Below are 55978 nucleotides of genomic sequence, written 5' to 3'. Positions count from 1 at the left end.
ATTGAAGAAAATCAAATCATTTAATTGAAATTGAAAGTGGATGAAGATATCTAAAATAACATCGTCGCAAAATTAGATTCTCAAGCAACCAAAAGTTCGAATATCACTTAAGGAACGAACTAATAAGTTCATATATAGCAGTACAAAAGTTCTGTGGAACTTTTTTGCTGTTCAAAATGCTTTTTCGAGTTCCATGGAACTTCATTCTTTATCAAGTTCAGCCAATACTCAAATAAAGCTTTAAAGTACTGTTTTGGTTTCTGTTTCTACTTTTTGGGAACTTTAAAGTTTGTATGAAGAAAAACAATCTACTTATTACGTACTTCTCAATTTTTTTTCAAAATCAAGTAGCTATCAAAGGGTTGCAAGTCTTTTTGTACAGCTCAATAGTTCGTAAAAAGTCTCTGTTGTACTATTTTGTAAACTTGAAAGTTTTTAATTAGTCCCAACGGGCGTTTAAAAGCAACTTCGTATTATAGAAACTTTGAAGTAGATTTAAAGGCTAAAATCTACTTTTTTCGAACTTCAACACTGTTTGCATAAATAAACACATCGTTACTTGGGAAACAACTATATGAAGTACACATTAAGTTTCGGAAGAACTTTTTAACAGCTTGAAAGTGGGAATTAAGTAGAAATAATGAACCTGGAAGTCGTTTTAAAGAAAATCATCACATAGAGTAAAATCGTTGCCTACTCATGATGTTCATATAGGGCAACAAGTATGGATCTCAACTTTCAAGCGGTGAGCTCGGGTTCGAGGCTTGGTAAGAACATGTTTTTTAAATATAATGTGAGTTAGTAACAAATATAGTTGAATAATATGAATCAAAATAGCAGACTTGAGAAGGCAATTGAAGGAGCGGAAGAGTAATTTTTTCGATTTTTTTTGGCTGTTTATAAAGTGGATCTTGAAGCTGGTTAGAAGTTGTTTGACGATTTATGCGAACTTTTTGTCAACTTTAAAGTTCGTTTAACTACTTAAAAATTGAGCTGAAAAGAAGTTATATTAGCATACTCGATTAAGCTGATCTAACCTGATAGAGGAATGTTATCCGAACTTTTGGTTGCTTGGGTTATTTAGTTCAATTTATAAAATAATAATCTTAAATTATTGGTCGGATCGAAGTCTTTGAGTTAGAATATTTTTACCAAGGATGAGAAAATGTTCTTTAAAATTTTAAAGGGAAAATCAAGCCAGAAATGATTTTAAGCAGGATTTTTAAGTAAAATAAATGTATTTAAAAAATGTTTTCCGATTGATTTAGATTTCACATTTTAATTTCAGACTTTGATTTCATATTCAGTTCCTAAATTCAGTTTATCTATCAGTTTAAGATTCAGATTTGAAGTTCCGATTAAAAATAAAAATGTCAGTTTAAGAATTTAGATTTGTGATTTCAAATTTTTGATTTATATTTCAGATTCAGATACGGATTCAATTTCTAGATTTCGATTTTTAAGATTGCATGGTCAGATTATAAATTTAGATTTTAGACTTGAGTTACGAATTTATATTTCCAGCTGTAATTTCGTAATAAGCTTCCGATTTAGAATAATGAAACTTGATTTACCAAACGAGGATTTTGGAAAGTAAACGTGCTTACATACAAACATTATTTTTGCTATTTGATTAAGTTATTAAACCTGTGAGACGCCTCAAAACTCCGGTCAAATTTCAAAGGAACTATTTAAAAAAAACGATACTCTTTTATTCAAAGAGTTGGCATTTCGAGCAAATAAAAAATGGAAATTTCGTACAATCTTTTTTTTCAATGTTTTTTTCGCCAACACGAGGGTTGACAGTAATTTAAAATTTAATCATTCGAAATTGATATTGAATAATTATGATTACTCGTAACGCGAGCTGTTATGTTTACTAAAAAAAAGGGTTCCGATTTAATAGATCCCGATTAGGGGAATAAGTACATGCTAATAATGTTAAAAACGGAAACATTTTGAGGAAGAACATTTTCTGATTGACGACAACCAATTCAAGTTGAGCGATCGATTGCCTGCCACTCCTTGCCAAATAAATTGGAAAATGGAAACACCAACTTTGGGCTCGACGGAGTGAAGTTTGCCATCAAGAAGGAAGGCCATTATAAATAAGCATAGGTAAAGACAATTGGTGTTCGTGTAACGTGCCTCGGAACATAAAAGTTCGAATAAAGAAACAACCCCTCGTCCACCTCAGATTATCCACCCACTTTTCCATGAAAATTGGCACCCAACGTGGGTGAAAAACCAGAGAGGAAAACCATACATTTCATTGCACATTCGTATAAATAAGAACGCATACATATACAGGCAGATAAACATGAAGCCCACCGAAAAAAAAGAAACGGTATGCGACCCAAGCATAAGACAAACCGCGCAGGAAGAAGGTTGTTTGGTGGGGGAAAAGGGAGCGGAAAACGACCCCTCTTACAAGGTAAACCCCTTCGGGCCACCATGAGAATGCACGAGAAAAGTTTCGAATGAGACATTACCGGGCAAAAAATCAATGATCTCTCAGAGGTCTTGCAAATTTCATACATATCTCAAAAAAGTCGGTAATGTGGAACACTTGGCTAAACGCGACACACAGAAGCAATAATAGCAACAAGCAATGGAAAAGGCAACCCATTTAGGGAGAGGAAATCTCTTGCAACAATCTCAGCAGTAGATACCTGGTCGAATCTGCGATGCCGTTTGGATGCTGTCGGAGGGCTGCCTGGTGGCACTTTTTTTTTATTCATGTAGTATTAGCATCAAACCGAAGACAAAAAAAAAGCCCACCCCCACCCACCGATTCTCGAGTATATTCAAACACCTTTATGCTCTCGAACTCCGGCCGGGTGCATGGGTATGCTCTCCTCACTCAGCATTACGGCAAAGCGGGCCAACTTTTCTCTGGCATGGAGTCATAATTTTCTTTTTAACGCTCCGCGCGCGACGACCGTTTTTCGATTGGGGTTGGAAGTTGGGGGCTCTTTTGTGGACATCATCGAGAAACCAAACCAAACCAACTCCACCGCGCAAAAACCGAATGTAGGTATGTTTTCATTTCGGGTCGGGTCGTTTCGCGACTGCAATGGTAGGTATGGTAATATTGTACCTATTTCTCGATTTTTCAAGAGGCTGGCTTCGGTGGGGCTACAGCTAGGATAAATTTTGAATAATTCAAGGTTAGGAAAAAACTTAATTTTATGTGACATTTCGACGTTTTTGACTTTTTGATGCCAATCGTGATAATTTGATACGTATTATTGAAGTTCTTTATCGAAACATAAAGTTTATTCTAGAAATTTCGAGAAAAATTCGAAGTCAATTTGTCACACTGGGTCAAATGGACGCATAACTGTCACACTGAGACGATTGGACGCATAATTGTCACACTCAATAAATGAATGTATTATAACTTTGGAACGTCTAAATAGATTTTCACCAAACTTGGCATACGTGTCCTTGATAGTCGCGAGGGGATCATGTAAATATAAAGAGGGGGAAGGGTCACTGTTTTCGCGACATCCCAGTATGTGCAAGAAAAACTCTGCAAACTGCGTCGGGTTCGTTGCTGGCGCTTGGAAGAGTGCATGCAAACGAAACCCATTTCACAACATTAGTCAAATATTACTCTTCCGGTGCCGTGGGACTGTAATCCAAAATTGTCCAGGATGGCCATAAGTGATTGTCGGTGGTTTTAGCAGACCATTTCTTCATTGGTTTTGCTTTGAGATTTTATTTTGACGCACCTCGAAAAATACCGGAGATGTATGTTTTTTAATGTTAACGAAGTATGCCGCCAGAGTTACTTCATCCGGAACTTGTTCCAGGACCGTATTCACTTCAAACGGATTGATTGTCCTCTTCTGGTATCGCTACTCTCTCGGTTGCGACATTTTCAGCACGGCAGCTGACAGTTTGTTGAAGAAATGTTGCTTCCTGTACAGTAAGTGAGCTGCCGCAAATGGCTCCCCGTGCCGTTTTATTGATCGAACCCGTTAAACACTTTATGTTTGTCACCAAATAATGTACGCTTTCGAATAATCCGATTCAGATCTGATTTTTTCAATTTAAGCTTTCATTTACGAATGAAAAACAAGAGCCATGCACGAAATTCCAAACCAAACAACTACTGAGAAAATGTTCGTGGTGTGACAAATATGCGTCCATTTTTCGACTATTCATAGAAATTCGCGGCATAAATGTCACACAAGGGTTTTCATTGAAAAAACTGTCCATTTTCGAAAAATTTGATCGAGGCTCATATGATAGGAGTATACTTTAGAGATCTACGGCATTGAAGTCAACAAAAGTTGCGAAACTGTGCGATAACAGCAAAATGTTTTAGTGAAACTTAAATTGCGTTTTTCTCGCTTTGCCTTTTTGTAACATGTGACAATTATAAAGTCGACTTACAAGCGATTTTGAGATCCAAGAAATTCATACCATTGAAATAATCAAGTAGATATGTGTTAGAATAAGTTGAAGTATCGTTTTAAGTTGAAATCGTTGTTATCACTATTTAAACAACAAAAACTATAGAAAAACAATTTCGTTTTTTGGCATAGATTGCTTCGTTAGAGATCAATACCTGAAAAATCAACATCATTTTTGTTTCTTCTGTGGAACCGAGCCTGCATATGGTTTTTGTGCCAATATACAAGGCCGGACAAATGTCAATTTCTTCTTTTGTGAACGCCCCCTTCGAAATTTCCAAAAATCCCGAAGAGGGGGAATAAATAAAGTTTGAAGTCTGTTATGGAAATTTCGATAAATTTATCAAATATCCGAAAGATTACAAGAGCAAAAAACAAATAGTGGAAGACAAAAGTTTTATCACCTTTCATTTTATTAGTTTCCCTGCATTTTTCGTTAAAAAATTACTTGATTTATAGGTTTTGTGCAATGATATAGTATGCATTTTTTTGCATACAAGCTTTCGTGCAATTTATCTCGAATTATTGGTTTTTTGCATTATTTTTTAATATCCCTTCCCTCGCGATGTTCCAACTCCGAGTGACAAAAGAAGACAAATTACCTGAAGAAAATATTCCGCTAAAGAACTTTGTCGAAAGACCGTAACTTCGTATCTCATTAGGTAAGAATGTTTATAGCTTTTTAACAAGGGTATGTCTTTTGGCATTGATAAACAAAAGAATCAATTGACATCATTGCTGGGTGCCTAGCGAAGTTTTGCATGAGTATAACTTTTCATGCAATACTCACGAGACCCAAGCAGTGATGTCAATCAAATGTATTGTTTTCCAATGCCAAAAGACGTATCGCTATACCACACCTAATAATAACTTTTTTATCTTATAAGAAACGAAGCGGAAAATTTCCATTAGATAATTTATACAGTGAGCGAAATAAGAATAGCACCACGATGTGTTTTGCTTGTAAAAATATAAATGATTGAAAATTACGAAAATTTTCTTCCACAGTTTGTTCTGAATTGCTTAACGGATAAATCAAGCATAAGTTTACTTTTTTTGGACGTAGCAATTGGCGTTGAGGACCAAAAATGTGAAAAAGGGTGCGAAATAAGAATAGCACCACTTGAGTTTTTCAACCAAAACAAGATTATTTTTAAAAATTTACTGTGTAAAGTGAATAATAATGCTTCTACGAATTATTTGAAGATAACTGCAATTTAAGGAGTTTTCCAGAATTCCAAAGGTTTTCAAAGGTATTAAAAGGGGGTTTTAAGAGATGCTCCTTTAGCGTTAAGAAATTTGATATTTTAGCTATAAAACTTTATCAAACTGCTTTATTTCTTCATTAACATTCATGAGTATGATGCAAAATGATGAAACATAAATTTGATGCTAAGTTTAAATCCAAAAAGCAGGTTGGAATTCAAAAATACTAATGTTTTTTAATAGTCAAACACTATTTCTCTAGTTTTAAGTCATAGATGGCAGCACTATCTTGCGATTTAACCAAATTCATGCCCATTGTCGAATATCCGGGATTAATTAAGGAGTGCTGGATGATTTTGGTCAAGAAATAAATACATGTACAATGTGAGCGCTTTGGAAATTTTAAGATCACTAAATCCAAAAAAAAAACAAGAATTGCATAAAGGTCACTAAAAGTGAATTTTTTGGACCGATCAGAATAAAGTTATACTTTGCGATGAAACTTGATGGATCAGACGGCTAGCAGTATTCTTGGTATTATTTGCAATTGAATCGGAAGTTGAGATGAGCAGGAATATTGGCGGTTGTACATTTTTGTGCTGGTGATTCTTTTGCAAATCCGAAAAAGCTTTCTGCAGCGTGAACTTCCACAAAACTGTGATGCGAAAATGCCTCAAAATGATGAATATGGGCCTAAATAAACCTGGAAAATCAATATTGAGACTAAATTTGGTTTTAACTGCAAGATAGTGCTGCCATCTACGACTTGAAACTAGAAAAAAGTGTGGTTTACTTAACAAAATCAAAGTTTTTTATTTCCAACCTATTTTTTCTGATTCAAAGTTAATCCCGAATGTTTGTTTCATCATTTCACGTCATTTTAATGAAGAAAGTAAGTAGTTTGGAAAAGAATTGCAACTCAAATATCAAATTCCTTAACGCTAAAGGAGCATCTCTTAAAACCCCCTTTTAATACCTTTGAAAACCTTTGGAATTCTGGAAAACTTCTTAAAATGCAGTTATCTATTCAAATAATTCGTAGAAGCATTTTATTCACTTTTACACAGTAAATTTTAAAAAATAATTTTGTTTTTGTTGAAAAACTCAAGTGGTGCTATTCTTATTTCGCACCCTTTTTTCACATTTTTGGTCTTCAACGCCAACTGCTACGTCCAAAAAAAGTAAACTTATGCTTGATTTATCCGTTAAGCAATTCAGAACGAACTGTGGAAGAAAATTTTCGTAATTTCCAATCATTTATATTTTCACAAGCAAAACACATAGTGGTGCTATTCTTATTTCGCTCACTGTAAATTGGCTCAAAAACCATCAGCAGGTTCGGTTCTACAGAAGAAACCAACATTTTCAGCACAAAATATTCAATTTTCCCATGCAAACCTAAAAGTTCAAATTTACTCATGGCAACGTTACTTAAAAATTCTGTAAAAAATCATGGATGAATTTTAAATCAAAACAAAGCAGACCCCAGGGTTTGAAAAATTCGAAAATGTCGATTTAGTCTAGTGTTTAAACCATTTTTTATACTTATTCTTATCTTATATTTGACACATGTTTTGTACTTCACAATGACATATGCAATAAATATTTATCGTTTGTTTGCAGAGCAGAGGTATTGAGAGTCAGTGGTTTCCAGTGGACTCTCCACTAATCTGGGCGCCTAGTTTTAATGTTGAGCTAGTTTTAATGTTGAGGGTTGTGGAATGCCTCAGAGAGATAGTAAGATAAATTGTTCACCAATAACCAATTCTACTATAAAAAAATAGCTTTAGGTAGAGAGAAGTTCAATCTCAAACAGGCAAAATTCTACAAATATCACGGATTCATTTTCCGTTTTTAACATTTGTTTCCATGTTACAGAAATTCCAAACGAATGAAAATATGACTGTAAAATTACCAAACTATTGTAAGTAAGTTTTCGCCTGAATCTTTCCGAAACTTACAATAAAATAATTGATCAATTGAAAACTATCGACTAAAAACCTACAAAAAATATTAAGTCGAATCACACCAATGCATTGTCAACATACTTTACATCAACAGGAAAAAGCTGACATTTTGAAAATTTTTGTGTTTATGTACTGGCACTGAAATACTGATCGCTTATTATTCTGCTCAGTTTTTCTCTGTTTCTCAGTTTCTATTGTCCTTAAGCGTCTAAAAATGTATTTAAAAGTTATTTTATAGTTGTTTAGTTCAAAAAATGGGTGAAAATCGACTTTCTGCTGTTTTTCAAAAACCGACTAAGTCCCAAAAAGTCAATTTTTGGTAATACATTTTTTCAGATAACACTAGATTTCGGCGTTTCATGCATTTTTAAATCATTTGGCATCATATTTAAATTTCGATTTAACAAATTTCCTTTGGTCCCTCTTTTTGGTAATTTTTGATTTTTTTTTTCGAGATAACATCAGATTTTGATATTTTAAGCAGGGTTCCGAAAATCACTCAATTTTCATGAGAGACACTGAAACGTTTTCAACAGCGAAAGCAAAACCTAAATTGTCGATTGGTTTATCTCCCAGCGGGGCAAAGATTGTGTTCGACAGCGCTGCTCCGAGAATCGAAGAAATAAAATTCGAAAGAGAGACGTTCCTTCTCCAGTTGGAATTCTCAACTGAGTGAGGAGCTACCTGATTTTCAGATTCTTCTTTCAGTCAATAACTTTTCTTGCTCAATCACTCACTCACTCATTTACTGATCGATGATCGAATGCTGTCTGCTTGATCATCTTGCTTTGTTGTTGCTGTTATTGGGGAGGACCAAAATAGCCATTCAAACACGCAGGCAGTATGTATGTTCATATGTATCTGCTGCTTTGGCAGAAAGTACGCAGGCAGTATGAACCGATGCAAGGCCGCATTGATTGAGTTTGAGTGAGTGAGTGAGTGGATTTTCGAATTGGATCTTGTATCAGTAAGTGTCTCAATCACTTCTGATACACCAGGTAGTGAACTTGAGAGACCGACTTAGTTGCGAATCCGCTCTCGCTTTTGAATCTTGTTTACATTGACTTCGCATTGTCGCTCTGCCGATTCTATAGGGAACAACAGGCAGCAGCAATCGGCTTTGAATGTTTCCAACTAGAAACCTATCATGAGCGTTTCTTCCGAGTTATTTTCGGAACACTGATTTTAAGCATTTTAAATCATTTGGCATTAAAAAATAAATACTTCGATTTTTGAGGGTCAAAAAACCAAAACTTTTAGCGCTTTGAGACAAATCAAGTCCTATTGAACTGAAATTTTGCAGAAGTCAGTGTTTTGGGCCAATTTTCAAAATATATATGGTTGGTTTTCAAAATTCGATCATGAAATTTTTTCCATAAATCTGTTGCCATCCGAGTGTACGTACATAGCAAAAAAATCTTTTGTTTATTGAATGCTACTTTGCGATAAAAAAAATCCATAATATTTTTGAACGAACAAACACATACAGGATCTCAGTAAAACTTCATGTTTCTTTGGAGAGATCTAAATTCTACTTAACAATAAGCGTACATTTTCCAAGGAAGTGATGGCTAGTATCTTACAAATGCTAAAACCACCAAGCCACAGAAAGAGTACTATGTATGCCGTGACCGAGATTCGATCTCATGACCTCTGGGTTAGAAGAGTTGAAAGCTTTCCTCTAGGCCACGATCAAGGTTGCCGAAAAAAATTCTGTGTTTTTGAGAAAAAAAATTCTGAATTTCTGTGATTTTACCCAAAAATTCTGTGATGGTTTTCTGTGATGCTTTTCCCTTTATTTTCATAGAAAATTCATGATTTATTCGGATTTTTTTTCATTTAAGTTTGACAAAATCAATTAAAATTACATATCCCACCACACTTTTTCAATTTAAGGTAAAAAAATCTAAATTTTGTATTGGCTTATAAATGATAATTTTTTAAATCGATTCAAAATTTAAAAAATCTGTGAAATCTTTGAATTTTTCAACATTCTGTGTTCTGTGACACAGATTCTGTGATGAAAATTTACTCAAAATTCTGTGAAATTACAGATTTTTCTGTGATTTCGGCAACCTTGGCCACGATTGGTGTTTACTGAACATTTAAAATTTTGGAGGTAAAATTTATTTATTTATTTCAGTATAAATAATCAGTCATTCGGTAATGAAAACGCCAAACCTATGAACTTTTTACATTTTGCGGTATTTCAGTGGAAGTATTGTTCAGTGAAACTTTTTTGCAGACAATATCCCACTTTCCATTATTGCAGTCACTCAGACATTTAGAAAATACTGCACTGAATTTCGAAAATTCGGTAAAATATACCGATTTCGACATTTTCGTTTATCGTAAATGTTGTTTTTATTTTTATAGAACCTGTTCAATATTAAAAAATGACTTTTCCAACATTCAAACCCACCTGGGTGTGCTTTCTTTTCGCGCGCAGTACGCTGATATTTGTGTGATATGCTGCCGCCACTCTGAGGGTGATGGGAATCTCTAATGAAATAAATTATGGTGACCTGACGACGACCATATTCCACGGCGGCAGCGATCCGCGAGAGTGCGGTGAGCGCTGGCAAGGGACACGACTTTTCGCGAGTTATTATAGGTACACAGCACAGCATGTAAAAGACGAGCAGCAGCACTCCCGCCCGAGTTGTTTCGGTCCATGCATAAGTTTAAAAGTTTCCCCCTCTCCATGCGATGTCGGTTGGTACTCTCAATTATTGGGTTTGGATTGTATGAGCGTTTGCGTTTGTTGAATGCGGGAAAAGAAGTTTAACTGATTATGTAAAAGACAACACTAACTGGGGTTACTTATCAAGTAGGTTTATACTTTCAATTATTTTCATCCTCTCACAGCAAGGTGTGGTCGATCATCGAATTAAATTTTTACTGTTATCATAAACATAGTTCGAAAAAAATACTTTTTCAACAAATTTTATCCTTAACTAAATCTACATATTATTCATCTGATTATCATTAGGCTTTCGGATACAATAACAACAAAAAACACTCAAAGAAATGATTGAATTTGTCATGTTTTTTTTTTAAACATATTCAAGCTACCAAGGTTTTCAATCTCAACGTTATAATACTGGTTCCCAAAAACACCGTGCGCTCAAGAAATATCCACACTCTCAGATTTTGCCATCATTAACTTCCAAATTAGGTTACTGTTCTCAGATACCGAAAAAAAAACAAAAAGGTCAACCGATTTCAGTAAAAAACGCTCAACACAATGCTTGTCGACAAATAAAAAACCCCGAACATCAATTAACTAAACTGACACAAACAGCACAAATGCAATAAACCTTGGGCCAATCCCCGCAAATGGAATTGTAGGTAGAGTAGGTATTTTGTGACGACTTTGCTACAATCAAACAGCACACATTTGATGATCTCATGTCACAGTCGCAGCGATAATCCCTGGTGAAGTTGTGCTGAGCAGAGAATGACTCGATCCACGTCAGCACCTCCGTCAAGCGACGATCGATCACAGCTCTTCATGGGCAACCCCCGACGACCCAGTCGATGTTTTCGCACCTCCTTTTGATGTGTGTTTCTCAGCTGGGAAAGCCCAAAAACTTGATGGGAATCCTTTAGCGTCACGTTCCCGTTTTACGAAAGCGGAATAAGAGGAAACACAGTTACCGATAAAATGGTTGGACATCCCGAGAATGGCCAAATCCAGATGTGGATTATTTTCGGGAAGTTTCACCGCTACCACATTCATTCGTTTGAGAGCTTCATTCAGATCGTGAATCATGTGGTTGCCATCGGAAGCAACAAAGATTGACTTGATTTCGTTGTTTTTGTGGGCTTCTTTGTGGTTTTTGATCTGCCGCTTGATTTGTCGTACGATGATATCTTTGGGGGGCATGCACATGTCCAACGTGAGCGATCCTTTCTCGTTTCGGTATCCCAAACATTGCGGCGACGAAAATAGGTTAGGGCTATCTTTCACATGATCACACGCTCGCACCCAGTCGATTCCATTACGCAGGTGAATTCCCATGAACGCTCCCTTGGGTAACGATTTTTTGATAAAATCACGTGCGGCCTCTTCAATTCTAACCGACCACTTTAAATATTTTTGCAAACCACAATTTTCGATTTGAATGGGGAAGCTAGCTGGAGCTCCCGTGAAGGCTATCACTGGCCACTTATCCGCTGGGTATTTAACGTTCCACTTCCGAGCCATATCATGGTGATACACATCGTAATTCAGCTTCGGCCCAAAAAACTCCGATTTCACAAAGTCAACCTGAAAGGTATCCCAAAACGGTCCAAATGGATTTCCACTCTTGGCGTTACATCCTCCACCCGTCTCACCGTTCAGACCCATCCGTTCCATGTAGCAAAACGAAGTCCGTTCCTCCGGCGGCCAAAGGGTGGGTGCCAAGTTTTCCATAAAACTTTCCATCGTTATCACTTTGGTGAATTCGTTCAGGGGATCCACTTTAAAGTAGCTATCGAACGGAACCTGTACCGATTTGGCTTCCCCCTTCCGGTACTCAACCCACGGGGGCAGAACCAAGGTTCGGTTTAAACCGTGAGCGAATCCTAGCGCTCCGAGGAAGTGATCGGCCTGGTTTCCAAAACGACCTAATCGAATTTTCGGTATGACAGGAAAAAGCAGAGAAAAAAATGTTCACTGTTAATTTCTCTCCTTGATAAATATTCCATGAAATTGGAAACTTTAATTGAATAAAGTATTTTGAAGCAAAGTAAATAAACTTTTGAAACCAAAAATTATTGTAGATTAAGTAGATTGCAGATAGAAGTTTATTGATGGACATTAGGGTGGCAGCCAAATGTGTTATGTCGAATTTCGAAAACCGACCATGTGCATTTTGTAGATAGTGCCTCCAAGTGTTCAAAGTTTAGTTTTTTTACCCTCAAAAATCACCAAAAGGGGGGGACCCAAAGTAGGGCTCATTCGGGAATGAATATTGAAACGGTTCAGAAAATAGAATTACTTTCAAAAAATAAATTTTCAATTAATGTGAAGCTCTCTTACGAGTTTAAGGGCTTATCTTCTAATTTATGCTAGAATTTAACAATTTAATCCTTCAGTGAACTATTTAACGATTATTTGTCTCAGTTTGACAAGGCCGAACTGAGCGCCATCGTCCTGAGAAAACTTTGAAACAACAGAATTTGAATCTCATTTACAAAACCAAAAAGCGAATTTGATTGACGACAATTAAGTTTCTTGGATTAAAAACACTGATTCTGGTCCATACAATTTATACATTTTGTCTCTTTAAGGAATTATATGTACATTCAACTGAAGTTTCTCGAAAAAAATTTCTGAGGTTTAATTCGGTCAGGTCGAATTCAGAAAAATTATGAATTTACTCTCAAATTAGTTTTCTTGATAGCGAAATATGAAAGTGTGCAGAGTAAGGATCGGATCCCAGGGTGGCCAGCGAGTTTCCATTTCCAAATTCCCGTTTTTCCCGGTTTTTCCTTAACATATTTCATTATTTCCCCGGTTTAAAATAACATGACGAAATCTGTACATCGTTTTTTTTTGCCAAAGAAGTAGATATTTATGTGTATGAATGATTTTTGGGATATTTTACAGAAAATAAAATTTTAACAAATTGAAATGCAAAGCTTGAAGAAAACAATTTTAGCAGAAAACAATTCTAGTATCCTGCGAAATCTCGTCGAATATTGCCAGCTTTTTCTCTGTCTTTGACAACAACTTCGCTTTTTAAAAATGTATTTTCATGTTTGGATTTGATAAAATATTGCTTTAACATAACGCCATCTCATCAGAAAATTTCAAGTTGAAGTGTCAATGAAAAATTTGTTTATTTCCCTTTGCTCTTCTCCTCTTACTGAATTGTGGCCTCTGATATTTGAAATATGATCATGAACATTAATTTCCGATTAAATTAATGATCCATAAATCAAAACTTAATTTCAAATTGGGTTCATAATTTGAATTGAAATTTAATTTTTAACTTCTGATGTTAGTTCAAGATTCATGTTAGGTGGAATTCAGTTTTTTGTTGGACAACTTTAGAATATTTTTTTTCGAGAATGCGTATCCAGTCTAGAGTCCGAGCTCTGAGTGATGGATTTGCAATATCAATCAAAACCTAGGAATGAATTGAAGTATTAATGAAAACTTTAAATTTAAATTTGAATTCATAATAAATATGATTCCGAAACTCATACACATATGATAAGTATTTTTTCACATTTCTTTCCTAATGAAGAATACGGTTATCAGTAAAAGCGCAAAATTTTCTAAAAAGCACAAACCAAAAAAATTGAGTTTTATTAGATTTTTTTGAATATTTTGGATTGAAAACTTGAAGTACGGTTAAGAAAAATACATGTAAAGTTGCGTTAAAAAAAGAATGAAATCGAGTGAAACTATGCACCCACTTCCAACTTTGACAAGCTGCCATTTCTGTCTCGGTTGATATTTTTTCATGAAATTTTCACACAATATATTTCAACTATTCAACTAACGCTCTACAAAATTTGAAGTTTTTACAATGACTTTGAACAAAGATACAGCTATTCCCATATAAAAGGGTATTTTGGAATTGCTCCACTAAATTTGCTGTATCTTTGACAATTTTCATTGAAAAATCTTGAAATTTGGTCCAAAGATGTAAAAATGTTTTATCTAGTATCAGGCCAAGTTGTCACTAGGAGTTGGAACATCGCGAGGGGGGATCACGAAAGCTTGTATGCAATAAAATTGCATACTATATCATTGTATAAATCCTATAAATCTAGTTTATTTTATCGAAAAATTCAATAAATCAAGAATACAAAAGGTGAAAATAACTCCCATCTTCCACTATTTGTTTTTTGGTTTTGTAATCTTTCGGTTGTTTGATTTTTTTTTCGAAATTTTCATAAAATACTTCAAACATAATTTATTACCCCTTCGTTTTTTTGGAAATTTCGAAGGGAGTGAGAGGGGTTTGACAAAAGAAGTAATTGATATTTGTTCCTTATTGATGTTACATAAGAATTGTATATGGTAAACCGGTAGGATAAAAATTATGACAATCAGTTGAACACTCAATAACTACCAACTAGATTTAAAAGCTCATTTTTTTTTTCATTTTTGCACGTTTTAGCTTCAAGCTGACACAGCATTCAATAATTAAACAATCGAAAATACATAATAAAATCTTTGAAGCCCAACAAACTTCTTAACATAAACAAATAGAAGCCTTAGAAAACCATCTTAATTAAATAAGAAGCGTTTTCGTTCTAAAACCTGTTTTTCATTGAAATTTCTGCCATTCTCTAAAAAAAATCCAATTTGGCTCTCAGTACAGATCCCGTTCGTTTTTGACAACATTCGATTTTAGCAACTTTCGGTTTTGGCTACATTCGATTTTGGTGACATCTAACATGTGTCAAAATCAAACGGTTTTTTGAAACGATATTACCATATAATTTTCGCTATAACAGGACCAATATCATTTAGACAAACACCATAAAAACATTTTACGTTCTTGAATGTTGATAAAATATAACAATAAAAATTTTTTTTAACTATAAAGCACTCAAAAATGACGAAAAACATTAAAAATATCTAATAATAATAGAATAGAAATGACAACAAAATTCTAAAAAAGATGCAAAATGACAAAAATAACAAAAAAATGATAAAAATTAAAAACATTCTAAATATTACAAAAGAGTATAAACGTGTCTAAAACATGATAAAAAATACCAAAAAATGACTTAAAATTATCAAAAAAATTATGAAAAATTGAGTTAATAATAATAATTATTTTAATTAAAAGGTAAGATATTTTTTTAAATTGATGAAAAAACCCGTTCGATTTTGGCAACGACAACAAAATTCTCGAGCGTGTTGCCAAAAACGAAAGGGGCTTGTACTACCTTTCTTAAGATTCCTTGCCGTAGAACAACAAAAATGCGATTTTTCAACACTATCATTTTACATATAAAGCGTTGTTTTTCTCTGAGCTGATTTTTGCTTTTTTTATGCAAATCTTTTTCAGCACCCATTTCCGAAGAAATGGTTATGGTGGTGCCTAGATCCAGGGGTCAAAATATTTAAAGAAATTTAAGATTTTTTTTGTTGATTTTCAATGAAAAATTGAAAGCCGCAATCTTCTCGGGTCAACTTTAAGATAAGTTCTCTTCCGTTCAACTTTTTTTTCTACGATTGGGCATCCTAAACAACGTACAGGTCTCGATCAACCAAAACAAATGTTTTGTTAAAATGTGTCACCATTTGAAGCAGATTGATTCAATTGTCTATCTTTTTTAGCCACATCATGTTAAAAGTATTCTTCGCGATATAGCCAAACTAGTCATGGTCTTGATCATACGCCCATTTTTTGACTGTTGATGTACCCTATTCGTGATTAGGCTATAAAGCCGGCTAACAAATTAAAGGGGAAGAAATAATTCACTTACCCATGCACGGACAATACAAAATGTAACCATTTTCATCTATAACTGTGCTATCTAGGATGTCTAAACAAATAAACTGTAAAATCAACCAATAAAAAAGAACTTTCATAGTTAATTTCACTTAAAACTTCCTATTCCACGAAGAGACAAAATGCCGACTACAGCTGATTTAGCAATCGATTCAGTGGAGACGTGCGTTGTTTTGAATGCACACACAGTAAATTTGTTTTGGTGCTATCCTGCTTCATTTCCGGCATCTCTCTCGCACGTTTTTTTACGGAAATAGACTAAAACACGGAATTGAGTTTTTGCAACGCACGAATGTGGGAAAAAGGGGCCATGAGGTTTTTAAAATGCAGCTTTCTTTTTAAGAGTGTAGTCTGTAATGCACGCTAACTTTTGGCTACCCCTTAACGAATACTTTTGACCCGTTATTCGATAAGACTGGGAGAACTCCTTTTTACGGATAAAGTCGCTTTACCCTTTAAGGGGTACTCAGCCTGATAACGCTTCAGCGGATGAAAATTACCCCTTATTCCAAATGCTTGTAACGGATCAAAATTACCCCTTATTTGAAAGGCTTTTGTCGAGAATTTTTAGGAGCTTATTATGGGAAATGTTTGCTGGGAAATAAATCACAACAAAATATCATATGTTTCATGTAGTTTATTTAAAAGAAAATAATATTAAAATATTTTTTATTATTTCAAAATTTTAATTTACCCTCCATCGCGAATCGACCTTTAAACATCGGCTCCAATCAACGGCTTATTTTCATCATCGGGAACTGCGCAGCGCTGAAATAATAAGATGACGGCATTATAATTTCAGAAAGAAAGCAATACAAATATTTATTCAATCAAATACTTACAATCTTTCTAATCGCTGCCATTTTACCGGACAAATAACAACGTTATGAATGTAACAACATCTGAAACTACCCCTTTGAAGCGGACTCGAGCTTTTCGAAATAAGGGGTAATATTGACCCGCAAAAATGACCCGTTATTTGACAGATCGTGGAGGTTCTCAATAACGGGTCAATTTTACGCCTTTAAGGGGTAGCCAAAAGTTAGCGTGTGTTTTTATTTTCGAGGGGTGATCCACATGAGAAAACGTTTTAAAATTTTTACCTTCATCCCTGGATGGTGTGTTTACGATATAAAGTTTCAGAACCAATAAAAACACCGGCATTGATTTAACTATTTGTGGACAATTTTAGATGATTTTCTGTTAAAAGCTCATCAATTCCGAATTTCGTAGTACGAAACAATGGTCAAAATCGGTCTTCAAATAAAGGCAACCCTCGAAAACATCGAGGAGCTTCGAACGTGCCATCCGAACTACCCGTTCTTCGTCAAGATCAAGTGCACCAACTGCAACGAGGCATCCGACAAATGGCACGATATCACCGAAGCTGAACGAGTCAATGAGGACTCCCGGAATCCTAAAGGGTTCAACTTCTACATGAAGTGCAAGATGTGTTCCCGTGAAAACAGCATCGACATTCTGGAAGGGAGCAACGGTGGGTGCACGTTTTCGCTTATTGGTTTGATAAAAAAAACTTACTTGAATCAAAATATCTTGTAATTTCCTTCAGTGACCTACACGGCGGAAGATTCCGGTAAACTGAAAACCATCGTTGCTTTTGACTGTCGCGGAGTGGAACCGACCGAATTTAGTCCACGTTCTGGATGGATCGCCAAAGCCACCGACAATGGGCCCAAATTTGAAGACATCGACCTGTCGGAGGACGATTGGGTGGAATACGATCAGAAGAACAACAATTCGATTGGCGTTTACGAATTTGAATCAAATTTCATTAAGATGAAGAAATAAAAAAAGTTATTGCAAATTGCAACGTATAATTTACATTTCTTGGTTTCATCTTATCATTATTGAGAGGCTTTCGGATAGTAAAAAATAAAAGTTCGCTAAGAATAAATTCATTTGCAGAAATTTATATCTCCCGACTGAAGGCAATTTAATGAGCTTTTGGAGGTTTAGTTTTCATATATTATAAGATTATGTTTAAACTTCTTATTCTAGAGGACAAAATAGCGTGCTCAGATACCAATCTGCGTTTAGGTAGGTACATCGGCAATTTTCCCTTAATCTCTAAACCAGCTACACGATGTTTAAATAATTGATTCTTCCCTTGAGTGTTTGAGTTTTTGATTCCACAATAGTTGTAGTGATTATTGATTTCACTGCTTTAAAAGGCTTTCTCGTTTCATTCGCAACAGTCACTTTTTGACCCTATCCTAAAAATCACGGTCTGAACGGAACGTTTTTTTCTATAATCTAACCCTAAGTTAGACTGCAACAGTTTAAAAATCGCAAAATGATGTTTAACATTTTAGAGAGCTGTTAGCTGTTAGAACTCTACATGGTGAAAGCAAACTTATAACTTTTTCTTTTAAAGCGCTTTTACAATTTCGATATCAGATGGTTATATAAGCATAATATAACAAACATTCTCAAACGAACACTTTGTCGTCAACCATTTTTCTTAATAAGCGTGTTGAAATAAATAAAAGTTTTGTGATTTTTTCGCAGGTCTAATAAATTACAATTTAAAAACTAATCTTATCGTGAAGAAACATTAGTACTATCTTTAGTTGCTTTGCTTCGCTTTGCTTCTGAGTACGAGCTTTGTATTGTTTTGCTTTTGTGTTTGTATTTGTGTGTGTGTGTTGTGTCTGCACTTATTTCCTTTTAAATTATTCGCATTTATCCGCCGCAACAAGCGGGAAGCGTACAATCCGCATTTGGCTTCCATAGTCGCAGATGACGGAACCACAGGCTGGCAACATGACCCGCGGACTCAGCTGGGAATTCGAGCAATCGAGCTTCACTTCGCGAACAACTTCGCCCGTCCGGACGTCCCACACGACGAGGGATCCTGGAAGAATGTGAGATTTAATTAAAATCGTCCATCTAAGCATGGTTCGCAAATTATAAAATTTACCTGGCTTTCCAGTAACTAATAATGATGGCGTTAGCATTACCAACGAAGAAAACGCGTGCGAAACGTTAATTGACGTTAGCGATTGGCCCTGGAATCGGTCCCACACCTGTATCCGTTCGTCCAGTCCTAATGAGATCACATAACTTGGGGAGCAGGCTAGGGCCACGATCGAATCGTCGTGTGCTTCAATTTTGTACATACACGCACCTGGAAATGAGATTGGTATATTAATAACTACACAGTTCGAAGAACAACATCCAATAACAAACCTCGCACTAAATCCCACACGCATAGAATGCCATCCTGGCATCCGGACGCCCCCATACCCTGCTGCCACTGGTCGATGAAAAGACATGAGATAGGTCCATAATGTCCGTGCAGAGTGTACTGCAACATATGGCTCTCCAAACGGAACACCTTCACTGTGTGGTCCTGACTGCCGGTCATAACCATACCGCCGCCCACTTCCAAACACGTCACTGGCATATTGTGGCCCTGCTGATGGAACTCCAGTATGCATCGCAGTTCTTCCTCGGAGCCAGTATTGGCTGGAGTACCCGAGAAATTCATATTAATGCTTCCAGCCGAGCCTGTTCGAATGTGAGCTGGAAAAAAATGAGAAACTCGTTAAAATCTTCATTTCCTCCCAAAGATTATTTCAACTCACTTCTTCTATATGCTGAAGTGAATCCCCAATCTATTTGTCGACCTTGGGTGTACGTCTCCAGGCGAAGGAAATCGATCCGCCCGCTTAATCTCGCTACTATCACCTTATCACCGGTTAGTTTGATGTTGGTCACACCGTTATTGAATGTGTGCTCCGTCTCGTAGATGCACTGTAAAAAAGAATTAACATTATACCTGAAATGTTACAAAAAAATACACATTCAATACAGACCTTAAAATTACCCGTCGTTCCTTCCCAGAACTCCAGCCGCCCGTCGGCACAACCAATCACGATGAGATTATCGAGAAAATCGAGACACCAAATGGGTGACGTTTGGTAGGATTTCTTTCGAGCGGTTCCACCCGGTGGTTGAGAATTTTCCGTTGGAATAAAACGCTGCTGCGGTTGGTCACTTGCTTCGCCGCCGCTGTGGGATCTGTGAATGCTCTGATGGTTTTGATGATTTTGTGGCGGTGGCGGAGATCGGTTCTTTACACTACCACCCATAGCTGCCTCGTAAAACTGGGCCGCGGAAGTGCCGGAAAGAAAGCGATTGCGAAGGTCAGTGGCAACGAACCCACCGTTGCTTAGTCTTTTACCACTGGGATAATCGGGAGTGAAATGTTTCTCGTACTGAGCTGCGAAGTCAAATTTGGCGGGATCCTGTTCGGCGTTTGGTTCTGGATAACCATTTTGACCGGTGAAATTAAACTGTAACTTTTTCTTCAGTTTGAACGCAAAGCTCGTTGGTGATTTCTCCGGAAACACTTCCTGCATTCCGGTAACGTTAGCGCTGTTGGGTTCGCTTTTGACAATAAAAGAACCACGCGGTGAGCGAGATGTTTCCAAACGTTGCATTTCGAAATGGTTGGTGCGATTGATTGAAGCCATGAGCTCACCGTTGGTAGCATCCCAGATCTTTACCTGACCCTGGAGGCAGGAGCTCGCAATCATATTTCCGTCCGTCACAATACATTCAATGCGATGCTTGTGACCATTTACTTGAATTGGGACACCTTCGAGAATTCTGTGTTCTTGTTTGGGCTCTTCGTTTTCGCTATCTTGACCACCCCAACTAGCGCGCCATTCAGCATAGTTTCTGGTACACATACAGCGATACAGCATCACCAAAGTGTAAGTCACCATAAATATACTAACAGCTAACAGTAGCAGACTGAGCAAAATTTCCATCGGTGTCTTTGGATAAAACGGTGTATTGTCAGTATTCATAGGAAGATCACCTGTGTCCATGTCTTTAAAATCCAGCGGATCAAGCGCAGCAGCAAATGCTTTCCATTGGAAGTGGTGCGGAGGTTTTTCTTCGGGATTTCTAAGCCTTAGTGCTACTTGTGGGCTCACAGCATGTGACAGTTTAATAGATGGAAGAACCGTTACATACCTTCCTGATAAGGAAATATTGTACTGTTTCAAAATTGACGACCAATGAAAGTTCGATAAGCGATACACCGTTTCGTAGTCCGGATAGTTAAGCCGATTCAGCAGCTCTGTGATATTCAATACACGTTCACTGTTTCCATGTAGATCACCATCGAAGAAATGGTTCAAATTCAAATGACTGTCCGGTTTAAGATCGTGCATTTCATTCAAAGGTACGTCCAGTCTCTTCGCTTCATTAGCTGCCCGTTGAGCTTGCATGTTTCTATCAATCATCAACTCAATCAAACCTGAGTGATATATTATGTTCGATATCCACAAAATCATCCAAATCATAAATCCACGCTGAAAGAATCTTGTCCTGGCCCAAAAGTTCACTATCCTAAGTCGTTTAGGAATTTTTTGTTCCTTTCCATTTTTCGAGTTGCTCAAACTGTTTTTCTTATGGCTTCCACTTTGATCCAGACCCGAAAGTTTTGGGTGGGACATTGATCTGCTGATTCCTCCATTCTTGTTAGTTTCTACCACATTCCTACGAGCCTCACTATTGTAGTACAACATTTTTGGTAGTTGCTTAACTTCAGCACTATACTCTACCCGTTTTATATCAAGAGCCAGTACCGTTGAGAAAAACATCATCTGAAGAAAGAAATCCGACACCAACCCAACAATAGCAAATATACAAAACTCCTGAATCACTGGAACAAACGTACACAATCCCACGGTCAAAATAGTGATTTCCGTCAAAAGATTCTTAGTTATTGACCAGCCTTCTCGGGACAAGCCTTGGGCGATACGGATTTTCACATCCAAATTGTTGTCGGTTGTCAGCACACTTTTCGTTATAACCAGCACATTCTCAAGTCCAACCAGTATCACCAAATACGGATACACACCCTTCGATTGCAAGCTTATGGTCAGTCCGAAGAAGAAACACATCCCCAAAGACATCATCAAACTTCCCAAAACGGTCAAAACTGCACTGGAGGCCAACACGAAACGCGATCGAATCACATCAATTTTTCGCACAGAAAAATACACATACAAAAACAGCATCACGATCGCGATGCACTGCGGCAAAAACTCCATCCAGTCGAACTCTCCCGGGTAGAAAATGTACATAATCGAAGACTGTTCCTTAGTCGATTCTTGCTGGCCGGCAGGAATCCCGGCACCCTCAACCACTACATCATCGCCATCCTGATGCAGCGGATATGCTTTCACAAGTTTTTCCTTCAGCGATTTGATGAAGGCGGGATTGTTCTCGCGCAGGATCAGCGTGACGGCGTACTGGATGATGCGGGATCGGACCCGCATGGGATACCGCTTGACGCCGGTGTCTCGCAACGAGATTCCGAACAGCATTTCCGAGGTAGACACTTTTGATTTTTGCAGATTCTGTAAAGAGGAATGGTGCAAGTACGGGTATTACTCAGTTGAATATCATAGAATTTTCGAAAGTTTGAAAAAAAAGGTCGCTGGCCTTTTGATATTGACGAAGACCCGGTCACATGTTGAATCTTGAAATAAGCTAAATTTTGCCCTCCCGAGCAGACTTTGATGCCCAAGATGATAGCCAAATGAATCTAAAATAAGATATTAACAGCAAACTGATTGCTTATTTTGATATCAGTTTTTTCTACGATTGCAAAATAAGGCATTATCCAGGTGCCAAAGATACAACTTTTGATAGTAAGATTATATTAGGTAATATGAACAAACATTTATTAATTTAAAGTTTTAATTGATAGCAAAACTAGGCATCACGGAAGTATCATACCTAACAGATTTCAAAAGCAAACTGATCAGTTGTAAATGCTGATGATACCATAATCTGATGTGCACTTTCTAACGACAGCAAATCTAGCCATTAATGGGATTGCAATACCAAACTGAGACTGCTACAAGTCACAATAAGGCGTTCCCACGAATAGATTTTATGTATTTTCTGCAGCTCAGGACTCGGTACGATTTTTGAAATAATTGAAAGGAGCTCAGTGAAGTAAACAGTCTATTTTCATAATCAGGTTATCGATGAAGGACTTTATGGAACGAACGCAGATCTGAAAGAATTAGACAAGAACTAAACGATCGATATCACAGTCTGGGAACGCAATGAATTTTGGTAATGTTTAATGCTCATACGATGAAAATACGTTTATCATGTTTCTTTCTTTCTTGTGTTTTACAGAATTTAGTTTGTATTTCAAAACTTTCTCAATAGTTTTGAATAAAGAAGAATTAAACTTCCTTATTGTGTAAAAATTATTTTGGCAAAAAGTTATCGATTTATCCGTTCTTGATTGTAAAAATTTCCCAGGTATCTCGGAAGTAAAATTTATCATTATTTTGCCCGAGTAAGGGTGTTACTTTGCCAAACTTTATATTTCACTTTTCACATACGAAAAGCTGTTTTCATATAGTTCTTTTAACTTTTTTGGAAAGGCATTAAACTTTTATTGAAACAAAATATGTCCCCAAACTGGCAAAATCTACCTTGGATTGCCTTGATATTTACAAATCGAGCCGTGAGTCTTGAAGAAGACCGGAGCTGAACCGGAAACTAACAGCTCCAAAATTGAGAAATGGATTGAAAGCCAATTTTCACGGACCACATATAATGGACCAATGATGACTGATCAAGGTGATTTTTTCAGCGATAAGATATTATGACCTTAATCCATTCCAGCAATTTGAAAAAATCAGGGTCCATGAGTAAAAACCAACAACATTCAATAACGACAGGTAATTTCGACTGTATGGGACAAAATCAACCCAGAAACAAATGCTAATGCTTATCAAGTCGATAACACGGCGTAAGAATGTTTAAAAAATCTACTCTAACTGCAAAAACTAACAGTGACGTACAAATCAAAATGTAACACTCTAAAAATAGGTTTCGCTTAAAAACAGTCTTCCAACGAATTTATCAATTTGGACCAAAAACTATATAACGTGTGACCAACATTTATATGCTAATTGTTAGTGAATCTCGTTTTTAAGTTATTTTTCATCAGATTTAGGATTTTTTTTCCCTTGAAAGTATAGGGGATGAAATCTTAAATCTGAGAGACGTTCTCCACACGGGTTGTATAAGGTTGGACTTCTGTGTCTAAAAACGTGTTTATCAACCATCATTCAAATACTTACATGATTCACAAAAATAGTATTCAACAGGCTGTTATCCTTGTTGAAGTTCTGCAGATTCTGTTGCCAGAGATTGGCCGGTGACAAAAGCAGACAGTTATATTCCGGAAACAGCATCTGTTGGGAGGCTCGTTTGACATTTTCCACGTGCAGACACAGATCGCTAAGTGTCGTTTTACTGTTTGAAAAGCAAAAAAAAAACTTTAGTTTTGGCTACACACCTAATAGTAGAAAAATCTAACCTTTCGTCCTCGTGATTACGTATGATCTCAATCAACTTGAACACTTCGTACAGGGGTCCACGGAAGGCATCGGTCAGCAGCAGATCCTCCTCCCACGGGACCACTGCACTGCGCAGAATAATCTGCTGTACGTACAGAAGCGGATCTATTCGGGCCCAGGGAAACGGTGGCTCCAAGCTGATGTTGTAGATGTTGAAAAAATTGTTTCCGTTGAAGCTGCTGAACGGGTTGTACATTTCCGATTTCGTACTGCCGTTGCCATATGCGCCGTTTACCAGATGCAAATTTTGGCCAATTTGTTCCGTGTACGGGAAAATGACCTTGGTCGGGATCGTTCCGGGTAGCGGAATGTTCAACAGGGGGTAGCTGTGAAAAAAAAAACATTAAAGAGGGATGATTCAAACGAGGAAAAAAACAGCATAGAGGCGACCAGGACTAAAAGACGAAGACTGCGAATCATCATTGCGTCATTGTATCAATTTCATCCGGTAACTTGGCAAAAATACAACGAAGCACGAAAAAAAAGCTTGTGGGTACCTACTTTACAGGGTCCGGCAATGTTCAATAACTTGAAGAGCGGTTATTACTAAGCATACAAAACCAAATTAGATGACACCTTGTCACTTTGTTTAAATTATGTCTGAGCTGTCGAAATTTTTTTTAATTTTTATCAAGCCGCCAAAGGTCATGAAATCAAATCTCGGTCACGGCATATAGAACTCTTTCTGTGGGCTGGTGGTTTTTAGTATTTGTAAGATGCTAGCCATCATGTCCTTGAACGTAGATTATTTTCGACCAGAAAGTCATATATCTACTTACTTACTATACATATTTCACGGCATTCTCTTAATTGTGTAGTCAATGTGAGCTATAAAATTAAATTTTTCATCGACTTGTATTCTCAGGTATTTGATTTGACGAACCCTCTCGATCTCACAACCATCGATTAATAACTTAGGACTTACTCCTATTTTGCGATTTCCAATAATCATCCAGTTGGTTTTATCAAGATAGACATAATTTTATGTGTTTCAAAAAATCTGCAATATTTCTCAAATCAGCATTGGCTTCTTGTACAACGAGTTTTAAGTCATTTCCACTCCAATAGGAGTCGGAATAATATGCAAATAGCTTGAGACGGCCGTGGTTTAAGCACATTTTCGTGTCATTGATGTACAGTATAAATAACAAGGGACCCAACACACTTCCTTGGGGACCTCCTAGGTTATTTTCTCTATATCGCGAGTAAGATGAACCATATTTTGTTCGTTGCATTCTGTTCTCCAAAAAATTTTTGAACCAGCTTAGAACCGTTTACCAACACTTCTAACATCAGTAACCGATCAATAATTTCGAATACTCTCTTGAAGTCTAGAAACACAGCCACTATGTAGTTTCCCTTTTTCAATATTAATCTTCCAATTTCGAAGTATCAAATTAACTGCAGATTCAGTTGAATGCTGCCCTTTGAATCCGGACTGTTCAGCAATCGATATGTCTTCACAGTCAATAGAGCGTAAGAATTGCCGTTTAACTGCTAATTCTAGCACCTTTTCTTGAATTTCTAACATGTTTATAGGACGATAGAACGTCGCCTCTCTTGCCTTTTTCTGTTTTTTCAATGGGTGCTACAGTAGAACACTTCCGTTTCAGTATTATTTCTAACTGCAGACTCGTGCTTATAACATTTCTCAACGAGTTGGCTAATACAAGCTTTGGGTTTCATATCGTTTACTATTTCGTCAAAATTTTGACTAATTATTGTTTCGAATGTGTGAAATTCTCCAATGTTGTACATACTCTGATCCACGTAGCCAATAGAGCTTGCCGGAATGCTGTTATGAATTTCCATGACGCTATCAATAAAGAAGTCATTGAACTTCTCTGCTATTTCTTTTTCGTCTGTGACTTCAACTCCGTTGAATGAGACCGAATTTGCCCTGGTACCATTTGACATCATCAATTTTTTTATCTTTTTCCACAATTGTTTTCCATTAGATTTGTTTCTCTCTAGCTTGGATAGATTGGTTTTTAGCTTTTTTTTCGCGGATATTTGTTTCAGAATATTTGTACTTATGTCAACTCCTTGAACTTTCGTTCTTAAAAATTGTTTCTAAAATTTATCTGTACGTCGTTTTATTTCAATTAGGTTTCTGTAGTACCCTCTAATACCACGCTCATTACCAAGTACCAGTTTTTTACAAACAAATGCATTAACACTATCTTTCAATAAAATATCGATACGTCTCACCAACTCATTGAAGTCAGCGCTTTCCAATGTTTTCAAGCCTGTCTCAAGAAGCTGTCTAAATACAATGTTGTTATACTGACTCCAATAATTTACAATCTGATGCGTCTTAGGTAGACCATAATTAGTACCAAATCCAACTTCAATATTTATTGTCTCATGATCTGACACCCGAAAATCAGGAATGATAGTCACGTCAGCTCTCTCCTCCACATTTGTGAACACCAAATCTATCCTAGAACTGCTGGATATCGTGATGCGAGTGTCTTCCATAACAATTTGTCGAAAACCATATGCCTCCATGATACGTTTCAGATCTCTGCACTCTGCTTCATAGAATTTTTCTTTTTTTCATATTTGGAAAACTATTATCAAAACATTGAAAATACATATGATTTTCGAAAAACATTATTCCAATTGGATATGCAATGCAAACCCGAATTTGAACTAGGATTTCAAAGCAGCTTTTCATTTCTAATTTCTTATGATTATTCGAACTGAAAATCAAGAATCCTAAACTGGATACAGAATCCCAAATACGGAAACATCTGAGCTAGTTGTGGGTAGCAATGTGGCTTCTTCATCACTTACTACAAATGCCGGGTAAAGAATCACACAAGTAGTTTCATGCTGTCGATAAATGCCCTAGCTCACATTTTCACCATCTATTCGTTTCTTCTACCCAAAGCGCTCTAGCTTTGACCTTTCCACCTATCAATGTTCATGTCTGTCTTAATTGCTCTCTAACTAGATTTTTAATTTGCCGATATGCCATAAACTTAGATAAGGAAATACGAAAATAGAAATACAACTTAAACTTAATTTAAAATTTAATATTCTGTCCTGAATTTCTATGAATAAGTGATAAAATTTTGAAAAACTGTAGCAGAATTTTGAATTTGGGATGGGTTTTTAAGGTTTTTTAGTTACTCTCAGTTTTAGTTACTCTTGAATAACTTAATAATCATTTGGTTATGACTTTAAAATGTTTTGTTATATTGTTAATGTTTTTTTTTGTGATAATAGGCCTCGAATTTTAAGCTCATTTCTTTTATTGCCTAGTTCCAGGCTTTGAAGCGGCAGAAAGACATATTTCGTTAGCTGTCCATTATACCTGTAGATATGTATTTTTTGTTGTTTTGCCTTGCACTTGAAAGAGACCTGAAGATCAGAAGTGACAAAAAACGGTCCGGTGCGGTGAGAGTCATCAAGCTATAGTGGCGACACTTACTATGGTGAAGATGATCAAGTTGCGCCCTAAGAGAATTCCTCGACGTAGTATTCCTAAATTGGCGATAGATTTTAATATACCGGATCCAAATCGCCGTCGGATCTTGAAAGATGATTTTTAGGCCAAGCCTCACAAGATCTTAAGGTTTGGAAGACCTTCCGATAGAACAAAAGCAAAAACGGGTAAAAGAGGAGGAAAGACGCAGCTTACGCGGGTCGCGTATGAGCAATTCGAAGAATATGTTCTCTACCGATGAATTCGTTGCCGTTCGTGAAAAAAACAGATACATATTTTGGTTGCAAGAAAGATCAAGAACCTAATAATAAATTATTAAAAGCCATCAAACGACAGAAACCTGTATTGTTGAAGGTCTGGGTCGGGATCACCCGTACTTCCCTGGTGAAAATCAACCAAACACCCTGAAGAGGTGCAGATCAATTTATTCACGTACCGGGATTTCTACGGCATGTCCTCGAACTGTGGACACGTCCCCATTTTGTTTTTAGCATGTGGTTTTTCAGCAGGACTTCGCATTGGCTAACAAAGGGAAAAAAAACTCAATTTTTGTGTTAAAACATTTTTTTGAAAGTTATTTCCGAGCTCGGAGTGTCCGGTGAGTTCACCTGACCTGAACCTCATGGACTTGGTTGTCTAGGGTATATTGAAGCCCGCAGTTTACTCTACAAAACATGACATGGTTTGGAAGTTCTGAAGCGCTATCTATCTGAATCCTGGGATAAAAAACCACAAAACCCACCTGTGGGCGATGAAGAATATGCGTTTGAGCTTCTGCAGTGAGTTGTTAAGCTCAAGGACAGAAAAATCGATTTGCATCAATGGATTTTGAAAATATGATTAATTGTGCCGTAAATCTTATCGATTTTTTTGTTAATTTCCGATTGCCGGACCCTGTAGTAGGTACTTTTTAAGGTAGTTTTTAAGAGAAGTATAACGTCAACAACCAACTATATGTGTACATTAGGATGGAAGCCAAATGGGTCATAATTGGATTTTGTAGATTGGCATGTGCAAAATTTCAGCTCAATCGGACTTGATTTAGGGGTGCCTCGGAGGGCACGAAGATTCCTTTTTTTGACGCTAAAAATCACCAGAGGGTGAACCGAAGAAAATCGGAAAAATCGAAATTTTAATTTTGATGCCAAATGACTTAAAATGCATAAAACGACGAAATCTGGTGTTATCTAAATAAAATGTTTTTGTCAAAAATCGACTTTAAAATTTCAAAAACTACCAAAGGGGGTCCAAAAGAAATCCGATACCAAATGCCAAATGACTTACAAACGCATGGTCGGGTGTTATCTCGAAAAAAAATTGTTTATAAAACGACTTTCTGGGACTTGATTATCGGTCGTTTTTCGAAAAACAGACTTAGGTCGATTTTTTATCAAATTTTTTTTTCGATGTAACACCACATTTTGACGTTTTATGCATTTTTAAGTCATTTGGCATTCAAATCAAAATTTCGATTTTTGAGGGTCTAAAAAACGAATGCTCGAGCGCTCCTAAATCAACGTCAGTTTTTTGGCCAATCTACAAATTGTACATGGTCGATTTGCGTCGATAAGACATGACTCTTTTGGCTGCCACCCTAGTGTACATATTTAAATTTAACTCCGTATAGATACACCGAAAAAACTTTTCACATGAACGCTACGTGAAAATGTACATGGATTTTTGCCACCATGAAAATCACGTGGAACTTACGTGAATTTCAGGTAGCAAACAGAGCTCGCGCAGCAAGCGGATTTCACGTAATTTTCATATGAGTTGTATATGAAATCAACGTAGATCGAATGTGGTAAGGGATTTGTTCTGCTACATGTAATTCACGTAGATTTCATTGTCTTATTAACGTAGGGAGTTTTTTCGGATATTTTAACTAATATGTTTTGATTTTGATAGTCATCTTTATTGTTCGGCAAAATTGCGCTTGTCCTTGCGTAACATATGCATTTTCCATTTTCAGTCACTTTTCACTTTTCACTTCATTCAAATTATTAAACACAAAATTTGGCATTTGTTTAGCTGCTTTGACGAGTGCTTAGCCCTGTCCGCTGCCTCAATTTTTAATCCTGTTAAAAAAAATATGAAAAATGTAAATAGCTATCACACAACAAAATATTATTACTTACGAAATAAATATCAGCTTTTCCATCACTCAGATTAGTTTGTCTTCATGCACCAACTGTCGGATCCGCGCCATATTGAAAACTGTATTCCTTCACACAGGTTTTACGTGAATGAGCCATTCAGGCTTACGTGAACATCACATAGAATGCACAAAATCCCTCTGTACTTGACGGATCACTGGATTCTCACGTAAATCGAATGTGTCTTTATTTTGACAGCATTCAACTATATGAATTTCACGTAAGGATCAAGTGATTTTTTATTAACTCCAAAGTGCTTCACGTAAACCAAGCAAAAATTCACGTAACGAGTGGCTACGTGAAAATCCAGGTAAATTTAACGTTCCTTTTTCGGCTGAGTGTATGATAAGAATCCACGAGGCGATAATACGTCGAACAAAAATAGCACTTTGGCGATAATTTATCGCTTCCTATTGGCATATTAAGAAGTCAATCCCGCCTGTTTCTTCGGATGTTGAGATGTTCCTTCAGAGCTCAGGACGATCCAGTCTAGCGAATTGCGAAACGATTTCTAGAAATGAGATATCAACGCATGGAAAACTAACTTTCAAATTCAGCCCATTAAAAATATTATTAAATATGCAGCTGGTGAATTTCGATTCTAAAGGGTTCCTGTCCCAAAGTACCCTGCCACCTATTCCATATCATCCACCAATCGAATCCAAGGGGCATAGATGCCAACGTGTATATATTTATTTATTTTTCTATTATCAATTCATGCCTTCAAGCGAACCTCTCCGAGCAGCCAAGTGTCAATCTCGGATCGATCGAAATGAAATGCAAACAAAATGCGCTGCAATTTTTGCAGCGAAATCAACAAATAAAAACCAGTTCCACCGATATGAAATACTACTAACAAGGGGACGCCTTGTATGTAAAATCGCGACGTATCGCCGCAGTCAGTCAATGGTGCATCGATCAATCGTTGGGGCAAATGTGTGCAGGAATGGAAATTTTCAAAAACAAAACACACACCCCTCTGAGTGGGTCCGAGGAATCGTGCAAAAGCTGCAATCGATTACTAAACATAAACACCTATGAAATTGGAAATAGTATTTTATTTACACTCTCCAGCTGATAGCACAGTTTTAGTCATAGTTGACGTCAAACTGCATAACTAAATGTTTTGCATGTTTCGAAAAATGGAAAGTTTTCGATACCTTTTTCGTAAAATGTTGATATTAAGCGAACTTATTAAGTTTTATAGACTCCTTACTGGGAGACAAAATTTCGAAATATATTTACAAAAATAAAATTGGTATCGAATTTTGAACGCCAACGTCACTGTTTCGAGAAAAACGCTGGAACCAAAAAAATCGTAGAAGTTCAGTGGAAAGCACGATAGTTAAAATTGATATTGGTATTTTGTAAGTCGCTTAGAACCAGCAAAACATGTTCCATGAAGCTTTATACTTCTATGGACTCGTTCGAAATCAAGCACTTACGAACAACGGTTTTTATTACTCTCGCTCGAGTACCTTTTGTTCAGCCAAATGTGAATTTTCAATGCACAAGATGAGCAAGATTAGGTATCTATGGCTACTTGGCTGTATTTGTTTACATTTGGCGCCTTCGCCCTTTTCAAAATTCGATACCGAAGAACACTTTAAGAGAAGCATTTTTAAAATCACCTTATAAAATAAAAACTCATAACAAGAAAATGTCATAATAAGAAAAGTTAGAATGAGAAAAGAAGACAGGTATGTCCAAGGACTATAAAAATCGCTCACTCCTCGAAACGCACACGAAAATGCTTCGCCGCCGGCTCGCTATTCGTTTGTGTTCAATACAATCACGAACAGCAACAAAAACGATTCTACGACGGCGGTTTCTATGCTGCTCGTATTGAAAAACATTCATGAGCGAGTCTGAGAAACGGGGTCACGAGAGACTCGAATTTGCTTCATGAGAATTTTTATACCGAGCTTGCTGTCTGTTTAGGGAAGGAAGAACGCCAGTTCAGAAGAAAAAAGTAGGAAGAAAAAAAGAAAAAGGAATCTTTCGGCTTCTCAGAGACAAAGGCTGATATCATGCTGAAGCAACTAGCAACGCGACCTACAACGCAACGTTCCAACGACTAACCAGCTCTCATTTGATCTCCATGGAAATCGCGCAGACCTGTCATACTGGTCGCTTTGTGTAGCGCGACCAATCTGATGCCAATGTGTTTAGTAGCGCGACTAGTAGGAAATCCAATAGGAACATTGTTTTTTCTCGATTTGAAGCAGTGATTCCGGGTTTTAAGCACAATAGTACGAAGATCTGTCCGAACTTGTGATAATAAACTAAAAACTATCTTAATCGGCGAGAAAATTTTCATGAATTCTTAGTTCCGGCAAAAAAAAACAAGGAATTTTGTCGGTTCAAATTTCGGCATTCTTGCAATCCGGGTCGTGATTTGATGAGTTTTTGATGGCTCCGGAAAGAAAGGAGACGATTCAAAGCATTATCAGATGTACACACTAAGATTGCAATTTTCCCTCTCGGGATACTGGCCGTCTGAGTCACAGGGGAATAGCTTAATTTTAACGAAATTCGAATGGAAACTTCCCCGAAAATCGTGTCACTTCATTACTCCTGTAATTCAGGATGAAATTACTACAAGTTCACAGTTACTCGAACAACCGTCCTGAATTCGAAAAAGTTATGACCTGTATTACGTGGAGCTCATCAGCTATCGCGCTTTTATTGCCATGTCCTTTGTTTCTATCCTTTTCTATCGTGTGATAACTGTCACGTTTACTTTGCATGTTCTGGCATTTCTGGAAGCAAAAACTGGACTTGAGTAGTGATGAACAAGTTCTCCATGGAAATAAAGCTTGCGGAAGTGTAGTGCTGGACCCCTTTCTAATTGAATCATTGGATGCGCCGATTGTCGTCGTCTTTTACTTTTTATAAAAAAAAGGAGCTGTCTTAAAGTGGATCATCCTGCGCGCGACGTCGACTGGTCAATGCTGTCACCCGGGAAACCACCAAACATCTCTAGATGGGAACAGCCGGTCCTCCCCTCGCAGGACATCATCACCCGGGGAAAATGCCTCTGCGGCTTATGGTAAAGACGTGTGCGGAATTTGAAAATTTCATACTTATTCGGTTGTGATAGTGAGGTGAGTTTTTAAGTGTTTTTTTTTTGTAAATATATTTATTATGTTTAGGAAAAATAAAATTATTTGATTATATCTCTGTGTCTCGCATTTTATTTTATTCAATCTAATCAAACATTTCAATGGGAGCAAAAACAAATAAAAAAAAACAAAAATAAAGCGTTCCGTAGCTACAGAAAAAAAAAATTTTAGCTCCCTGCAAATCTCGCGAGGAAACCGTTTCGAGCTTACAGGACAATTTGACAGATGGTTTTCCTGAGCTGTTTTTCTGTCCCGAGATCGTCCTGTAATTTCAGCTGTTGAAAATACAGGTCGAATTCGTCCCGACCACAGGAGAAAATATTAAGTGTGTAGAGAAGTTATGATTTGTAGGGAATTTCAAAGTGACAGGTCGCGCCAGCATGACATACCAATGCAATGCAACGCAATCTTATTGGAACGTTGCGTTGCGTTGCGTTGCTAGTTGTTTCAGCATGACATCAGCCAAACCGTCCGTACCTACCGTCCGGGCACCGATCGTTTAAAGATTGGCTTGGCCTACACAAGTGCACAATGTTGCTGTTGATGTTATTGATGTTCCTTCAAGCTCGTAGCTTCAAAAAGTGACGCACATTCTTTCGTAGGAAGCAATAATAACAGCACTAGCAAGAAGCAAAGCAATTCTTTTGGCTCGGCATATTTGCCTAAAAAGAATAATAACATCACCAAATTGGATTGGATGTGCCGGCCGTATGCACACTGTTCTTCTTATTTTCCATTCTTTTTGGCCAACGCGTGTTTACAGCCAACACGGCTAGGCGTCATCTTTGTTGCTGTTCGTGTTTGTTCAAGCTCAAGCTTTGCAAAGGGACGAACATTTTTCCACTGGAAAGAATAATACCATTACTAACACGGCTCATGAGCGGGTTGGTAAAAAGTTTCATGAATCGGCTCGCTGCTACGCAATCGTCGGGTTGATGCTAGATTTTGTGTGCGGAGAAGGAAGCAAGGCAAAAAGGAATCAGGAGCCTTGGTCGTGTTTTCGTTTTGGTCGGGCTTGATTCGTGAGAACAGGAGATTCTCGCTCACACCTCATTCGCGTTCCAGGGCATTTTTATGAGCAAAAATCGGAGCGATGCAGGCTCAGTCGCTCGTTTGAATGAGTTTTTCAATCCTTGGGTATGTCTATCTTAAGCGTGAGCGGTCCAAATTATTAGTTGCTTCAATTTGAACGGGAAAATGAGTATAATCGGTGTTGGTATAGCATGACCTTGAGGTAGAAGTACCTCTATTGGCATAAGGCTTTCTGGCTGGCAAAGAAGCGATTTCATTCCGAAATAGGATTGATCGATCTTGGATCATTCTTGGCGAAATCCATCTTTTGAACTCAATTTTTTTATTTTTTGGATCGATTCTTTAGCCTTGAAAAAATCGACTAAATCGGTTTATTTTCGCTCCGATTGGAAGTTTTTTTTTTTATTTACTCCGAAGATTTTGAGTTTCAGTTTCGTGCAGAATAATAATTCCCTTGACCATTCTAAAGACTCCTTTTCATTATTGGTGCTTCCATGCCAATAAAATCGACACTTAGCGTTTTTTTTACCTCTATACTCTTGAGGAAAACCATAACTTTTATCAAATGCTCAAATAATCAGAAGTTCCATAGAGCGGTCACTTGAAAACTTATTAAACCTTGAATTAAGCAATATTCTAGAGGATTTTACTCAGCTCAAGTTCTTATCGGAACTTTCGAGTGTCATAGAAAGGTTGCCGAAATCACAGAATAATCCGTAATTTCAAAAAACTTTTGGCAAATTTTCGTCACAGAATCTGTATCACAGACCACATAATATTGAAAATTTTCTCTGAATTTACAGAATTTCTGCATTCTGTGCATACTTCTGAAGTTATGAATTTTACCTTCTATCTACCTCATATTTTTAATCATGAAATTTTATTGCATTTGTTATTTTATTTTTTTTTCCAATGAAGTTATTAAAAAAAGATTCCATTTGTGAATATTTGACTTTCAAAACAATATTTATAAATAATTAGCAGATCTCAACGTCAAATTTTTGACGAAATCATAACTGAAAAAGGGAAGATAAATCGACTTCATGTTTTAAAAGAAATTACAAAGTTGGATTATACCAGCCGGTACATAACTACATATTGATCATTTTAGAAAAATTTAAATTTTTAATCGATTTGAAGTTTTTTGCAAATATTCATTACTTGAAAAAGAAACATCTTTTGCTTTTCCCTTTATTAAAAAAGCAACTTTTTGTTCGTAAAATGATTTGATTCATTTTCTATGAAAAATCTTTTTTTGTTCGAATTAATGGTAACTCTTATGAAGCTAAATCAAACGATAACTTATAGTAAAAAAATATGTTTTGAGAAAATCACACTCACAGTCTTCTCAGCATTGGACGTTGAGTCTTCATAAAAATTTAGATTTAATTTTTTTTTTCTTTGCGCAGTTTTTAAAAGCTGTTTCACAATTTAAATTTTGACTCGATTTTGTTCTACAAACGGAGAAAAAACTGTTTTTTTTTTTATTTTGAAGTTGCGTATAAAATCATTGCATTATTGCTAGTTGAGCGAGGTTATCAAAATCACAAAAAAAAATGCTATATCGCAGGGATAGGCTTTCAAATCTGATTATTGAAAATTTTATGACTTTGTTATGAAATTATGTTGATGTTGATTGCTAATTTTCAAGTAAAATGACTCAATTTATCGACGTTTGGCATGATTTTTCTATGACATTTATGAATATAGTATCACAGATATTCGTCAAAAATGTTTTGAGATGAATCAAAGAATAAGAGAATTCAAAATTTTTATCGAAGTGTCATTTTTGCAGAAAAATCAGCAATCGGTTTTCAAAAAGCTGAGCTTTCCAGCAATTGGTCTAGTTTGCTGGAAAATCACCAATCGAGTTGTCAATTTGGAGTCTGTTATAATTTTCGCACGCTGGAGCAAGGTGAGACTCTCTTTTACTTTTTTTTTTTCCTTTTTTATAGGAATTTAAACCATAAAGGTCATACTTCAACGAAACTCTCTTTTACAATTTTGGTTATATTGATATGATATTTTCTTCTTTATTCTACCAACCAGATATCAAGTCAATGGTAAGATTTTATTGGATAGGTAGATGTTCCATGAAAGATATCAAAATTCAAAACACTTTTTTGAGGTGGCGAATGATCAACACTTTGGCACAAAGCTGCCACTCCATAGAGCCGGGGTTGGAATATAGAAAAAAAAATCTTGTTTCTTAAATTAAATACAGACCCCGTTCGTTTTTGGCAACATCCGATTTTGGCACATGTGCCAAAATCGAACAGTTTTTATAAACAACATTACCTTTTAAATTGCGTTATAACAGGACCAATTTAATTTAGACAAACACCATTTTTTATGTTCTGAAATGGTGATAAATTGCAACAATAAAAACCAAAAAAAAAAAAAATTTATAAAGTACTCAAAAATGACAAAAAGATGAAAAATTCAAAAAGTCTAAAAACAAATTCATACAAAATACTGAATATGACAAAAACAACTAGAAAATGATGAAGGATGACAAAAACAGCAAATATGACAAAAAAGCAAACATTATAAACAAAACAAGAAAAGTGCAAAATGCATCAAAAACATGATGAAAAAATTAAAAAATGACAACAAACGGTCAGAAATGGTCTTAAAATAACGTTTTTGTTAATAATTATAGTTATTTAGTAAAAATAACTTGAAAACATGATGAAAAAAAACCGTTCGATTTTAGCAACATTCGATTTTGGCAACACAGAATGTACGGGCGTGTTGCCAAAATCGAACGGGTCTGTACATCCCTTATTGAAAAATGGGAGAAAATAATTGTTTTTTATTGCTTATTACCTGCTAAACCATGCAGTATTCCATATATAATTTTGAATTGAAATATAAATTCGATACCAAATACACCCGGTTGTTTTGAAAGAAATAGCTGGTTAGAAACTTTGCTAGAAAGTCAGAGGGACAAAAACCAGCAAAATTTTGCTGGTTTCCAGCAAAAAAAAATTGCCGTCTAATGCTAAAAAAAAGTAAACAATCTGAATGATAATGGGGCAAATGCATTTGCAAACTATATGCATATTTGTTTTAGATTTTTTTTTGTGATGGTTCAACAGGCCCATCCTCATGCCTCGTGGGCAGGGATGCCAGGTGTTGAGGAGTAAAAATCTGGGCAATTTTGAAAAAAAAAGTGTGTGTGTGTGTGTGTCTGTGGTCTGTGGTATTCAGGTTTTTTTCAAGTTGAGAACACTGTTTCCTAACACGTACCATGTCGATCTTATTTTTGAAAAATATGTTTAATGAATGATTGGTAAAACATCAATGAATACAAGCGCGATTTCAGTCTAATCTGGCACTTACGGATCAAATCCGATGCATAAATATGGATTTCATCACTCAATTTTGAAAGTCTGTAAAATCTGGGCATTCTCAGCAAAAATCTGGCAAAATCTGTGTCAGACCAATATCTGGACGAAGGGTCAAAAGTCTTGGTTTTACAGAAAAATCTGGGCACCTGGCAACCCAGCTCGAGGGTCGCAGTTTGCTCATATCTGGTTTAGATGGTTACCAAACACATAAATATTGTGAAAAGTATATGTGGAAATCTTCAAATGAGAAAAGGATTAGAATATAATGTTTGAGGTCATAAAATTGATTAAATTTTAGGGATTCATTCCCATAAAAATTTTTCATTTTATTTTTATGGTCCAATTTTTTCACAAGCTAGCACGTGACAAATGTAGTACATTTTTTTTATTAAGTTCTCAAGTCGTCGAATCACGTAACATGAAACGAACTCAGTGATAACAAAAAAATATCGATTACTATCGACGATTCAGAGCTAAGGACTTTCCCTTTTTAAAAGGCGAATCTCTCAACCGCGCCGCCCGAGTAAACATCACGGGTTTGTCACCTATTACTCATTCAGTTATTGTTTGTTTGGATTATTTTCTACAACCGCCGAACAGATAAGCACTGATTGTCCTGAGACCTTGACCGGACCGAAAACCGGATCTTTGATGCCAGATTTGGCGAAATTGAGTAGGGTGATTTTGCTCGTGATTACAAACACTTTCAGTTTTTTTAACGGCCGTGTTGGAAATTTTTTCAATTGACACTTTTTAAGGAACTTAGTAATGTTTGCTTAATCTACTTAATTCAGCTATTGAAGATTAACAAACCACGATTAGAACGTAAAAATAATCACTTCTCATTGCTCTCTTCAGTCGCTGATAACTTTTCGTTATTCTCAGAAGAAATTATCATATAGGTTTGACTACCATCAGCGTTTCACCCACGATATAATTATTAACTTTACCGAAATTCGCGGAAAACAGTTATTTCCCGGGTGTAATGTTTGCAATGACTCAGACTTGCAGAGTTCAGGTTCTGCTGTTAGGAAAGACAAAAAAATGCAATTAAAGCCAAACTTACCAACAAAAAATGATCATAACCACGGCAAGGCTGGTGGCACATGTCGGATAGCTTGACAGGAACAACCCATGTCGGTAGTACAACTGCCCTACACGCGATGGAATACTCTTGCCCTCCTTATCATCGTTGTACGCGCCACGGTCACCGCCCCGCCGAGATCCGTCTCGGTGGCTTCCGGTGGCTTTTTGCCGTGAAATCGTTCGCGGTTGTTGTTGTGGCTGCGGAGCTAATGCGTTTGATGTCAGCTTTCCGTTAATCAGTTGGGTAGTTGCCATGGGCGCAAAGTGACCACCACCGAGGCCCGGTCCCCCGTTTGCATTGCTGCTGCCCAAAGCAGGTTGCGGTTGTCGCAGCTGTTGGTAGATCGATGCAGCCTGATTGGGATTGATGTGGGGTACGTACTGGGCTGGCGGAACTTGCTGCTGGTACTGGTGGTACGATTGTAGCGAACGGTCCTGAGGACCAGACCCGTTACCACCTGGCCCAGAAGGGGACAAATTCGAATCTATGTTCGAGGATGATGTCATCCTCGTTATAGCACTTTCGTATACTAGGGATTTATCGGGGACCAATCCCTGTTCCAGTAATTTTTGTACACTATCGGAGCTACTTTAAACCGGCACAATCCTAATTTAACCGAAAATTAGATTCAAGGTCAATAGCAGCCTCGACTTAAAGTTGAGTAAACGTTCTTACGAACAGCTTGCGAATTTCGCTGATGATTAACGTGGTTCTCCCGGTAGTTTTGTTTAATGTTAAGCGTCACTAAAATTCCCATTATCTTCACTTTGCTGTGCTCTGGGAGCAAAAAACAAAAAAGGTTCAACAAGAACTTTGGGAACGTATTTCCACGTATTCGTTATGTGGTTTGTTTTTTGTGGGTTGTTCTGCACTGCTTCAACCTGGGCAATGATTATTTTTACTTTGGGGTTACAACTTGCACTTTTTCGCCGCCGTACCAACACACATTGTGGACATTCTGCCGGTTTAACTGAACGATCATCATCGTCTCGTCGTCGTATCGTTTTCGTTTCACTGTGTATACAGATCTTCTCCCTTCTGTGGTGCGTTTGATAATCAAATTTTATTGAGTCACAAAGCGGACGCCTTACAGCCGGTTCCAGGCAGTCAGCCAACAAACTGGAATAAACTGATTTCATTTGATTAGTCAAGAACGAAACGAAAAGAGTGAATTCGGTCCGGGGACAACACATGCTTTGGTTTTGAACCCATATTTCTCGTGCTTCGGCGTCTTCCCAAAAAAGGTGTACAGGTTGTCGAACTATACACTGATAGGGGAACGGCTTAGTAACAAGGCGTACATGTTAATTCCTTCCATTACTTATTCGCCAATTAATTTGTCTGACATTCTATGCCTTTTAGAAGTAGAGATGGTTTCTAAATATTTCCTTAAGCCCGTGTAACTTCAATGGCTAATAATGACTAAAATTAACTCAAGTAAGTACCTTTGAGTAGAGAATTTTTAAAAAAAAAATTAAAACTTTAAATTTAGTCAAAAATGTCCTGGTCCTGTTATATCAATCTTACTATAAAAAACAATAACGTTAATAAAATTTATTATTTATTAATTATGAACCCATGTTTAAACGCAATTGGTCGATAATTAGGTTCACTTATACCATTTGAGTGCCTCCACTCCTCCCCCAAAGGGTCATCAAAATACGCTGCCCATATCAAATTGCGGAGCCCTACAAGCTGAAAATCCAATAACCGATGACAACGGCTATAATAATAATCACTTTACACGCAATTTGCATTTTCCTTCAGCCCGAGACTGATGCAATCATCCGCACTAATGAAACGAAACTTTAACAATAAAAAAGCACTACACGTCAACCTAGATGCATTCTACACGGGGAGCTGCTGGGCCATATTTTCCTTCCATATTTCTGCGGCTCCCCGGGGCCTCAATAGTATTGCCGTCAAGCATATAGAACAACCCGCCATCGCCACACACGGTCGATGCTCCTCCGATAACAAGCTACGAAATTCTGCTCGTTGATGGCCCCCGAAATTACATAATTTCTCAAATTGGTTCTTCGAATCAAACACTAGCTTTACGAGCCAACCTCTTATCTTCCTCTGATAAGTAGGATCACATTTCTATCGATGTGATCCACCGGATTAGTGCCAATCTGGGTAAATTCTTTTACAGCACCCTTCATTTCATTGCTCCCAAAATTTTGGCATTCGATTTCGTTCAACAGATTGATTCTAAACTTATTCCACAACGAATATACTCCTGTTTCTTCCTCGCAAGTTGGATTTCTCCGAAATCTTTGAACTCGATAGATTCCTCCCAACATCCAAATTCCACCATTAGCAAAAGAAACCCAAATTATTCACCTCCTTGGGCTAGCGTTTTAGCATTTTCAGTCACTATTCCTCGCGCGAATCCCGTAATTTACAACACCACGCAACGTACACCAACTTCGGAACCCGGTTTTTGATATTAAGCCCGTGAAACTAATGCCAATAAAATTGCAAGAACGATGACGAAAATTATTGCTCGCACTGAGCTTCAAAAATGCGCTGCAACTTTTACTACTGCGGAGCGAATAGGAAAAAAACAGCAAGCTGCTGACCGCGATGATCGTCGTGCTGTCGTTGCGTCAACCAGCTGCCGTCAAAACGCGGTGAGAGAACACGTTGAGTTGAAAGTATCAAAATGTTTATCAAAATAAAGTAAAACTTTAGCCGCTTTACCCGAAAATGGGTGATTTGGCGCTAAGTCTTTCAATAGGGTGATGCACAAGGCACAATCACCGTGCTTTTGTTGAAGAAGTTGGTTAGAGAGATCGATAAAATTTATCAATATATTTAATATACAACATATTTAATGTGTTGCTTTTGCTACAGAAGTGACTTGTTTGTTTGTTAGAACAAAAAAAATTAAAGAAATACAAGAATTATAAATTTAAAAAAACAACAATTCAAATACATATTACATACAATTCAAATACATACAGAAATTACCAAAAATAACAAAAATTACATAACTTAATTGAATTCATGAAATGAAATTGAATTTAATTGAAAAAAAAACTTGAAATGAATCAATTGATTACTCCTAGATTTATTTGACAAACATTAGCAAAATGGCATAAAGTACTCAAATGTAAAAACTAAATACTTGACTTGAACGAAACTGACCGAAATAACCAAAATCGCACATACCTACACTAGAGTGCCCCAAATGACCCGACTTCTGAAAAAGTTATGCGCTGAAGGCTTAAATTGATCCTAGGCTTAGTACAAGATCTCATGCCAAATTTGGGCCAGCTCGGATCATGGAAAGAGGTCGCTCAACGAGCCTGAAGTTTGTATGGGATTTTGAGACATTTTGTTCGGGAGAAACATGAAAAACCAATTTTTCATCAATAGCTTTGGTTCCCGCCAACCGATTTCTTTTGAAAACGGGTTTTCTCATAGCCTAAATTATGAACAATATTTCATCCGAATACTGCATTTCGATAAGATTTAATATAAAAAAGTTATTAGGATTCAAAAATGGGCTAACTTTTTTTTCGGTGGTATTCATCACTGTTAATGAGGCGTCAATATGTTCGACCGCCCCGACTCATTAACATTGATGAATACCATCCTTAAAAAAGTTAGCCCATTTTTGAAGCCTAATAGCTTTTTTATCTCAACTGGTATCGATATGCAAAGCTATTGATGAAAAACTGGTTTTTCATGTTTCTCCCGAACAAAATGTCTCCAAATCCCATACAAACTTCAGGCTCGTTGAGTGACCCCTTCCCATGATCCGATCTGGCCCAAATTTGGCATGAGATCTTGTACTAAGCCTAGGATCAATTTAAGCCTGCAGCGCATAACATTTCACAGGTTTTGAATTTCCCATACAAATTTGGGGCAGTCTTACCTACACATTTCAAAAATGACATAATGACTTAAATCAATATCCATTGATAACAAATAGGAAAAATTAAAAAAATATATATAAAAAGAAAGTAACAAAAATAACAAAAAAGACTTTCTAAAATGATAAAAATGGCAAAAATTAAAAAAATACATAATTCATTGACGAAAATTACAAAATGAAAAAGAAAAGTTCACGAAACTTACGAAAACAAAAAAAGGAATCACAAAAATGGCAGAAAGACAAAAAAAAAACAGAATTCCTTCTTTGATTTTTTTTTAAATTACGTAAATAATTTCTGTCATTTTTAGACATTTACACGTATAACATAAGTTTGTGTTACTTTTATCATGTTGGTAATGTTTTAAAATTTTATCATCTTTATCATTTTTGTCGTTTTTATCTTTTTTGTTAAACAGGCCGATTTGAGTCGATCATCGGATTAAACATGCCTTTGAAAATCTTTTTGCCATTCTTGTCATCAGGATAGGTAGATTTTGCGATTTTTATACTTGCTTAATCTAGTCGATATAGATTTTTTTTTAAACAGAGGTTACTTGAACTAAATCCGCCTGGAATGGTTCTCAAATTAATTTATACCAAGCCTTGAACTATTATACTTTCAGGGGCAAATATATCTTTTTGGCTTACTCGATTTTTGATTTTGATTAAATTGTACCTCAATTTGAAAAAAAATGTTTTTAAATTTAAGGATCATGATACTTTCGGAAGAAATGACTCTGAAATGGTTTTTTTTTCTTGCATTGCTAATATATTATCATGATATCCAAGGGGTTCACATAAAAATGAAGAAGAAAAAAAACACAGTTACACTGTAAAGCACTCCGATTACGCGTTTCTTAACAAGTAGGTTTGTGCGGCATCAAAACCCGTCAAAAATCGGGTGCGGCCACACACGTTTTGCACTTTTCCTCACGACGACGGGGCAGCAGGCTGTCTGCTGCCGTTGCTGTTAGTACAAGATGATGCAGTTATAGTAGGGTAAGTAGGCACCCACACAGCGAAAATACGATTATTGATAATGACTAAAAGATAAGGATACAGGATTTATTGTTCGGTTTTAGACCGTTTCTAACCGCCCGGAACAGCAGGAACAATGCTGCACGCCACTGCCATAAGGGATGTTAGCTTCTTTGATGTCCGACAGAAGCGATAATATCCGGCCGGCCGTTTCCGTTGGTTTAATGTGCACCGAGGTGTTGATTGCTGTTGGGTGTTGATGATGGTCACCATTTTCGATGGTAGCTTGTTGCGGGTGTGCTGCACCTTGTTCTTGGGGTTCTCCTACCGAGTGCAAATCAATGGTGGGCACTGGAGTAGAGGAAGAGGACAGTTGTTGTTGTTGCTGACATTGCTGCTCAAAAGCTGACAATGTGTTAGGAATTGTGGCAACCTTTTCCTGCACCAATTGGTGGACAAGGAAGTTTAGTTCTTTGAGTTTTAGTTTCATCTTTTCTCGATCACTAGCCAGTTGCAACAGCTGATGGTCCCGTTCCATGTCTTTCTGTTTCAATAATCGTCGCTGCTGCTGATACAGTGTAATGTACTCGCCGATTGTTTCCGTTTCTCCTTGAAGCTGCAGAACGAGATGTTCTAGGCGTTGTTTTTCATCGGTTAGTTCGGCCACCTCGAGCATCGTTCGCTTGAAGCGTTGCTGTAATTTTTCCATCGCTTCGTGCGTTGGAATGCTGACCGTGGAAATATTGTCACTGATGCTATCAGTTTTGTCAATCATTTGTTCGGAATTCGTTTGATCGGGATTACTTCTGGATCCAACTCTACTCTGGAGGCTGTTGAGAAGTTTTATTAGCTCTTCTTTTTCCTGTTTCAGAATTTCCACTTCACGGTGAAGATCGTGATCGTTATTATGATCATGGTCATGGTTATGGTGATGGTGATGATGCTGATGATGGTGCTCTTCATGATGGGCATCATTATGCTCACCATTATGATCATTACAGCTTTGACCTTGTTGAAGTTCGCGTAACTGTTCTTGAGTTCGCTGTAGCTCTATTTGGAGAACTTTTCCATCATTTGCATGGCTTTCATAGTGTCTCAATCGATCCAGTTCCTGGTTGTGTAGTAAAACCTGTTTCTGCAATTCAGTATTCTCATGAGTTAGTCGAATCATTTCCTCATCTTTGTAGTGCAGCTTTTCTCGAATTGAGTTTAGTTCCTCTTCCAAACGGCCGTAGGTAGCTTTCATTTCTTTCCCCAAATGTAACTCTGTCTGCAATTTATCTGTCAACTCGAGTTTATCGTTACTCTGTGAATTCAAAATGAAATTTATTATTTAGTTCCTCCACCATTTGAAAATGTATTTATCATTCTTACAATCTGCACAAAAGCACGTTGCATTTCCTGCAGTTGCTGCTTGAGTTCCATGTTTTGGGCTACTGCACGTGATGCTCCCACCTTGCCGCTTTCGATTTCGCTCATCAGCTTAGCCACGTCCGGTTTGTCCACCTGAAGCCTTTCCACTGCGAGTTGCAACTCGGCGATGCGCTCCTCACCGGTTTTCAACTGTTCCTCGTATCGCTGCTGCAGTTGTTCGACCGATTCGTTCTGTTTCTGAAAGTCAATCAAGGAAATCGTGTTGAAGTTTCAGTACTAATTGCAGCCGTAATGATACGAAACATCAAGTTTAGAGAAACAGATGAAACTGTTTTCATGAGATGTTTTTAAAAGTTTATTGCATCATCAGTGAGCAAATAAAATAAATTTATTTTGGTATACTAGCAAAGGAAATAACAATAACAAATATTTGGAGACGATCTTTAAAATTGGAATGAATCAAGCTCACCATATATTCGGCACGTTCCACTTCCATGGTGGCCACTTTCTCTTTCAGTAACTTTATTTCTGCCTCCATTGCGCTCTGATGCTCCGAAATTTCCAAGGAACTGTCCTGCTGGGCAGCGTACTTCTGTTGCTTGCTGATTTGCTGTTGCAATTGTCGCTCCAGCTCGCCTACATGCTGAACGAGATTTTCTTCTCGCGAGGCAAGCCTATTATTCTCATCGGTTAATTCCTGAATGCGATCAGCTAAGTTGGCTACTTCTTTATTGAGATGCAGCACATAAGTTTGGTACAGTTGGCTACTTTGGTCCCTTTCGCCACCAATTTGCCGAATCACATCCTGTAGGTCTTTAATCTGTTGCTGCTTGATTAGGTTCTGCTGGGTGAGGGATTCGATTTTCGCATTATAATCCAGATCATCGTCCGAGGACAACTGATCGATTCGCAATCTGGCTAAGTTGAGATCGGACCTCGTTTGTTCCAGTTCCGTTTGGGTGGACTGAAACTCCTGCGTTTTAATGACCAGTTTCTGTTTTAGTTCAGCGAGGTCTTCTTGCAGATCTTCGTACAACTTGCGGAAACGATTGGACTCTTCTTGGTATTCATTTAGTTGGGATCCAATTGTTTGTTCCAGTTGTTCGAACCTCTGGCCAGATTGCTTCAACGTTTCTATTTCTTTCTCTAGTTTCTGAACCGTTGATCGAGAAGCTTTTAGGCGATTCTGCAATTCGTCATTTTCGGTTGCACGTTCTTTTACCAACGTTTGATATTTGCCAATGGACGCGGTCAGTTCAGCATTCTGGGCAACCAAAACTCCAACCGCTTGCGTTTGCGATTGGAGCTGTTCCTGAATGGGACCAAGCTCACTCGTTACCTTGGTACTGTTCTCTAGCCGTAGTTTTTCAATCTCATTCTTCAGATCTTCCACCGTAGACTGTTGATTGCGAAGACGCAAACGCAGTTCGTCATTGTCCAGCTTTTGAGCATTCAATGTTCGAAGCAAATCTGCCTTTTCCGATTCTAGCTCTAAAATTGTGTTCTGTGGTCCCAAATCGGCACTGGCGTTCGCAATCAACTGACCGATTTCTTCCGAAATACGATTAATGCTGTGCACGCTGGCTTCCATCGGTGGCGCTTGACCCATACCGATATTTTCCAGCCTCGCTACCTGTGGTTCCATCGAAAACAGCTCCGACAAACCTTGCACATTGCCGTTGTTGTTATTGTTAAAATAATTTGCTACTCCATACGAGGATGGCTGATTACTGCTGCTGGGTTGGAAATTGTGGTTCAGGAATTCCGTATCCTGGCTCCCGGCATCGATGCTGCTGGTGTCACTGGACGCCGGAAGTGGTGTTTCGCGAGCCGATTCGCTCTCATTTCGACTCGAGGAATCCGCTTTCTGCTGTTTGGATTGATATTGCTTCAGCTGCAGAGAAAATCAGAAAAATATTGTTTAATCCGGCAATTTGAAACAGTGCTCGGGGCTGACGTGTCAAATTTGTCGTCATAACAGCCTGGAATTGCGGCTATTGTTTTTCGCAATTTTAACCGTTTTAAAACATTTTCCTGTATTGCATTTCAATTCTTTGTGTGAAACAGTGTGTTAACTTCGTTTTAAAAGTAGTTTAAGAAACCAGCCATAGCTTTAAAAGCGTCAAAATACAAACCTTTTTGCGAGCCGCTGCAATTTTCTCCCTCTTGTCTGCCATGATTGTTGTTTTTGAGATGCGTTTTCTTGCGAGTTTTCATCAGTCTTGCATGTGTGGGGGTGGGTGGTGTTAGGTGTTGCGGGTGGAATTTTTGACATTTTTCTTTTCCATCTTCCGCAAGAGGGGCGAGGGCGAAAGAAAAACGAACAAAAATAAACAAATTTTTGCTGCATGGGCATACACTCTAAAATGAAAGACTGTTCCAGAGACTGAATTTTAATCGATTTACTTTTTTGATTGCATTTTATGTATTTTAAAACGTAGCTTACCGCGAAAGAAAAAAAAAATATTTAAAATATAATCAGTTGAAGATAACATTTATTTGTGAATAATAAAGTTTGTAATTATATTGGTTACTAGTTTTATTGAGGCTTTAACTCTTAAAGTTTTTTTTGTTCCGACCATAAATTAGTGTCTGTTAGTCGGGGCGGTTACGTTAATTTGCATGAGGCCTTTATCGTTTATCTTTCTATATTTCTAACGTCTGACTTCATTTTTGTTTAAGAAAACGCGTCACTTCACAGTTTATTCTGAGCATAAATATAACCTAATTGCAGCATTTTTTAGGAGCGATTATTGTTAGTTATTTAACAAAGTCTAAAAAACTCCCCAAAAAATGATAAATAAAATGTGTCGGTAAATTCCACTCCTTTATAATATTTATTCAGTAGGATGACTTGAATTCGTAATTGTGTTTATCTGAATCTCAGCGTAAAAAATATTTTTTTAAATATAATGCTTTATTTATGGGAGAATATCAAGCATTAATCGCATTAATCTGCCTTTTCTTAAACTGAGCCCTTTGGTAAGGTGTCACTAATAAAACATAAAAATATAAAATTAAACTGGGCCCAACTGGTTAAAACGGTTAAAACAAATCAATTTGGAATGGGCATGCTCACTTGGAACTCATTTTGTGAACCGTGTTTCACTCTTGTGGTGAGTTGTGAGTAATACACTCGGACCAAATTTATGCTGTACAAAATTCGATCTAGCGAGGGGGTGGCAGCATAGAAAAGAGTTTGTCAATTAACATCGTCGCGCGAAGTGACCGAGCGCATGGCTCTTGTTGATTGCGTAAATCTATTTACTGTGGATTTCTCACTCGGAAAGAAGGTAGCACAATTGCGCTGGTATAGTAAGTCATGAGATAGGGTTTTTTTTCCTTTTAAGATAAAAGTTCCTTAGAAGGAAATCCTGGCGGTTTTGCCTCTAAATCAAGTAATTGGGCCCCAGCGACTAGGACATCGATGGATCAAAATGGAATTGAGGGGTCCGAACCGATCGTGACAGCAGATTCCGAGGAACCCAACGAAAAACCCACCACCGAGCAACATCACGAAGCGCCCAGCGACAACCAGCAACTTTCCCCCAGGGATGAGAAGTATTATCAAAATGCCAAAGAGTACTGGGCCAAAATTTCGCCAACCGTCGATGGCATGCTGGGCGGGTTTGGGCAGATTTCGTTTACCGATGTGCGTGGATCGGACCAGTTTTTGAAAAATTTGTTCAAACTGAAGCCGGCACCGGGTCGCACGTTGGCCTTGGATTGTGGGGCCGGAATTGGGCGCGTAAGCAAGAATCTCCTGATGCCGTTCTTCGAACGGGTCGATCTGGTGGAACAGGACGAACACTTTTGCCAAACTGCCGAAAGAGAGTTGAGACCCAGTGGACGACTGGGGAAGGTCTACAATGTTGGTTTGCAGGTTGGTTGGTAGAAGTTTCACATATGCTCAATCAAATTGACCCTTTTGGTGTATTTTTAGGACTTTCGTTCGGAGGAAGATGGTCGGTACGATGTGATATGGTCCCAGTGGGTTTTAGGACATCTGACGGACGATGATATCGTGGATTTTTTCTTTCGCTGCACAAAGGCGTTGAAGCGGAATGGAATGATGATCATCAAAGAAAATTTTACTAATGCCGACAAGCCAGAGCTGGATCGGCAGGATTCATCGGTAACGAGACCTTTGGCACTCATGAAGCGACTGCTAACCAAAGGTAACCTACGACTAGTCAAAGAGCAGCGGCAGAAGGATTTCCCCAAGGGTTTGTATCCTGTTTACATGCTCGCCCTGAGGCCTATAATAAAAAGCTGAAAGCGTATACCTAACTATAAAGCACGAAGAATGCTCGAGCGTTTGCCATCGAACTAGAAATGAAAGAACAGGTTCGTCGAATGTGTCAAGCCGTTTTTAGCTTCCATTTATTCGGTTTTATTGAGGATGGTTCAATATTTATATTTCATACAATGGAGTGCGTTACATTCTTCTTAGATTTTCAACAAGCATAGTTTTGCACAATATTTTTCAACTGGTTTCTATAAATTTCTTTTTGTTTTAAATACGGAATTAGTTTTGTTGCTGTATGGAAATCGCGTGACTTACATTGTTCCTATTCCATGTAAAAACCCTTCTGCAATGTGTTCATTTTTGCTTTTCATAAACGTAACATGGAGACGGGGTTGAGACTTACACAAAAAACTGTTTCGATGCCAACAGTCCAAACGAATTGATCGATAATCGATTGACGATAACTTCAGTTTGTTTTCAATTTCTCCCCCTGGTCTAGTACGTACCGATTTTTACCTAAACAGTTTTATTGGACAAATCAATTGCTCGATACTACGAGTTTCAATGTTAATTTAATGTCACCTAGAATGAACCTCTGTCACTTTACCCATATCGACTACGGGAATAAGGTGACAAATCTCACGGTGACTCCGAGGTGAGGAGGGAATCATCACGTCACGCGCGGCGCAGAATACGGGCCATTAACTCGTTCATAAACTATCGTCATGCTGTTTGGTAAAAAGTTGAAATGCAAGTTTTGTTATGGCTTGTTTTCAATTGGAATGAAAAATTTTACATTTTTTTTTTTCGAGGTAATAATATAAATGTTTAACCTTGAGAAAAATGGTTCACAAACATTTTTCTTTATTTCTGTCAAAAGATCAAGAGTTTGAAGGGTTTCAAACCAAAAATCTTGTTGTTTAAATGGAACTTCAAATTTAATCTTCTGGAATTAAAAGTGGCCGAAATCAGACCATTAGAGATAGATTATCTTAAATTTTTCATATTGATTTTTGATTGAAAAAAAAAATACTGCACCGAATTTCAGCTATTTTAATTTCCTTCAATCAAAAAGAGTGTAAATCGAATGTAAAAAAAGATGCGATATTACTGAACAAAACTTGGATATTTTCGCAATTGTTATTCAAATGTTTTTCGTACTTTTTTCCTTAAGTACTGACAACAGTGTCCAATAAAATTTGTTGAAATTTTGCTGCAAGTCTCCTTACTGTATTCTACTTACTTGAGAACATTGACGACTCGATCGACAAACGTCGATCCAAAATTCATATTTAGACAAAAATGAGAGATGTGTTGAACTTGATGATAAAATCATACTTAAAAGAAAACTAATGATTGTTGGTGGAAAGTAATGAGCAAATAAAGTTTATTATTTCTTCCTAAACTATAAACTATTATTATTAATACACCTTTGTATGATATACAATAATATGTTCTTTCTGCAAAATTCAAGCTGCTTGCCTATACCTATTATAATAAAGTGATCCTACCAAGCGATGAAGGTGACTAAGCGCGGTGCAATAATAATGACAATAATAAGAAAGGAACACAACTTTTTCTTAAACAATAGCTCTGGGTAAAACTTCGTGGTGATGTATTTGTTCTGAACCTATGATAGAGGTAACAAATAAGAAAAAAAAAAACAAACGGTAATAAACTCGTGATCAACTTTAACAAAATGAAACGAAGACTTAACAAAAATGTATAATACTCCTATGTACAACTGGTTGAAATCTGACAGCACAACTATGAGAAAAACCTAAAATAAGGAGAACCAATTTCCGACGGAAGAAAATAGACACCGATCGATTTACAAATTTTGGAACTACAACTTCAAATTGGCTAGGGTTCTACGAAAATATTGGTAATTCTACAGTTATTTTGTTCATGGTTAAATTTGTCACAAATAGAAGTCTGAAGAAATAAGCTTTTCCCCCCAATTTGTGTTTGGGGGGATTTGATTTTACTTTTCCTTTGCATAATCTTTCCCTCAAGCCTTTTTCCTTTTTTTTATTTTAGTTCAAGCGCGCGCGTGTGAAACTTTGTCTGCATTCAAGCTCCGAAATAAGGTTCCAATATCATTCGATACATCAAATATGCGTTGTTCTTTCAAACATAATTTTGTAACATCGGCAAAAGAAGCGCAACCAAAGTGGGTGGTGGGAGAAGGAGGAAAAGTGGTGCTAAGCGTTTGTGGTGCAAAGAACTGTGTGAGGAAGATGAGAAAATTTGAATGATTTTTGTTCTTAGAGAATGAAAGATGCATGATCTTTTTTTCTGTTGCTGCTTTTGGTAGGCATTCGAGAATAGCCCCCTTCAAATGAGTACTTCAGTTTCACCTTGGCGCTTAATCTATTTCGGTATTAAACCACGCGCCTTCGGAAATGTGGCGGCACTGGCCGGTGAGGCCTTGTTCTTGCTGCTGGAACTGGCGGCTGTCGATCCAGAGTAGGCTCCAAAAGTGGGTGCAGCCGACATTCCACGGTTATTGTAGATCGAGGAACGAGCACGGTGGTTGCTAGCCAAGGTTCCGCTTGTTCCGATTCCACTTCCGCTGCTGCTCGGAGGAATGCCGTTCATCGAGCCGGAACCGGACCCGAGACCGTGCGTGGAACCGTTACCATTGAGTGCTCCACTGCTGCCATTCTGCGGGTCAACGTTGCGCCGGGTGATCTTGTCCAGGCGTTGTTTCATGATGCTGGCATAGTTGGCCTGATCGGTGATGTCAATGTCGTCCTCGGTTTGCATGGCCTCGGCCAAGACTGCCTGGAGCGAAGCGGACACTTTCGGATTAGAGTATTCATATGTGGTTCGCAACGGCATGTCCAGCTCGTAATTTATGATGTTTTCTCCCTGAAAAAAATTAAAAGATATTACCTGTTAGATTCGATAGAAGTCTATGATAATTTTTAATTAGATTGAGTTTTCCGTTTATTGAATTTTATGAATAATGAAGAAAACTTTGCTATAACACATTGCATTGTTGTCGGATTCAGACCTCACCTGATAGAAAGTGATAAAGAGCTTCTGCTGTTTGGAAATTTTGAAGTACTTATACTAAAGATTGCAAATTCTATATGTAAGTATATTAGAAATGTAGAATGTGGATTAAGTTTTTTGCTGATAAATGCTGCGAATTTAGACTTTTGATACAAAGCAGACAAAACGGGTTGATAGTGATACGGCCTATCGACAACATAAGATTGCGATAGGAAACTTCTGCTGATCCAAAATGTGAAGGCAGATTGAGATTTTTGATCATTGAAATTTGACATGTGAATGAAAATGCTTCAAATTTTCCACATACCTTATACCTCACAGCATCAACCGAATCTGACTTGATTAGGTGCAGCGCATATTCGGACATCGGCCGTCTTCGGTTCGGATCGGCAACGGGCCGGGCCATCGCTAGATGGTTGCTCAGAATCATGTTACTATTGAGATACCACTCTTCGGCTTCGTCATCGTACTTGGCCTGGGTGTACAAGCGAGATTTCACCTCGGCCGGCACGAAATTATCGATTATCAGCAGCAACCGTTTGAGCTCCTTGATCAGCTCGTTCTGCGTCATTTCCAGCTCCCGCCGATCCCGATTGTGTTCGTCGCGGGTGTCGGACAATTCCTGCTTCAGTGCCATGCATTTGGCATAGCATTTCTTCAGCTTTCTTGTTTTCAGCTCTACCTCCTGCTGCAGCGATGTGAATGTTTCTCTAATCTCCATGGTGGATTCTTCTTGTAGCTCCAACTGTTGTTGCATTTCAATTTCGCGCTTTTTACGCTCGGCGATTTCCGCCAACTTTTTGTCCAATTCCATCTGACGTTCGGTGTAGGTGTCGAGTATGTTTTTGCCACCCTTGACTAGTTGGTTTTCCAGCTCGTTCAGCTTAGCGGCCAGATTGGCCGTGGCTTCACGTTCTTTGGTAAGCGCTTCCTGAGCCTTGGCGTCGAGTTCACTAAAGTCTTGTTCGTTTTCCTTTTCGTCCTCTTCCTCCTCTTCTTCTGCATCGGAGTCGGATTTTTCATCCGATTCGAGGCTTTCTTCGCGTTTCAAAGTCTTCCGTTTGATCTTTTTAACTTTGGGCGGAGGTTTTTCTCGAGTCTGGCGTTCCGTGATAAGTTGCCTAAGACGTGCAATTTCATCCTGGTATTCACGTAACTTCGTATCCTGTGGATCTTCGTTGACCACCGGTTTGTTCTCAATAGTCTTGGCCCGATGGGCGTATCGAAGAGTAGTCAACGTCTCGTTATAGTTAAATTCTGAGGGACCAATGTTTGCTATCATAATAGTTTTCGAATTGCCGCCGAGGGAATCTTGTAATAGACGGGTCAATTTGGAATCACGGTATGGAATATGTGGCGACTTTTCGGCCAGAGCAGAAATGACATTTCCCAAGGAGGAAAGGGCCCGGTTGATTTTGCTAGCCTCTTTCAAACGTTCTGCCGTAGCACCGGTTTTGGATTGCCGCTCGCTACCGGCCAAATCAATCAGATTCAGTTTTCCCACCTTGACTAGAGTAGATCCAATCTCGCACATTTCTATTTTGATCAAAAATATCGCATGTGAACGAGAGCTGTGCTCGTTCATGTTGGTGAATCCAACGGTGCGATTTTTGTTGCCCATGTGCATGACGTTAACCATATCTTCGACGCATTTGCAGAGGACAGAGTGTAGGTTCGGTACAACTATGCCTCCTTCCCGTTCGCGCAATTCCAATGGCGTGGTAGAGTTGGGCTTTAGTAAATCGCGCAGTTCTTCCATGTAGATTTCCAAGTACGATACCGCCACAAGGAAGTTCATGTTCTGGGCTCGATTGATGTGAGCCCAGATCTGTTCAAATGCTCTCGGAATGATACCTTTCTGCTCGGGGTCATTCTTGATGCCCTCCATGGTGTGCGTCTTACCGGTACCGGTTTGACCGTAGGCAAAAACACACCCATTGAAGCCCTCCAGGGCGGAACAAACCAATGGACGAACCACCTCATCGTACAACTGTTGTTGGGTTGAGCTAAAATAAGCGGAACAATGTATTAGAATCATCAGAATTTAAATGTCTGATTCTATAACGACAATAGGGGAACTTACTTTGCATCATATACCGCATCGTAGGTAAACATTTTTTTGTTCTCCCGGGACGATTCATTGCAGTTGAGTATTTCGATGACACCTCTGCTAGGGAAAACATCGACCACCTTCTGGAAATTGCCGGTCTGCTCCTTGTTGTTCAGCGGACGACATCGTACGACCACCTGTACGCACTCGTTCTTGGCCCCGGCCTGTAAAAGATGATTTTTTTTTAAATATTTTTAGTAGGTAGTTGTTTGAGAATTCAATTTTCTTAAAACTAGATAACTAAAATTTATTGTTCTATTTAATAACTAGAGTTTTTTTAAACACATTGTTATAAGAAGATAGAAATTACGAAAAAACCAAATCAAATTAAAAAAAAAATTTACACTTTAGTAATTTTACAGTGAATCTTTTCATTCACAATCCCACAACGAAAATGAGTGCCATAAATTTCAATGTCATTATAGGGCCTTAATTATTTGGCCACACCAATCTGAATGTGTGAGTCATTGTTTTATATTCTCATTTGAAAAAAAAAAGCTTGCTTGTAATTCATCGCTTCGATGCATCGAGATCCATTAAAACACCCAGTATATGTATAAAAAAAGGCAGAAGCTTGAATAGTAAATGAAGCCATCAATTCACTTTCGTTGATCGACTGTTCGTACATTTTATTACAGCTAGGAGGGTACCGGACACTCATAGCAACCATTCAGAGTGTACGTCTATGATCATTTTTTTTCCTATGCGCGAAAGCTTCTGCTCTGGTTTTGGAAGGAAGATGCCGCAAACGCTTTTTTTCTACGCCTTCTTTCACTCCGCGGGCAGGTGGGCAAGCCTCAGCTCAGCAGACAGACGTCAAAGCGTCGGGCAGTGGAAAATCTTCTTCGCTGTGTTTTTTTTTTCTCCACCAATTTCTTGGTGTTTTCCACCACCCACTTTTTCAACCAGACGACTACTGCTTCGATGACTCGTTTTTTGGACCCCACTAGCATCGATAACGAAAGAGTTGTGCAATTGAGAGTTTTTTTTTCACTTCCATCTTTCGAGAAAAATAGCAATTTTCACGTTTCCTACTTTGCGAGGATAACATCATCTATGAAAATAGATGTAACTTTTTCACTGCAACAGCAAACAGTTCCACCCATTCGGGTTTGGCATAGACTTTGTGGAGTCTTCAAGGCTGAAAACCAATTTGCAAACAACTACTTTTGCATATACGAAATACTTACTGGGGCGCTCTTAAGTTTGGCGCTACGACTCATTTGGGACTGATTTGTTCGTCTTTAAAACATCTGGAACTGATTTTCGCACTTTTGAAAGGAATTTTCACCACTTTTCGTTAGTTTTTCACGAAAAACAGCACATCCTGATGACTAGACTAGCACTTTTGTTTGGATTATCGATTCAGCTGGTTTCCAACGCAAAACAACAACTCTACTCGGGTTTACACGGTAAACAAAGTTACTCTGTTCTGTATAAAAATCCATACAGATTCGAGAAAAGTGTCTCCACTTAGTTTTATGTTTGGGCGCTTTACACAGAGCGTGAGCAAAAAGCTTTTACACATTCAAAAGCTTTCAGCCCGTTAGTCTCTGTATATTTTGACATGGGGATGCCCATGCAATTTGGAAATTTCTCTGCAAAAGTAAAGTTGAAGAAAATTCATGAAAAAAAGTCTCTTTTCGAAAAATA

The 55978-nt window shown here is 37.6% G+C and overlaps 6 protein-coding genes across 11 annotated transcripts; 2 read left to right on the top strand and 4 right to left on the bottom strand.

Annotated features, from left to right (window-relative positions):
* Nucleotides 1-10624: 10624 nt before the first annotated feature.
* Nucleotides 10625-16226, bottom strand: LOC129759638 (GDP-fucose protein O-fucosyltransferase 1). The gene is made up of 2 exons (XM_055757145.1): nucleotides 16043-16226; nucleotides 10625-12211 (listed from the first exon to the last, which is right to left on the bottom strand). The coding sequence occupies exons 1-2, from the start codon at nucleotides 16146-16148 to the stop codon at nucleotides 11100-11102; spliced, it is 1218 nt and encodes a 405-aa protein (XP_055613120.1). The 5' UTR covers nucleotides 16149-16226; the 3' UTR covers nucleotides 10625-11099.
* Nucleotides 16227-17157: 931 nt separating this feature from the next.
* On the top strand, nucleotides 17158-17910 carry LOC129759637 (UPF0587 protein GA18326). The gene is made up of 2 exons (XM_055757144.1): nucleotides 17158-17563; nucleotides 17639-17910. The coding sequence occupies exons 1-2, from the start codon at nucleotides 17311-17313 to the stop codon at nucleotides 17875-17877; spliced, it is 492 nt and encodes a 163-aa protein (XP_055613119.1). The 5' UTR covers nucleotides 17158-17310; the 3' UTR covers nucleotides 17878-17910.
* Nucleotides 17911-17975: 65 nt separating this feature from the next.
* Nucleotides 17976-41317, bottom strand: LOC129759636 (sterol regulatory element-binding protein cleavage-activating protein). 6 transcript variants are annotated; one of them, XM_055757138.1, is made up of 9 exons: nucleotides 40327-41317; nucleotides 38687-39836; nucleotides 24461-24826; nucleotides 24222-24396; nucleotides 19908-22469; nucleotides 19677-19845; nucleotides 19279-19614; nucleotides 19010-19216; nucleotides 17976-18943 (listed from the first exon to the last, which is right to left on the bottom strand). In XM_055757138.1, exons 2-9 carry the CDS (start codon nucleotides 39211-39213, stop codon nucleotides 18762-18764), a joined length of 4524 nt encoding a protein of 1507 aa, XP_055613113.1. In that variant the 5' UTR covers nucleotides 39214-39836; nucleotides 40327-41317; the 3' UTR covers nucleotides 17976-18761. The 6 variants fall into 6 exon arrangements, with proteins under 6 accessions (XP_055613113.1, XP_055613115.1, XP_055613116.1 ...); XM_055757140.1 differs by having other exon boundaries at nucleotides 40777-41317; XM_055757141.1 differs by having other exon boundaries at nucleotides 40948-41317.
* Nucleotides 41318-43354: 2037 nt separating this feature from the next.
* On the bottom strand, nucleotides 43355-47218 carry LOC129759633 (golgin subfamily A member 2). Its single transcript, XM_055757134.1, has 4 exons — nucleotides 47081-47218; nucleotides 45415-46839; nucleotides 44946-45182; nucleotides 43355-44877 (listed from the first exon to the last, which is right to left on the bottom strand). The coding sequence occupies exons 1-4, from the start codon at nucleotides 47120-47122 to the stop codon at nucleotides 43672-43674; spliced, it is 2910 nt and encodes a 969-aa protein (XP_055613109.1). The 5' UTR covers nucleotides 47123-47218; the 3' UTR covers nucleotides 43355-43671.
* Nucleotides 47219-48107: 889 nt separating this feature from the next.
* On the top strand, nucleotides 48108-49242 carry LOC129759635 (N-terminal Xaa-Pro-Lys N-methyltransferase 1). The gene is made up of 3 exons (XM_055757136.1): nucleotides 48108-48238; nucleotides 48296-48828; nucleotides 48889-49242. Exons 2-3 carry the CDS (start codon nucleotides 48373-48375, stop codon nucleotides 49219-49221), a joined length of 789 nt encoding a protein of 262 aa, XP_055613111.1. The 5' UTR covers nucleotides 48108-48238; nucleotides 48296-48372; the 3' UTR covers nucleotides 49222-49242.
* A 44-nt stretch (nucleotides 49243-49286) lies between these two features.
* Nucleotides 49287-55723, bottom strand: LOC129759634 (kinesin-like protein Klp68D). The gene is made up of 4 exons (XM_055757135.1): nucleotides 55516-55723; nucleotides 54299-54489; nucleotides 52523-54221; nucleotides 49287-52068 (listed from the first exon to the last, which is right to left on the bottom strand). The coding sequence occupies exons 1-4, from the start codon at nucleotides 55546-55548 to the stop codon at nucleotides 51568-51570; spliced, it is 2424 nt and encodes an 807-aa protein (XP_055613110.1). The 5' UTR covers nucleotides 55549-55723; the 3' UTR covers nucleotides 49287-51567.
* Nucleotides 55724-55978: the final 255 nt, after the last annotated feature.

The sequence above is a fragment of the Uranotaenia lowii genome, unplaced genomic scaffold (genome assembly GCF_029784155.1).
Source record: "Uranotaenia lowii strain MFRU-FL unplaced genomic scaffold, ASM2978415v1 HiC_scaffold_218, whole genome shotgun sequence".
Classification (NCBI taxonomy): domain Eukaryota; kingdom Metazoa; phylum Arthropoda; class Insecta; order Diptera; family Culicidae; genus Uranotaenia; species Uranotaenia lowii.
The sequence above is the reverse complement of the archived record's forward strand: the minus strand, read 5'-3'. Positions and strand labels throughout refer to the sequence as shown.

Coding starts and splice junctions, on each gene's coding strand:
- LOC129759638 (XM_055757145.1), bottom strand. CDS start 16,148: ATGAAAGTTCTTTTTTATTGGTTGATTTTACAGTTTATTTGTTTAGAC. Junction 12,212..16,042: donor TTTGTATTGTCCGTGCATGG/GTAAGTGAATTA, acceptor AAATTCGATTAG/GTCGTTTTGGAAACCAGGCC.
- LOC129759637 (XM_055757144.1), top strand. CDS start 17,311: ATGGTCAAAATCGGTCTTCAAATAAAGGCAACCCTCGAAAACATCGAG. Junction 17,564..17,638: donor CATTCTGGAAGGGAGCAACG/GTGGGTGCACGT, acceptor AATTTCCTTCAG/TGACCTACACGGCGGAAGAT.
- LOC129759636 (XM_055757138.1), bottom strand. CDS start 39,213: ATGACATCATCCTCGAACATAGATTCGAATTTGTCCCCTTCTGGGCCA. Junction 22,470..24,221: donor ATACTATTTTTGTGAATCAT/GTAAGTATTTGA, acceptor TCCTCTTTACAG/AATCTGCAAAAATCAAAAGT. Junction 18,944..19,009: donor ATTAGTTACTGGAAAGCCAG/GTAAATTTTATA, acceptor ACATTCTTCCAG/GATCCCTCGTCGTGTGGGAC.
- LOC129759633 (XM_055757134.1), bottom strand. CDS start 47,122: ATGGCAGACAAGAGGGAGAAAATTGCAGCGGCTCGCAAAAAG. Junction 46,840..47,080: donor TTGCAGCGGCTCGCAAAAAG/GTTTGTATTTTG, acceptor TTTTCTCTGCAG/CTGAAGCAATATCAATCCAA. Junction 44,878..44,945: donor AACGTGCTTTTGTGCAGATT/GTAAGAATGATA, acceptor TTGAATTCACAG/AGTAACGATAAACTCGAGTT.
- LOC129759635 (XM_055757136.1), top strand. CDS start 48,373: ATGGATCAAAATGGAATTGAGGGGTCCGAACCGATCGTGACAGCAGAT. Junction 48,829..48,888: donor TCTACAATGTTGGTTTGCAG/GTTGGTTGGTAG, acceptor GTGTATTTTTAG/GACTTTCGTTCGGAGGAAGA.
- LOC129759634 (XM_055757135.1), bottom strand. CDS start 55,548: ATGAGTCGTAGCGCCAAACTTAAGAGCGCCCCA. Junction 54,222..54,298: donor GATGCGGTATATGATGCAAA/GTAAGTTCCCCT, acceptor CGCTTATTTTAG/CTCAACCCAACAACAGTTGT. Junction 52,069..52,522: donor TTGATGCTGTGAGGTATAAG/GTATGTGGAAAA, acceptor AATTTTTTTCAG/GGAGAAAACATCATAAATTA.